The 61,884-nt window shown below is 40.2% G+C and overlaps 1 protein-coding gene across 1 annotated transcript; it reads left to right on the top strand.

The window, feature by feature from the left end:
- The first annotated feature begins 3,520 nt into the window (after positions 1–3,520).
- On the top strand, positions 3,521–35,711 carry Sox30 (SRY-box 30). The gene is made up of 5 exons (XM_028777745.1): positions 3,521–4,542; positions 6,141–6,380; positions 7,544–7,723; positions 16,392–16,884; positions 34,680–35,711. The coding sequence occupies exons 1-5, from the start codon at positions 3,525–3,527 to the stop codon at positions 35,059–35,061; spliced, it is 2,313 nt and encodes a 770-aa protein (XP_028633578.1). The 5' UTR covers positions 3,521–3,524; the 3' UTR covers positions 35,062–35,711.
- The last annotated feature ends 26,173 nt before the right edge of the window (positions 35,712–61,884 follow it).

Here is a 61,884-nt window from a genome sequence, read left to right as displayed (position 1 = left end):
AATCTTTCTTTTGAATTTTTTATAAATTTCCTCCTTTGAACTGCTCTAATTATTTTCCATTAACTTTGACTTGGTAAGATTTTTCGATTTCCTCAATTTCTTCTGCAACCCCCCCCATCAGTTATTTTAAAACTGTGTGAGACTTTAATAATTTCCTTCTGCTATTTATTGACCTGTAATTTAATTTCATGTGGCCAGGGACGGTGTAACTTTGATCCTCACAGGTGCCATGTTGCTTGTTTTATGTCACTGCATTCAGTTCCTTGAGAACATTTCAGTCAGACTCAAAAGAATGTATGTAGAAAACTGAGTACAGCATTCTTGTTGACTAAGAGTTGTTCTGTAAAAGTAACTTTTATTAACCTGATGTAATTGTCTCCAAGGTTTATTGCCTTAGTCTGCTAACCTAGAGTTAGTCTTTGGCACTTTTAGTCTCCATAAAATCTTATCTAGGCCTAGAATGTTTTCGGCCTCTGAGATTGACTGCTGATTACATTCATCCTTTCTTGTTCTTTCTGAACTCCGGCTGGCTGGTTCAACTCAGCTGATCTGGCTCAATCTCCTCTCTCTAACTGACTAATTCAATATGACCTTTCTCTTGGCTGCTGATTTTTTGCTCTGCTTGGCCTCATACTAACTTTGACAAGCTTCTGGCTCCTTCTCATTGTCTGGCTAGTTCAGTCTTCATCCGTGTCTAGCTTGTTCTCTCCTCAACCTGTCTCTGTACAACTGTGCCAGTAAAATTGTCTCCTCTCTCCACGATGATCTCTCTAAGTAGCCCCTCTTTTCTCTCTTTTCTTGAGAGGTTGGGCATATCCTATTCTGTCAAATCTTTCTCCGATTTGTCACTTTGTCTGCCACTCAATTAGAGATCAATTTCAAACATGGGTGTTTCCTTCTACAAACTATCTTCATCTTCATTGTTTGAGATTAAAAGTGTGTACTAAGGGTGTGTCTGTATTACTGTCAGAGGGATTAAAGGTGTGTACTAAGGCTGAGCCACATCACAACTAAAAAGTTTTTTTTTTCCAGTAAACAACACAATCTCAGGAGTCAGAGTATGATCAAATATCCTGCAACATTGCTCAGCTATTCTGAAATCTTTCTGATTTGCTATTCCAGCCATTGTTACCACTTAATGAAAAAGAAATATTGAGGAACCACTAGGATGGCTCAGTAGGTAAAAGTATTTGCTACCAGCCTGGCAACCTGAACTCCCAGGGTCCCATGCTGTGGCATGTGCATAACCCCCTATCCCTAACACACACACACACACACACACACACACACCATACCATCCCAAAATACCATAAATAAATATAATTTTTTTAAATTGCAGAAATACTGACATATCCAATGTAATGCTTGGGTAGTCTTTCGCCTTTCCATTCATTTTTTTGTGTCATATATCTTGGGGCAGTGAGGTTGTGTGGCTACTGTACTGGCAAGTATCATGCTCTGATGAGCTAATCTTTTTGTTATTATAAAATGTCCTGTCTGTCTCTACTGGCATTCCTTATATTAAAATATGTATTAACATAGTTTTCGCAATCTCTCAGGATCATTGTTTGCTTGGTGTGTCTGTGTAGCATTTTATAGCCTTCCCTCTCCATTACTTTGTCTACTCTATGTAGACAAAAACAGACCTTTAACCTATTTCCAACACTGATTGGAGCTTTTACTTCTGTAAAGGCCATGTTCCTTTTCTCATTTCTTGATAGTATTTTTTTAATTTAAAAATATTTATAGTTCTTTTTTTTTTTTGAGATGCTAGGGTGTTGAACCTAGCAAGGCTTTTAAAAATCCAATTTTGCTTAGTATGGTCTGTTTGAGACAGAATCTCATATTGTAGCCAGTGTTGGACTGTAACTGACTTAGACTGGCCTCAAAGTTGTGGCAACCCTCCTGCCTCAGCCTCCTAAGCACATTCTATAGGTTTAGTAGTCCGTTTATGTTGTGTTCTTCCATGTATAGATGTATGAACTTATATTTAGCACCTCTGACAACAGAGGATTAGAAAGAATTTCTCGTTGGTTGCCTTGGATACAATTTTCATCTTCCTCAAGATAGAGCTGTAACTTTTAATCAGGATGTCTAGCGATTCAGTAAATGCTGATAATTTCTCATTTACTTGGACACACTCCTTGTTAAAAGAAGAGACACACGCTTGGGGAAAAAAAACTTAAAATGAGACCCTAATATACATAGCATTACTATTTTATTAGGCTGTGGCAGTTCTTACTTATTTCCTCATTCAATAAGCTTTTATTGAACAATTACTCGACAGTCGACACTGGGGAGTCAATGATGAGCAAAACACAAGCAGTTCTTCCCCAAAGGAGGTAACAATCAACTGGAAGAGGCGCAGAATAATCACACAAAGAAAGCGCTTCAAAGGATGTGATCAGGTGTGAGTGCATAAAAGAGATTCGAACGGATGCTGAGTCATTGTTTTCTCTGAAATGCCTGTTCATCTCGAATTTGAAAAATAAGGGAGAGTTACAGGGGCATAAATACTTGACTTGCTAAAGTGCTCTGTGATGAAAAAGAAGGGCATGGGGGAGGGGGGGCGCCGCGGCGGCATGTGGTTAAAGTATAGAAAACTCAAAGAAACTATAGGTTGAGCCTAAGCCATGAACTAGGCTTATCCGGCTCTGCCTGGTAAGAATTTCGGACTTTTATCTCATAACAAGTGGGAGCAGCAGAAAGATTTGGGGAAATGTGGTAGGGTTAGACTTGTATTTTTACAACTACTGGTAGTTGTGGGACATAGGTGAAGAGCAAGATTACAAGAGTACTGCAACATCAATATGGAAGAAGTGAAGGATGATGGAAGCGTGGGCCAGGATAATGGCAGGTGGAACATCAAAAAGTGGATGGATCTGGGTCGCATTTTGGAAGTAGAGTGATTGAAAATTCTAGTCAAATAGTTATACTTAGTCAAACACCAGTTCCAGTAAGATCAATTACTGTGATCAGTGTTAAGTTCCAAGCTGTCCCCATATTTGAGAATGTCTAGAAGACCCTACCAGACTCAGGCTTAATGAGTACACAAGGCCGTGAGCCCAGGCCGCAAGAAAGGCCCACGCCTTCATCCTAGGAGGTCCTTGGTAAAGGCGTGGAACATAAGGGTTTCCTGGGCAACGCCATTGTCACGCTCCAGGAGGGGGCGGGGTAACCAAGAACAAGGCTTAAAGAGAATCCGGAAGAGAGGGAGAGTAGAGAGGCGTGGAAAATGGGACACAAGAGCTTCGGCCCAGGCTATGGCGGATGATTCCAGGGTTCTCCCACACGGCTAGAGTGGAGGGTGGGAGGAGCCGAGCAACGTGCCTGTGATTGGCTGACGGGGGACACTGGGCCGCTCATGATTGGGCGAGGCGAGCCCGTCTGTGGAGCGCGTAGGGTTCTGGGTAGCCAAGGCCTTGGAAGGGTCTTAACCGAAAGGGGGAGGGGGAGGGGGAGGCCGCCAACAAACGGCTGAGCTCACAATCCCGGCCGCGACCTGGCCGGCCGCCCCCTCCCCCATGGAGAGAGCCAGGCCGGAGCCACTGCCGCCGACGCCGCGCCAACCGCCGCGGCCCACCCCTCCGCGCCCGTTGCGCCCCGCTCCGCCCGCGCAGCCCGTCGAGGCCGCCACCTTCCGGGCCGCGGCCGCAGAGCGCTCCCAGTCGCCGTCGGCTCAGGCCGCGGCCGCCATCGCCGCGGTGGCCTCGTCGTGCGGGGAGGCCGCGGCGGCAGGTTCGCAGGCTGGGACGCGACGCCTGCTCCAAGTGAAGCCGGGACAGGTGCTGCTGCTGCCTCCGGGACCGCTGTTACCTCAGGCTCCGGACGAGGGCGCCACCGCCGCCGCCTCGTCCGCGCAGGCGCGCCTGCTGCAGCTGAGGCCGGAGCTGCTGCTGTTGCCGCCTCAGTCCGCGGCCGACGGAGGCCCCTGCAGGCCGGAGCTGCGCCCCATGCAGCCCCGGACGCTGCTCGTCAAGGCCGAGAAGCAGGAGCTGGGGACGGGCTTGGACCTGTCGGTGGGATCTCGGAGGACCACCGAGGCTGGCCCTAGAGCCTCGAGGGCCGCCAAGTTGGATGGCACCGGGAAGGCCCTCGACGGCCGCCGAGGAGATGAGAAGAAAGCCAAGCTGGAGGCAGAGGAGGCCTCGAGGGATGCCCTGAAAGGCGGGGAAGGCAGGAGCCTCCTGGCCATCGGAGAAGGAGTCATCAAGACCGAGGAGCCAGACAGACTCAGGGACGACTGTAGGCTGGGCACGGAGGCCACGTCCAATGGCCTGGTCCACAGCAGCAAGGAGGCCATCCTGGCCCAGCCGCCCAGTGCTTTTGGGCCACACCAGCAAGACCTAAGGTTCCCTTTGACTCTCCACACCGTCCCTCCTGGAGCCCGTATCCAATTTCAGGGGCCTCCACCTTCTGAGTTAATACGGTTGTCCAAGGTCCCCCTGACACCAGTGCCTATTAAAATGCAGTCCTTGCTGGAGCCTTCTGTAAAAATTGAAACCAAAGATGTCCCCCTCACCGTGCTTCCCTCAGATGCAGGTATTAGAAGCCAAGGGAATCTGGCTTTCACAGTTAGGTCTATGTTGCACAGACATATTAGCAGTCCAGGAGCTGAAGCTCGAAAAATAGGATCATGGTACCATTCTTACCCTGCACAGGGATTGCTTCTGATCGATTTGCCCATATACTGGTAAAATACACTTAAGTATTTCCACAAAATTTTTAAAGTCACACTTAAGACTTAGTAAACAGATTTAGATAGTAGACACAACAGAACACCTTGTTAAATAATACAGATTCCTCAGCTTATACAAAAGTAACATTAAATTTTCTATTGTAGCTTCTTAGAACAATACCAGAGTTTTGAGAAAAATGATAATTGTTTATATTGACTATAGAGGTTAAAGGTGAACAGTAACTTCTGGGAGAAAACATAGACATATAGCATTCTATTCTAAAAGCTAAAGCTTTTAGAAATATTAATAAAAACAATAAGCCAGGTTGTTTTCAAAAGTGATTACATTTAAGATATATTTTAAAGATATATTTAAAGCATGTATCTAAGCATCCAGATTTAGATAGATACATTTAAAAGAAATGACTACAACCAAATACTACTTTCCAGTATTTTAAAGTATATTTTAAGCAAGTCCTTAAGATTAGTTCACCCAGAACTCTGTGTCATTGAATGTTTTGGGAGGTCATAATCATTCTCGATGTTTTCATGAACTTTTATGCTTATTTTTTAAATTTTCAGTGCCGATTCTTCCCACTTCTGTTTTTTAATAACTTAAATACCCTTTTACTATTTATTTTATGTGTTCATGAGCAGACACGTTCCCAAGTTCTTGGCACATACCACTTACTGCACCTGATTTATATGGTGCTGGGAATTAAACCCAGGGCTTGGTGCATACTAGGAAGTATTCTACCAACTGAGCTACAGCCTCAGGATTATTTATTCTAAACATCCTTTGCACACCAAAAACGTTTTTACATATCAACCCTAAAATGAATTAATGTGAAAAGTTCATAGATAGTGCTTTTATGAACTGCATAGGGATACAAATTTAATGAATTTCCTTTATAAGAATTTTAACTGTACCATGACACACAAGTTCATATGTATAAGTTTTCTCCCAGGACATGAGATTAGTTTTAATAATTTAGTGTGGCAAGAATTTCACTTTCCTAGTGAAAATCTGAGCATAAACATTTTTTGCTTTAAAGATACTACAGCTGCTTCTGTAAATGACTCCCTTTAAATCCCTACATAACTAACACCCACATAGTGCTAGGTGCATAGTTAAGGTGCCTGCTCCTTAATATTAGCGGGAAATTAAATGTTAATTACTGTTAAGAGGTATTAATGAAGCTCAAAGAAATAAATAGCCGTCCAGTATGTGTCTAACGTATCTTCAGTATCTTCAACAATATTATACTCTCTAGGAGTCATTCTAAGCTCCAACTTAGAATGCTGAATTCAGGGACTATGAGGAATTTTGGAATCTTGACAGTACTTTGGCTATATTATAGTGTATGTTTCCATGTACTTTATAAGTATAGATGAAGGTATACTTCACTTTAAAATTGCATATGTGGCACATTAACTTAGTCTCTTAATTTTTGTCATATAGGAATACCTGATACTCCCTTCAGTAAGGACAGAAATGGTCATGTGAAGCGACCCATGAATGCATTTATGGTTTGGGCAAGAATCCACCGACCAGCACTAGCCAAAGCTAACCCAGCCGCCAACAATGCAGAAATCAGTGTCCAGCTCGGGTTAGAGTGGAACAAACTTAGTGAAGAACAAAAGAAACCTTATTATGATGAAGCACAAAAGATTAAAGAGAAGCACAGAGAGGAATTTCCTGGTAATCAAATGAAATGAACAAAGGCTCTTTCCAATTTCTTTTAAATTTATTTAGGTAAAGATTAAGTTAGGTTGAGATTTCCTAATATATGTGTGAGAAAGAGAATGGTTAACAATATAATGATTGAATTAATACTAAGCATACATTTTCTTAAATAGAATGCCATTGTGAAATATCTGATCTCAAATTTACGAGCTACTGTAAATCAGACATTCGGTTTTACTGTAGTTTTGATGAAATACGTATAGATACATAACAAACATACATATCTAGCTATAGCTTTGCAGTTTACTGCAAATCTCCATGTTTCTATTTTGTAGTATACTAGACATATTAAATAATCATGGCAACAAAATCAACAGTTTCCACTTAAAAGATAATAAAAATGTAGGAATTAATATCCTTTTCCATTTCAAAGTTAAGTGGTTATCAGAACATAGTCCTATGTTTTGATTAATAGATTTATTCTTAGCATGACACAGTTTGAACCAATTGATTCATCCTCAACAGTAAGGGCATTGAGATAAAGGTTGGGAACTATGCATTCTTTGTGGCTTATAGAACTGTGCATAGTGCAAAAAGAACTTTTTTTCTGAAATATAAGCAGAAATATTTTAGGAGGCAAGATTATGAGGTATCACCTGAACAGAAGCAGTGATTATACAATGACAGTGCCACACTTCTGACTTTGGGAAGAAATTAAGGTGATTATGGTTCTAGCAATTGCCAAGCCTCAGAGAGTGACTTCTTAAATCAAGTATAAACATAGTGACTGGTTATTAGTGACTATTAGATTGTAAGCCACTGACATTTGTATACTATAGAATGCAAAAAGAAGAGGAGATAGTGTCTTATGGGGACATTTTTCTTCACCAGAGAAAAGGCTGTGGGATTCAAACTCAGTGACTGGGAGTAGATTCTATCATTCTCTGTCCCTGAGTAGAAGGCATTTGACCTTCTTCCCTGTTATGGGTTACATTAACAGAATTAGAAGCTGTGTGGATGTTAAAATGCACAGTGTAGGATTTGTTCACAGAAATAGCGTGGAGCTGGAAAATAGACCTTTAGACAACCTATATTTTAAAACTTTAAAGTGTACTGTGTTTTCATATGAAAAAGCCCGAGTTTGTATATTCATATTAAAAGTCTCTCTTTTTCTGTAGGTTGGGTTTATCAGCCTCGTCCAGGGAAGCGAAAACGCTTCCCTCTAAGTGTTTCCAATGTATTTTCTGGTACCACACAGAATATTATCTCTACAAATCCTACAACAATTTATCCTTATCGCTCACCTACCTACTCTGTGGTAATTCCCGGCCTTCAGAACACCATCACTCATCCAGTTGGTGAGTTGGTCATATTGTAGATTATTTGTAAATACCTACATCAAGATTTTATCTCTTCAGTTGAAATTTGGTTTCTGTTAAACTTATAATTTAGAAAATAGTAAAGACATAATATCAAAGAGGGAGAAAATGAAACATTAAGTGGGAGAAGGAGCAATAGTACATCCATGTGGAAAACTCTGACTTTCTAAGTGATTCAGGGTGAGCACCCAGATGAGTCAGGTAATGAAGGAAGTTGCTGGTATAGTTAAATAGGAAATAGGGATGTTTATCACCTCAGCATAAAAGAACTAATAGGATTTGAGGCATCTTGTCAATGGAACTTAGTAAGGCTAATGATCTGTTGAAGATCATTCTCTGGCTGTTCCAGAAAAGCTGTGGAAGCTATCCATCTTTTATAAATTCTTGTTTGGTTCATGTTCCTTACAGTCTGGTCTATGGATGGTAAGAATGCTAAATTGAGATTCTCAAATATAAACTACCTGTTGCATCATTGGCTTGTTCCTTCCAAACTATAGAAGATGAAAATGGACTTAGTAATATTAAACATTTTCAGTATTTTTAATTAAAGATTTTTGTTTTATATATGCAAGTGTTTTGTTTTCCTGCATGTTAAGTACACTCTACATATGTGTGTGTGTGTGTGTGTGTGTGTGTGTGTGTGTGTGTGTGTGTAGATCAGAAAGTGTTAGATCCCGTGGGACTGGAGTTGTAAACCGCTGTTTGGACACTGGGACCTGAACCTTGGTCCTCAGTGAGAGCAGCAAGTACTCAAAACTTCTGGGCTGTCTCTCCAGCCCCATTTTCAGTGTCTTTTAAACTGTGTCATTTAGCCAATGGAAGAAACAAAGCTGCATTCAAGATACCTCTGTTCAGGTGGAAGATGTAGAAAGTTGATCTGTAGCCTCAGTTTTACAGTACAGTCAGGCACTCTTAGTGTTGCCTGAAAAACTGTGTTTCAAACTGGGCTTTAGCATGTCTTTGTTTTGATTTTGCACTGTTAGATATTATTTTTTACATAGTACATGCTTCTTTTGTGTCCTTCTTCCCCTGCCCCAGACTTTACTTGCATCTATTTTGTACATTTTTAAATCCTCATGTTTCTCAGGTACAGATTTATCAATGTTCTTATTTGAAGCAGCTGAGACTTTATACAATATCTCATTTTTACACCATCTGTGCAAGGTATGGTCTAGAAGGAGACTGAAGGTTTTTTTTCCTGATAGTGGTAGGGTTTATGCATCATGATTTTGTTCCGTAAATATGGTAGACAGAATTCTATGAAGCAGCTCAGAAACAAAGCAGTAAACAAAATGTGACAATGAGACTTTGTCAGCTACTCTAAAATACTGTTTACAATAATATTTCTTGTGAGGGCCAGAGATGATAAAGATTCATTTCTTGGATCTCAAATGATAAGCCAAAACATTTTATAAAGATAATTTGAGAATTATTTTTAGATAAGTATCATTTATTGTGAGGATATTTATTTGCTAACATGCTGTACAGTTGTACAACTTTGAAATATGTTTAGTTATTTCCATCAGCTTGTATTACTTAGAGGTGATAGTGTAACTAGGAAGTTTGGAAACTTCACATTCTAAAGTATCCGTAAGATTATTAAAGTTAGCTAATAGATGCTGTCACAAGTCCCTTAAAGAACCATAGTTGTTGGCTAGGCATAGGGGTACACACCTTTAGGAAGGTAAAGGCAGGTGTCTCTCTGTGAGTTCAAGGTTAGCCTGGTTTACAAAGCAAGTTCCAGGATGGGTAAAGATACACAGAGAAACCCTGTCTCAAAAACCAAACAAAGAAACAAACAGAAAAACCCATAGGTTTAATATTTGCAGATACTGATTTTAAAATACCTTCCTTCTTTGTTTCTTTGAGCTAGTTTTATGTCTTAAACATAAAGTCATGGTAATTTTGTTCATTTAAACATATTTTATTCTTGTAGAAGAAATGTTATCAAAGTAGTGAGGCATACTTTTTCTTTTACAGAAATAATTCTTCTAGTAATTTTTGTGTATTTATGGTACTAACTAGGCAATCAACTTTTTAGATACAGAAAGTAGATTCACTAGACTAGTGTGCTCAAAGTCACCATTTGAATAATAAGAAGTTGTTCTTGTTTTGTTTCTGTTGTTGTGATAAAATATCCTCAGGGGGAAAAGGGTTATTTTAGTTCACAGTTCCAGGGTCATAATCCATCTCTGGGAAGTAAAGGCAGCAGGAACTTAAAATGGCTAGTCACATCACATCCACCAACAAGATTGGAGAAACTAAATGGTTGCATGCTGCTTGTTTTCTTGTTGGCTTGCACTCGGTCCAATTTCTCTACTCTTACCAGGACCTCTTCCCTAGGGAATGGTACGACCCACAGTGGGCTGCATCTTTTCATATCAATTAATATAGTCTCTTACAGACATACTCACAAGCCAACACAACATGAACAGTCCCTCACTGAGACTCTTCCCAAGTGATTCCAGGCTGTATGAAGGTAACATTTAAAGCTAACCATCACAGAAGTGATGTAGATTTAGCAAAATTGCTCTGGTAGAACTACTTCTATATACACTATTTAATATCTTATGCTTTGCCTTTGAGTTTCTCTACAATAATTATGAAAATGATACCTGAGATCTATTTTTGTCAGTTTGTAAACTTACTATTCTATTGTATTGATCTAAGATTCTCAAACTTTTTCTGTGAAAATTAGGTTCAGGAATCTTAAGATAGTAGGAAGGATTGTGTTGAGGCTACACAACTCTTTAGTTGCCTTTGAAACTATTACTGCCTAAGCTAGTGTTTCTCAGCCTGTGGCTTACAAACCCCTTGGGGTACACAGATATACTGTGTATCGAATATTTATATTACAATTCATAACAGTAGCAAAATTACAGTTATAAAATAGCAACAAAATAATCTTATGGTCGGGATCATCAAAACATAAGGAACTGTATTGAAGTGTCACAGCATTAGGAAGTTTGAGAACTATTGATCTAAGTAGTTTCAATGATTTGGTTTTTTTCTGATGAAGAATTTATCAAGTCGGTTGCCTTAGCGTCACTTAGTTTTTGTTGTCATTTTTCTTCCAAATACTCAGTTTTTAAAAATGATGTGTGTGTGTGTATGTGTGTGTGTACACAAATTGTGCACATGTGTGAGTGACATGAGTGCTAGGATGTAAAAGAATTTTTGAAGTGATAGTTTTTCCTTTTCCCTGGCTAGCTTCCAAATGAATGAATGAAGGTCACTGATCTATTCTAATCCTCTAAGCTAATGTGGTTGCCTCTCAGCCCAAATCCCAAAGATATTTGCATTTTAGTATTGGTCTGACTCTCTGGGCTTCAGGTGTTTTCCCATTATATCTCCAGGACTCCTTCCTTGTGACTGAATCTCCTCTTCTCCTCCTCCATCTCTTCTCCCCTAACTGGCAGAGGTTCCACTCTGTTCTCTCTTCTGCCCAGCCATTGGCTGATTAGCCTTTATTGACAAACCAGAGAACAAATGGGGAGCAATGTTTATACAAACTTGAGAGAAAAGATTCTTGGAATAGCATTACAGTGCCATGTCTGGATTGCAACAAGTTAAAGGGGAAGAGAAATCAGCATTTGAATAATACACATTGTTGTATTTGTAGGCACAGAAACATTATGCCTACACTAGAAATCAAACTTGGGTCCTCTACAAGAGCAGTTAAGTGCTTTTAACTGCTGAGCTATCTCTCCAGCCTCAAACTGTCTAATTTTTATTTGCACTGTCTTAAAACACTTAGATTAGTTTTTTCATATAAGATTTTGATAGGTTTCTCTTAATTTGACCAATTAACAACTTTATTATTTATGAATATGTTTTTATTCTCTGCTTCTAGCATTATTGGCTATACAGCCACTTTTCTATGAATATTTTATTATAGTTGTACTTCTACCCTTAGTAACCTCTACCCTTAACCAACATTTGTGATGCAAGAAAGTGAGTAAAACTTTATTATTCCATTAGTGATTAGAAATGCATTATTAAATATTTCACACCAAATTCATGGACAATCTAGTAATTGTTCCTTTTGTTTGATGTGCATTCAGGCTTACTCCATTTTCCCATGTACTCTACCAAGCTTCCTGCTTGTTCTAATAAGCAACTATTTGTTCTGCGCCATACTTTCCCAGAATACTTCATGACATTAAAATAGTAAATAAATTTTAAAACTGAAAGTGCACTTAAAGATTTTCTGTTTCCATGAATCTTTCTATATCCACTATCTTCTGAGTGAATTGAGTGCCACAGTTACAAGCCTGCTTGTCTGACCCATCTATTATTCCCTAATATTTATCAAGTACCTGCTGTGGCCCAGGGACAATAGGAATATGTTTCCATAGAGTGTCTTGTCAAAGATTTCATAATGTAGTTGCACAGAAGATAGACATAGATAAAATAAACTTTCTATTCCCTTGATCAAAATCTATCGCAGCTTCTTGTCTTGTACAGTGCATTGTTTGCTCTGCTTTAATATCACACTCCAAGCTCTTCTGCTTCTAGTTTCTGAAAGTGCTTCTGGCATGGTCGTCTAGAATCTTCATGTATGTCTTACCAAATGTCTTGGTGCTTCTTATACCAGCATCCTCACTTCATATCAGTATTCACATTTGTATACAGGATTTGGAACTTCTGTAGACCACACATTTCTTTTACCAAATGTTAAATATCTACTTGGCACATAGTCACATTTTTCATTACTGAGTTCTCTCTGTTTTGTTTGTCCAGCTTGAGCTCAGTTTTGTTATATCATCACTTTGTTGACACTCCTTTACTCTCCAGGACTCATAATTTTTTCTCTAAATGTTTTTAGTAATATTTACTGCCAATCTTTGCATTGGTGTGCCATTTAGTTTATGTACTTCTCTAAATAGAACAAAAAGAAATAAAACTTGATTAATCTTCTAATCTAAAAGTCAGCAGATCTGTCTTGGCCTTAAGATCCATTCTAAGAAGTTGCTATATCCATTAAAAATTCTCCTTGACTCTCCAAAAATCTCCTTGAAAAGTTGCATAATTCTAGGGAGGACATAACTATTTTGAAACTACAGCAGCTGTGGCTGTCAACAGGCATGAAAGGAGGGGCTCCATATTCATAAGGCCTCCTGCCTGAACCACTGGCTAGTGATGGATTCTGTTTACTCACTGGTGAGCCCACCAGGCTCAAGTGGGTGGTTCCAAGCCCACAGACACATAGGTGGCCCCGATTAAACTCAGTGGGCCATAGAACAAAACTAAAAGACAAGAGTGTGGGGAAGGGATTTATAGGAGGAGGTTCACAGCTGTGGAAAGAGTTGCGCATGGGAGGACAGTGAATACATTAAAAATGTGTGAAGTTGTCAATAAAAATCTAATAACAGGCCGGGTGGTGGTGGCACATGCCTTTAATCCCAGCACTTGGGAGGCAGAGGCAGGCGGATTTCTGAATTTGAGGCCAGCCTGGTCTACAGAGTGAGTTCCAGGACAGCCAGGGCTACACAGAGAAACCCTGTCTCGAAAAAACAAAAAAAATCTAATAACAGCAGAAGAGAAAAGTGGTGTGGTTCTTCATTGTAAGTTCTCATGAGGATGCCTCACAAGCTTCACCTCGTCTTCCTGGGCTTTTTGTTACCTTGTTCTTTCCCCAGAAATCCACTTTTCTTAACAATGGTCCAAATACCTTCCCAATTCTCAGTCTCCCCCTTTCTCTTCTCTTTATTCCAAGCCACTTGCTGGTTCTCTTTATTAACTCCACAAAGCTGCAGTGGTTTCTTCTTCATTGGGACTGGGTGATGGAGACACACAGGAATTTTTGTTTTTACAGCTGTTCTGCTTTTAGACTTGCATTGGTTATTTGGATTTTGGAATTTTCTCTTTTGTCCCTATGTATCTAAAGCTGTTCCTTATTTCATGTGATGGTTGGACAAGTCTGTCTACTTTAACAGCAAGTTTCTTTTACTCACATATGGATGTTTCTGGTTGCTAAATATGTCTCTTTCAAAAGGCAGCTAATGGTTGAAGGCTTTTTCCCCCTCTGTAGCTTTGACATCATTAGAATGTGGCCTCCTAGGTCACTGTATTCATGCATTCAAACCTGCACAAAGCAGCAAACACATGGAGAACCACATGTGAGTGCACTCACTGCAGCAGTGATGGACACTGCTTATTGGGTAGTTCTAAGCCGCTCCTAAATATCAGGGAGCCTAGAGCATTGTGGTTCTGCTGTGTACTCGAAAAAAGAAGCCAAATCACTAGCTGATTGCTAATGATTAGCGTCTGTTATAGCTTCACAACTGTTTGATTCATTGGAGCACTGAGCATTTTTTTCGATCCTCCATATCACTGACTTATTAAAGCTTGTACACTTTTAATCTGCTTATCAACCAAAACTCTGACATTTAAAGTGTTTCCAGATAACTCTGTAACAAAATAAAGTAGTTGCTATATGTCAGTTACTTGTCATTAAATGAGTGTATGATTATCACTCGAGGCCTCCTTTTCCTCTCTTCTTTTATACAACTATCTTAGAGCACTGGAGAAGATAATGTGCCCCTTTCAATGATGGAAACTTGATCAATTGTTCTGTAAAGTTCTTGTAACATATTTTCCTGGTAACTAACTGCTTATGCTTAGCATAGGAAAAAGCTCAATGTCAAACATAGATTGTCAGGTTAATGTCTTAAGTACAGTGGTAATTCAAGAAATCAAAATTTGATTTTACGAATTTGTTTGCCCTTGTAATTGTCGCTAGACACTTTAGATTTCCTTACAGCAGATTAATGTAGAAGTATCCGCTTAGGTTTAATTGCTTTTCCTTCAATCAAATCTAAACTCTTTCTTTAAAGATTTGTGTGTGTGTTTTTGTACGTGTGTATGTGTGTGTTCCTATGCATGCCTATGTACAGAGGCAAGAAGTGGACTGTTGAATCCTTGAACGGGAGTTACAAGTGCTTGTGAGGCCCTGGCTTGTTGTGTGAGTGCCGGGATTGGAATTCTTGTCCTCATGACTGCAAAGCAAATGCTCTAATCCCTGAGCCATCTCTCCAAGCCCTCTGGACTATTTTTTAATTCAGGTTCTTGGCTAGATCCTGGTAATAAACATAAGTAACCAAATTTAGCGTGATAATACATGCTTGTTATCCCAGTTCTCAGGAGGCTGGGGCAAGATGACTGGGAGCCGAGGCCCATCTCGGGCTAAAAAGATCAGGATAGCTTCATTTCCACCCGCCTGGTGTACTTCACTGGGCAGGGAACCACCTTGAAATGGATGGATGGGGCTCTTCCTACTGAGGTTTAGAAGGGCATTAGCTGCCTCTACCAAGGGAAGGAAGGAAAGGGAAGTCTTACCTGAATAAAGTTGAAAGAAGGTCTGCATTTTGGGCCATTGAGAGACATTTTGAACTATGTCATCCAAGCATCTGGACTTGGAATCTGTTTTCATTAACAGACACCTAGTTGACTCTATTCCAAAGGCTTTTGTTTGTATTTTGTCATGAAAGCTTAGTTCAATTTAGTCTGTGTGTGTTGTGTGGTATATAATAGCATCTCAGCCAGCAGTGCTGTCTTCTTTGGGAATGGAAGGATAAGTTATATGACTTTTACTTTAAGAATTCTGCCCTTTCTAATCATGTCCTGCTAGTATTCTTTCCAAGTCAGTCACAAATGGCTAACCCATGATAAATCCTATTCTTTTTGGAGATTTCCAGGTATATTCACTTTCAGTATAGTAAAGTGAAACCATTTTCTTGGTTAATTTTTTTCAACTAAAACGTGCCATAACTTTAAATGTAGAAAATATGCAAAATGAAGGAAAAATGACCCAAAGTGCTACTCTGAAACTTCTGTTTACATGAAAATAAAATTAATATATATAATGTTGACCAAAACCCAAATACTATGAGATGAACATCTAGAGTTTCCTACTACTCATTTATCTTGTCCCCTTCCCCTAGATGATTATTTCTTTTTTTTTTGTTTTGTTTTTTTTTTTGTTTTTTTTTGGTGTTCTTTTGTTTGTTTGTTTGTTTGTTTTGTTTTTCGAGACAGGGTTTCTCTGTATAGTTCTGGCTGTCCTGGAACTCACTCTGTAGACCAGGCTGGCCTCGAACTCAGAAATCCGCCTGTCTCTGCCTCCCAAGTGCTGGGATTAAAGGCGTGCGCCACCACCGCCCGGCTCTAGATGATTATTTCTTAATGATAACTGTTTCCAGTAGTTTTGTTATTTCTGTTTAAAAATCAACATTTCAATGCATTCATTCTTTTGATTTATCAATAATAAAATTTTCATTTATTTACCTATCCAAAAGTTTGTTGACAACTTGCCTATTCTGTTCTAGGCAGAAGCTGAGCTTGTTCACATAGTAAACAAAACAGAAGGTCTCCCTTTTTATGACACTCAGAGGTTAGTTCAGAAAGAGAAAAATGTGAATTCACAAGAAACTACAGTGACTTCAGAATTGTCAGAATACTATAAATAAAAAGGAGAGTGGTTTGCTATGATACCACTACTAACTAGGTGAGGATGGATATATTAGTGTATGTGTGTGTGTGTGTGTGTGTGTGTGTGTGTAATTTCAGAGTTCCAAGTTCACGGTGTGGTAGATACCAGTAGGGATCCTAATAGTGGTTAACTCTGCTATTTTTATTTCTCAAGGTGAAGCCCCACCTGCCATCCAGCTGCCCACACCTGCAGTCCAGCGCCCAAGTCCCATCACACTGTTCCAGCCCAGCGTCTCCAGCACTGGCCCGGTGGCCGTCCCGCCTCCAAGCCTGACACCCCGCCCATCACTCCCACCTCAGCGCTTTTCTGGGCCTTCCCAAACTGACGTTCATAGGCTCCCTTCCGGAACCAGTCGCTCTGTGAAGAGACCCACTCCAGTATCTCTGGAGGGCACCAACAGGATTCCAGCTGGTGCAAGTACTGCCCATGCCAGATTTGCAACTTCGCCTATCCAGCCTCCCAAGGAGTATGCCAGCGTTTCCAGTTGTCCCCGAAGCACTCCAATACCCCCAGCTACTCCCATTCCACACTCACACGTCTATCAGCCCCCGCCCCTTGGCCATCCAGCCACACTGTTTGGGACACCACCTCGGTTCTCCTTTCATCACCCTTACTTCCTACCTGGACCTCATTACTTCCCGTCAAGGTAAACCAACAGTTTTCTACCTTTTACCTAAAACACTCCTAATGAGGGTTTCCTCTGGGAGGCGTTTCTTTCCTGGTGAGAACTGGGCTTTCTCAGTCAGGCTTCCATTCAACTTTAGAGGCTGAGTAAGAACCAAGCAGTCCATTCAAATGGTTGAAGGGGGGGCCACATGGAGACCCAGGGAGCTAGCACTAGAGAGAATTCATCACCGTCTATTGGGGGCAGCTGTGTCTCCACTCCAGCCAGCTCTTACCCTGTGAGAAGATGGTTTCAGTGTTGTTAAATGTGGTTTCATAAGAGTCATAAGAAGCTATGCAATCCCCTTATTCCAGCTGTGTTTATGTATATGAATTATGTGGCATCTTGTTAAATGCAGATCTTGACTCTTAGGGTACAGGAATAGCCTTACCATGCTTAAGGGTCTGCATTTCTAGTAAGCTCCTAAGTGATGCCAGTTCTGTTTGTATAGATCACATTTTGATAATGAAGGTGGAAAAGGGAAGATTTTCAAGCCAAGAGCTAGAATGACTAGTTATGTTACATGTCTTCTTTATGTCTCTGTTACCAAACCAGAGAATTTGCCATGTAAATTATCAACAGTAAGATTTTTTTGTAGAGAAATATCTACAGCAAAGTGAAAGCAAGTTGAAATTTCACTTTGCAAATATCCTCTACTACTCTGCCGCTCTTAAGTATATAAATACAATTTATGTTGTGATTAGAGTACTGAAATACTTGGTATCAATCTTTTATTGTTAGGTAGATTAGATAATAGGGAGTTTAGCTTTCTTACCAAGGCAGAGCTTGTAGAACTTGACTGTTAATGTGCAAAGTATCTGATGCTTTAAAGAACTTTTTATAAGAAGTTTTTGAAAACAAATACTTGGAATACAGAAACAATTCTTCTAATTAGCATAGTAAATAAAGTGCATAAATAGTGATATTACACTTTTTAAACTTGAATTTGATTGGACTTAGGAATCCAATGCAATATATCAAATGTAAATATCAAGGCAATACTTTTTCAAAATGGAAAGTGAGATCTATTTCATACTTAAAATCCTTTGTCATTGTTCTCTGACTTTTTTTTGCTCATATATATCTGATGAGAGGTTTTCCCAGGGAATGACTAATATATGTTTGCTTTCTTAAATAGAAAATCTAGTATGGAAAAATGGACAAAATTAACTTACTTCCTTTTAGTTTTTCTTGTCTGTAAATTGATAATGGAATTTTATAAAGAATATTTTCCCTGAGTGCTCCAATACAATGATTGTAATGAGTGTTTGAAATAGAAATACACATGTATTTTGTGTATTTATTACATTTTAACAAAATTAAGTTAGTTAGGCATTTTAATGTGGTGATATGTAGACACGATCATACTGCTCTGAGGTCTTGTCTTCCTGCCTTTGAGTATCAGCAGCCATTTTATTGTGTTTTTGTGAAACTCTTCTCCTTTTGACAACATTCTGTCCTCTGGTTAGTTCTTTTCTTTCTTATCTTTCGTTTATCTCCTTCTTATAGCATATTTTTAAAGATTTATCTTTATTTATGTGTATAAGTGTATGTGGCAACCAGAGGAAGATTATTAGATCTCTCAAAACTAGATTAACAACAAGATGTTATTGTATGGACTGCCTGATGTGGTGCTGGGAACTTAAAATTCTGGTCCTTAAAATTCTGGTCCTTGGGAAGCGCAGCATGTTCTCTTAACCAGTGAGCCATCTCCTCAGTCCACTATAGTGTATTTTTATCTTTATACTAAAGAGAGATATATTGAGTCTTCATTCTGTTGGTCATTGAAATTGCAATGAAAAATAATTGAAAATGATAAAAAATCGAAAAGATAAATAAAAATAATTGAAAAGATAAATGGGGACTTATTACCCTCAAAGAAAAGTATACTCAAATGGTATACATATAGTACAGAACACAGTCAAGAGGATTCCTGATTTATAAAAACATAGCAATCAGTTGTAAAATTTAGACAAAAATCCCAAAACCAACCAGATAAAAAACCCCCACAGGTTAAAATTCTTCTGAACAAGTATTTGTTGTCGACCTAAGGACTTGATTGGAATTATGTACTCTTTTGTCTGAACTTTTATGGAGAAGGAACATTTATAGCCCCCACATATGATGACTTTAGTTACTCTAGAATGCTTTCTCCTGTAGCTACCTAGAGACATGGAATTTAAATATGAATTATTTAATAGTTAGTTGAACTGATCAGAAAGGAAAATAAGCCCTTAAGAGCCAAAATGGCCAACAAGCTGAAAACTACTTAGTGGTCCTAGAGATAGTTGTCAGATTCAGAAATGGTCTCAGTGGCTATAAAGTTGGATTTAAATGCCTACATGAGAAGGCATCCAGTCTTGGGCTTATTCATGGTCTCAAACTAAAACCTCCCCATAAACTAGAACTACAGGAGGCCTTTTCAACTTTAATAAAGAAAATAGAAAACTTTCATATCCAACTCAGATAAAATACAAAGAGAAATATGTTTTTGCCTAGGGTTCTGTTTGATTCCTAAAGTGTATTATTTATACACTGATTTAGAATTTAAAATTCCCTCAGTCTACCTGATAAAGACATTTTGAATTTGATAAATTCATGTGTGATTGGTTGCAGGTTACATGGGCAGTTATTTTAGATGGACTCTTGCACTACCTAGGCAAATTGGAACTTCCAATGGGGCAGAGAAGTGATTAAAACATGAGAAAAATGAGTCATTAAGAATATAAGTTTGGGGGCTGGAGAGATGGCTCAGTGGTTAAGAGCACTGACTGCACTTCCAGAGGTTCTGAGTTCAAATCCCAGCAACCACATGGTGGCTCACAACCATCTGTAATGAGATCTGATGCCCTCTTCTGGTGTGTCTGAAGACAGCTACAGTGTACTCATATATAATAAATAAATAAATCTAAAAAAAAATATATATATAAGTTTGGAGATGGGGAGGTAGCTCAGTCAGTAGAGCCTGAAACCTGAGTTCTAGGTAGGCAGAGACAGGTAGATACATGGAGGAGGGGGTCACTGGCCAGCCAGCCCAGCCTAATTGGCAAATCCCAGATCTTAGCAAAAGACCCTGCCTCAGTAGTTGCAGTGAAAAGCTGCTGAGGGAGGGATATTCAGGGTTGATATATACCTGCACATATATTCATGCATAAATGCTTTGTGCTCCCTAATGTGCACCTGTACATACACACAGACCCACACAAAGAATGAGTACATAGAACGTAGAAATAGGATGAATACCTCAAGAATATGAGATAATTGAAAACTCAAGAAACTAAAATGTATATTTTGAATCATTAATTAAGAGTTATATTTCAACAGAAATACAGTTATAGAGGTTGGATTCACCTTTAAGTGAAACAGTAAATATATACAAAATATATGTATTTGCAAGAACAATGGTCTGTGAGAGGCAGAAAGCTAGAGGAATAGGCCTTGGAGAAACAGGAGAAAATGTTATTGAGCTATAACAATATATTAGCCAGATATACAGTTTTCAGCAAACTAACTCAAAAAAACAATAAAGCACAGTCCATTCAAAGGCAAAACTAAGAGTTGGATGAGGTGGCATGTGCCTGCAATCCTTTACTCAAGAGGCTGGAGCAGGAGGAGCGTAAGTTCAACGCCAGCCTGGGTTTCATAACAAATATTAGACTTAATAGGAAGTAGCCTGAGCTACCTTAAAATGAACGAATGAACTGGTGAGCAAATGGGTAAAAATAAAACCAGTATAAACTTCAATTATGGAGTCTAGAATTGAGTTTGATAAAGACCATAGGCCATTACTAAGTAAATAACTAAAAAAAAATATGCTTAAAGGCATGGATCAGTTTTTTAAACGATTTTATAAGTGAATTTGTATTTTCCCTGTGTGTGTGTGTGTGTGTGTGTGTGTGTGTGTGTGTGTTTGTTGAAGGTGTTGGATCCCCTGGAGCTGGAATTAAAGACAGTTTTGCGCTGCCGTGTAGGTGCTAGGAATTGAATCTTGGTCAGTCCTCTGGAAGAGCAGCTAGTGCTTTTAACTATTGAGTCATCTTTCTAGCCTTGATAATTTTTTAAAATTAAATTGAAGATACTAATGATGGCTTAAAAAAAAGAACAACAAATAGAAATTCTGAAGTTGAACCAATATGAATAACCAAAATGAAAAATTCAGCAGAGGGCCTCAAACAGAATTCAACTGGCAGAGGAAAATGTCACCAAACTTGAAAATAGACTGATATGTGTTGCACAGTCAGAACAGACTGGGGACAAAAGAATGAAAAAGAAATTAACAGAGCCTTTGAACTACTTAAGTACAGATTCATCATTGAGTACAGCACATATATGAAATCAAAGTACAAAAAGAAGGAAGCATAGAAATACTGGGCTAAAATGTTGGTAAGATGTTGCAGTGCATAAAAGCTACCTTTTGCCCTGTCCCTACATCCCACAAGCCTGACATCAATTACTGGAACCCTGACCCCATGGAGGAGGGTGAGAACTGACTCCTTAGTCTTCTGACCTCCATATGCATTCACCCAACAGCACAGACACATGCACAAACTAATAATATTAAAGTTTAAAGGATATACATTAAAAAATTATAAACTACCTAATTGTGTTGAGAATGATATTCAAGAAGCCCAGGAAATTTTGAGTATGATAAATACAGAGAGATTTACACTTAGACACGTTATAGTAAAATGCTGAAAGATAAAGTCATCTTGAAAGTAGCCACAGAAAGTTAAATCATTGTATACAAAAGAACTCTTAGAAATCCATAACTGACTTTCCAGTAGAAGCTATAGAGGTCAGCATTTATACCCAAAGAAAGAATAAAACTGTTCACTAAGAATCTGTTAGCTGATGAATCTTAACTTTTAATGAAGATAAATATGTTCTCATATAATCAAAACCTGAGATAAAGACATATATGAGGTGTGTATGTGCAAGTGTATGTGTGTGTAATGTTTTACAGGGCTAGGGATTGAAACAAATATTAAAGGGCGTCCTTTTGTTATTGTTTTTCATGAGGGTTTTTTTGTGTTTTTATTTTTTATTTTGAGATAGGGTCACACTATGTACTTCTGCTTGTCCTGGAACTCACTGTGTAAACCAGGTTACCTTGATCTGCCTGCCACTTCCTCCCACGTGCTGGGATTAAAGACATGCACCACTATTCCTGGCTTAAAGGATGTTCTTTATGTTGAAACTAAATAAATTCTGTGGTAACATGAATCCAGGCAAAGAGTACCATTAATGTTATTACATAACATAAAAATACTATAAAAGGCCAGGTGGTGGTGGCATACATCTTTGATCACAGCACTCAGGAAGCAGAGGCAAGTGACTCTGCCTTGGAGGCTAGCTTGGTCTACAGAGTGAGTTCTAGGACAGCCAGGGCTACACAGACAAACCCTGTCTAGAAAAAAAAAGTATATGTATATATACATATATATTCATTCTACGGCCTTTAACTGATTTTAAAACTATGTTTAAAATACATGGGATATTTGTGTTTTCTTGGAATAGAGGACAGCAATATATAGGAATGTTATACATTGGCAGTAGCAGCTAGTAAATGTGTAATTGTCTCAGAGAAAGGAGATGAAGCCAGGTGATAACCCACAGGAATAAATGAAGACACCCAGAAGTGGTAAATAATAGTGTTAATACACACTATATAAGTATTTACTTAATGCCCATTCACTTCTTGGTTTATTTAATAGATATAAAATTCTATAAAGTAATACTAGGGTTTGTAATATATGCAAATGTAGTTTTCCTATGATGGTAATAAAAGAGGGAAGATGAAATATATATAGAAGCAACATTGTAAAGTGAATTATCTTTACTATAAATATAAGCAGTGAATTAATCTGGTGGCTGTATTTCTTAACCAGCTAATTCCCCAATAACTACACAGAGAAACTAAGATTTATTAAAATTGCTTTGATCCAAATACTAAGCAATTATTACTTTATTCTAAACCTCCATACTAGTCAGGCTTCCTCTCAGACAATATTCCCATATTAACTTGGCTTTTTTCAGCCTTTCTTGATTCTGTTCTGTTTTCCTGATGTTCTTTCTCTACCTCCATCATGGCTCCTTATTCCACTTCTTCTCTCTTTCTCTACCCCTCCTAGAATTGGAAGCCCTACCTAGTTCTCTCTCTAAAGTTCTATATTGGCTCATTGACTTTTTTTGGCAAGGCAGAGAATGAAATAGTAGCAATGTTTATACAAATTTGAGACGGGAATATATAAGAATAAACATAACAAAGCCATGTCCAGATTGAAACAAAATATGAGGGCAGAGAAATCAGCATTTAAATAACACACACAAGGGTAAACTTTACACAGTACAAAAACATTATGCCTGTATTTTCCCTTTTTTGTATAATAAAAGGTTCTTTCCCTTATAATAATACACTATATACAATAATAACAATTATGAAAACCATGACATATGATACACATCTACACTGTTAGGCCATACTATTTGACAATTAAGGAAAAATCTCAATTTTTTATCCTATCTTGGTGTATTTTAAAGTTTTATGCCTAACTTAGATTTTATTCTAACTTGCATTATCAACATAAAAACATCTTCTTAAAGACCTAAAACATCTTAATCCTAAACAACTCAAGCTTAATTATGAGACTATAGCTATCTAGTCCTCAACCCCATCAGAGACCTGAGAAGAAGTAATTGTTATCTGAGTAAGTACTAAGTGCAGGTAAGCAGCTTCCAAGAGTATATAAAAGACAGAAATAGTTGGCTGCTTGAAGAGTTTCCCAGAATTGTCTCTATAACATTGGAGCATCTGCCTTCAGCCTTCTCGCCCAGTATATCTAACAGACTCTTTGTGAAGCGGGAATTGTGAAGGACTTGTTTACTTTGTCTTGGCAGAGCCTGGCAATCTGCTTCCAGTCAGCTTCCCTTTGTCAGTTTGTCCTTTCTGGGCAGCATTTTGTTTGTTAGTTGTAGCAATACAGTTTCTTTACCCAGTGGCTAGCTTGCCACAGTTGAAGTAACTCCATATGGAAGCTACTATTGATCATCATCTTTGAAGTGAAATGGAGGCACTGTCAGGAGACCTGTCTCATAATCAAAAAGATTTTTTAAATAATAAAACAATTTAAAATATCATATTCTGTGGATCTCTTGAGGGTTTTGAAGACCAGGTATCTATAGTATATCTGAATTGTCAAATATTGTTTATTCTTAGCTATTTACTATCTGAATAACCTTGAAAACATCTTGTTGTAAATAACTCAACATTTTACTTAACATACAAAATAATAGATTTCAATCTGTTGTTCTCATACATGGGTAGCAAGCATTACATTGTTAATACTCATCTCACACTGCCTTCTCTCCAATCCCTTCTGTGCTGCTGACTCTCTTTCCTCACCCTCAGTTCTTTGCCAGTTCATGTCACATGTGTATATTTGCATGTGTGTGTATATGTGTGTATAAACATAGATACTATATGTAAAAGAAATCATACAGTATTTGTCTTCCCTTCATTACTCCCTTGTTCTTTTGGTCCCTTAAAGACCCTTCCTCTTCCTCATATTATCCCTCTGATACTTTCATGACCTATGTATACATACTTTTTTAAAATATAGATTCTTAATATGAGAGAGTATGCAATATTTGTCTTTCTGTGATGGCTTATTTTGCTTAGTATAACCCCCAGTTTCATCTATTTTCCTGTTAGTGACATAATATCAGTGTTCTCTGTGGCCGAATAAAACTCCCATTACACATACATACATACTTACATATGTCACATTTTATTTATTCTTCTGTTAAATGGCATTCTATACTATTAGTAGACCCATAGCAAATATGGATATGCAAGTATCTTTGTGTTTTACTGACTTATATTTATTTCTTAGAGTGTGTTCCATGTAGAAGCAGAAGTGTAACTGGGTTCTGTGGTAGGTTTTTGGTTTTTTTTGGAGGGGGGAGGTGTTGTTGTTGTTTTAGGAATTTGTATACTGTTTTAATAGTGAATAATCTAATTTTACATTCCCACCAGCAGTATATAGGAATCCCCTTTTCTACCATTCTTTCCCCCACATCCTCATCAGCATTTGTTCGTAGTTTACTTGATGGTAGCCATGCTAACTGGAGTAAGGTGGAATTTCCATGTGGTTTTTAATTTGATTTTTTTTTGGCTTAGTTTTTCTTGATGCGTTGACTTTCATCTTATTCTGTGGATAGCTCTACCAATGAGCTATGTTTCTTAGTAACTATAGATAGTTAGAGCTTGTTTTTTTTTTTTTCACTTAATCAGCTACTTCATATTTCTTGATTTGTGAATTGAGACTATCTATATTTAAAGTATTACTGAAAATGTCTACCAATTCATGTAATCTTGTTGCTTGGATTATTGTTCATTGTGTCTTTTTATCTGTACTAGCATTAAGAGCTTGCTGGTTCATTGTACTGGATATGATGGGTTCCCTCTTAGCTCTCCTTTGTCTAGTCCTCAAAAACATTATTCCTTTTCTGCGTTCCCATGATTGAGGCTGTCTTTCTTCTGAGTATAGTATTCCTGTTAGTATCTTTTCAGTGCTGGTGAGATGGTAATGAGCTTCCCTAGTGTCTGCTTGTCTTGAAATACATAATACTCCAGTGGTTTTCAACCTTCCTGATGCTGCAACCCTTTAATACTTTCTTTCATGTTGTGGTGACCCCAATCATAAAATTATTGTCATTGCTACTTTATAACTGTAATTTTGCTACTGTTATTAATCATAATGTAAATATCCGATGTGTAGGATATCTGGTATGTGTTCCCAAAGGGGTTTAGATAGAAAGTTTAGAACTGCTCTGATAGTCAAGATGTCAGAAATACAAAGTAACTATTAAAAGTTCTAAGGGAAAACTGCCAATTCACCCTCCAAGGCAAACACATCAGCTAATATTAGATCTCTTGCAAGTAACCCTAAAAACTAGGTAAACATAGAATGATATATTTCATCCCTTGAAAATAAATGCCAATCAAGGCTGCTATATATCCAAGGGCTGGAGAGATAGCTTATCAGTTAAGATCACCAGCCACTCTTCCAGTGCACCAACATGGCAGCTCACAATGCTCTGTAACTCTAGTCCCAGTGGATCTGATGCTTTCCTGTGGCTTCTGTAAACACTGCATTCCTGTGGTACATATATGTGTGCAAGCCAAATGGCTATACATATAAAAACAGTAAACAAATTTTATTTTCTTTTAAAAAAAACCAACAGATTGCTATATCCAGCAAAAGTGATGGTGCAAAAATATGGTATACAGAGAACCTAAGACAAAGCCATACTCCAAAGTTTCCAGACATCAGCAGGGAAGGGAGGGATGAATGTGCTGAACAGTCAAATTGCTGTTGGGAAAGACACTGTGGTCAGTGGGTATTCTTCCTCCACATTTATTAACATCGTGAAGAGTAACATCTATACACGCAAGTGCTTTTTAACAACACAGACCACTCTGTTATAAGACGAGTTGGCGTGATCCTGTGCATATTGTGAGGGAGAATTATATAGGAATTCTTTGTACTAATGTTTATTTTGGTTACGGGCCTAAAATTTCTGTAAAAGGTAAAAGGTTTTTAAGAAGCACAGAAAAGGAAAAAAGAAAACCCCAATGTGGTACTGACATGAAGATAGACATTGTAAGTAATGGTGTAGAACTCAGTTACAAAAAAAGGAAATCTATTCTCACTTCATTTTCAGCAGGGATGTTCCAAAACCCTTTAGTGGGGAAAAGAAGAGAGTTTAACAAATGGTACAGTAACAATTGAATAGGAATAGCCACATACCTGCAATTAAATTGCACTCTTAGCTCTCACTACAAAATTTCTTTATCTTAAAATTTTGAATATCTAGAATAAGAGCTAAAACCATAAAATCCTTGGAAGACCATAAAGGTCTCTTGTAAGGGTGCATTCTATGATTTGAGTTTGGTGATGCTTAGGTCCTACATCAGGAACATGAGCAACAAAGGAAAAAAAGTAGATTAAAACACATCATGATTAAAACAACTTTTGCGTCAAGAGGTATCCAAAAAAAAGAGAGAACTCACAGAATGTGAGTTTGCAGATCATGTGTACATAGCCTATAACAAGACATACAAAGAACGTTTTCAATGCAATAAAAGGCAGTTCAGCTTATAAGTAAGCAAAATCCAAGTAGATGTTCTTGAAAGAAAATGACCATGTAGCCAATAAGTACATGGCCTGCAGGACTCAATAGTCATTACAGAAACACACAGTAAAAGCACAGGAATGTAACTCCAGAATCCCTGGCTAGAATGTGCTAAAGTAATGTTTTAAATTAGCATGTTGGAGAAGTTAGAACCCACATTTATTGCTGGTGGAAATGAATGTGGCACAGGCTTTTCTGAAAACTGCTACTTCCCTAGGACATTTAAGTATACAGTGAGTAGTGACTTCCCTCTTTGCAAGTTAGAAACTTGTCATTAGGGAAGACATCTGCACAGATAGATGTAAGGAGTCAAGAGTTGTTAAGAGTCTAAAGAATAGAATTTATAGACAATTTTTATAATAGGCTAGATTATAGACAGTTAATTATAAGCTTGATAGAAATCTAAAATTTGAATACTAAGCAGATAGCTCAACATTGCCATTATTACAAACTATAGTAAACTTAGTGGCTTAAACAGTATAAATTAATTACTGTTTCGTAGTTGCTGAAATTTTGGGTGCGTGTGTAAGCATGATACGGAGGTCAGAGGACAATCTTAGGTTTTGGACATTGTCTTCAACCAATGAAGACAGTTGTTGTTTGCCACTGCTTAAGCTAAGCCAGTTGGCCCATGGGCTTTCAGGGATTCTACTGTCTCTACCTTTAGCTTGTTTTAGGTTACCTGGATTATAAGCTTTGTGCTGCTACCTGCTACCTGGCCTTTCTGTGGGTTATAGGGGCTTGTATTGCCCTCATGCTTTTATGATAAGTGCTTTACCCGCTGAACCCAGCCCTTTTCTTGTTTTTTTTTTTTTTTTTGTTTTTACAAAATATTATTTGAAATTGCCGGGCGGTGGTGGCGCACGCCTGTAATCCCAGCACTTGGGAGGCAGAAGCAAGCAGATTTCTGAGTTCAAGGCCAGCCTGGTCTACAGAGTGAGTTCTAGGACAGCCAGGGCTACACAGAGAAACCCTGTCTCAAAAAAACCAAATATATATATATATGTATATATATGTGTGTGTGTGTGTGTGTATGTATATGTATGTATACGTATGTATATATATATATTATTTGAAATTTTCATAACTGCATACACCTTGTTTTTATAAGCACACAAATAATTGGAATCATGTTCGTTCTGCTCACTACAATGTCACCTTGATACAGTCACATCTGAAAAGACCCCTATTTCCAAGTAATCATATTTTGAGGTTCTAGGTAGACATGAATATTGAAGGGGCACTCTTCAACCCACTGATTGAGCTTAAAACAAAGGTATCAGGGGCTGGTTGACTTGCTCCCCTGAGCCATTTTCCAAGCCAGTGACTCAAGGTGTGCTTTACTTTGGAGCAGAAGACACGTGTGTAATTTCGTATAGGTCAGAGCAGTTCATGGAAGGGGAAGAGTATGCAGGGGTCTGTGCTGTCATCTTGCATCTGCATTTCACAGCTCCTGGGCATTCTCAGAGAACAGGTTCTGAGTTCTGGTACCTTCAGTTCAGCTGGAGGTGAACATGACCTGTACCACCAGCTACAGTGGTCACTGGGGACTTAGTGACCAGCCCAGTGAGTACAAAGGTCCAACACATTAAATGTGAGGACAGAGGATGACTCTTATTGCCTTCACCATGGAGGAGAAACTTTAAAATTTTTGTGACTCTGTTATTTACAGTTTGTTACAGAAAATGTCATATGCAAGAAGGTAACAGTGTGGCATAATGTGCCCCACATGGCGACACCTAGCTTCAGAAGCTGACATTTTACTATTCTTGCTTCTTGAATTTCCCCTTACTTTGGGAACAAGAATATATTTTAGAGCAAATCACAGATTTCATATAGCTCACATACAGTGCAGTACAGTTTCATACTTCATCCATGTAGCCTCATCTAAAATCTAAAATGCAAATTCAATTTTTTTCTGTTGGTGTTCAAAAAGTTTCAGATTTCAGAAGGTCACTTTCAATTTCAACTGTGGAAAACAGAAATATTTGTGAAGAAAGCCTATGCAAATCTCCAAAACTCAAAAGCAAAACAAGACTCAGGGCTGGGGAGATGGCTCAGTGGGTAAAGGCTCTTGTTACTAAGCTTATTGACCTGAGTTCCATACCCAGGACCTATATGATGGAAAGAGAGAACCAACTCCAAAAGTTGTCTTTCAGCCCCTCACATGCACAGTAGCACATGTGTCCCTTCCCCAGAGTAAGTATATATAAACCACATCATCCAGAAATCACGTCACTTCTGGCTCTAAACATTTTGGGTAAAGAATACACTACACACACACACACACACACACACACACACACACACACACACGCACTTACTACAGATTTACGAAATGACTGCCTGCCATCTCATAGGAGAAATTTTTATGTGCCTTATTATTAATCAGCAATTCATCTGCCTTTGCTTTTCCTTTATTGTCTCAAACCTGACTTTTTACAAGTGGTGCATAAATCAAGAGCCAACCAAGTTTACACATTGGTTGGATTATCGCCTTAGCTTTCAGCAGTGGCTATACAAGAAACAAAAGCTTATCCACATCTTGGATGTGGCTTTTTACATCCTAGGGCATTGACATGTAGATCTAAGATCTTTGTTATTTCCTCCCCTTCTTCTTCCTCTTCCTTCTCCCCCTCTTCCTTTTTTCTTCCTCCTCCTCCTCATAGGTCGTATGTTTCATGAAGGAGTACATAAAATTGGTTTTCTCTCTAGTGACATAAAGAATGCCTGTGGATCCATATGGTGTTAGCATGGTTGTGTCTTCATCACCCTTCCTGCTGAGTCAGTGCACACTCAACTCCTGGCAGCATGCTGGTTGCACAATAGGACAATGGTTCTCAACCTAAGGGTTGCAACCCCTTTGGGGGTTACACATATTTACATTGTTTCATAACAGTTGCAAAATTACAGTTATGAATCAGAAATGAAAGAATTGTATGGTTATGGGGGGTCGCCATAACCTGAGGAACTGTATTAAATAGTTGCAGCATTAGGAAGGTTGAAAATGCACTAGAACTTGAAAAATGCAAGTGTTTAGGCCCTACCCTAGGTGGAGAAAATCAGAAGCTATAGATAGAGCCTTAGCAGCAGCATTCCTTTGTGTTTGGTACTTAATATCTGTATATCTTTATGGAACTTGATGTATCTACAAAGGATAGTAAAAGATTTCAATCTGTTAGTATTAATCATGTTATGTGCTTGAAAATTTACTTGTCCAGTCATTTTGAGATGTAGCACAGATTGTTTTAACCAGTAGTTACCTAGTAGTTGTAGAGAAGAACCAGTATCCTGTCACTCTGTGTTTTGGTGCCATATCCTCTGTCCTTTCTAGGCTCCAGCCATCAGATTCCATTGTTCTTCCCCAAGACCAATTTACTATTTTCAAAAAAATGAATGATAGTATGGCATTTGTGTTTCTATCTGGCTTTTTTCACTTAACATAATAATTCCCATTTCTACTCATGTTTCTGCAAATGGTTTTTCATATTCCATTCTTTTTATGACTGAATAGTATTCTAGTGTGTAATGATACCACAGCATCATTATCTGTTCATCCATTGAAGGGCATTGGACTGATTGTATATTTGTGAATAGTGCAATAAGAAATATGGGAATATAAGTATCTTCTGGTATAATGACCTCAGCTTTGAATGTGTCTTACCTAGCTAGGGACTTGAATATGGCCATTTGATTATTTCCTTTTTGGGTATTTAGTGGCTCTGTATTCTAAATATTGATCCATTGTTGAATGAATCATTTGCAAGTGTTTTTTTCCACTCGGTAGATCTCATTTCTTCACTGTGTGAGAACATAGCTCATCATCCCATTTGTCTGTTTTCATTATCTCTGCCATTTGTCATTAAAATCAAGTAGTCACCTACATCACAGCAGTGTCTGGAAGCCTTCCTCCTGCTCCTGCAGTGATGTTAGAAGTTCATGTTTTCCATGTCAGCCTTTGCTCCACTGTCAGTGAGAGGAGGGGATGCAGTGTTCTGCTGCCCGTGTACATGTATTGTTCCAGCACTGTTTAGTAACAGACCGAGTTTTCTTTGTCCACCTTGCTGTAAATGTTTTATTATTATGGCTTTTGTGAGTGGGGTGATCTCTTGTTTTCCTTTCCAGCAGTTTCATTGTATGGCCTATGTTTGGAATCTTAGAGAACATCATAATGATGTGGGAGAATACAAGTGTGAGGTCAGCCATAGTTATATACTGAGCCCAAAGGGCAACCAGGGCTGCCCAGAGAAAGACCAATTTTTGTATGCTTAATGCATAGTCTTCAGCTTTACTAAATTTATGTATCAGTTCTAACAGCTTTTTGATGGAGAATTTAGATTTTTCTCTCTATAAAAATCTCATATGCAAACATGGATAATTTAACTTCCAGTCTAGATATTCTATTTTCTCTTTCCTGGTACTCATACTAAGACTTCTCAGTACTGTGTTAAATAAGAGTGGTGAAATCAGATACCTTTGTGTTTTACAACCTTAGAGAAGATGTTTGCAGTTTTCTTGCTCAGTATCATATAGGCTGTGGGGTTTGCATATACAGCCTTTAGTATTTAGAGGAGTTCTTTCTATATATGATTTGGTGAAGGTGTTTTGCTATGATAAAATATTGAATCTTACTGCACACTCTTTGTGTATGGTGATGAAGATATATTACAGTCCTAAGTTGTGGTGATGTGTTATGCTTATTGGTTTGTATATGTTGAATTCTTGAATTTCATTTTATCATGGAGTTTTATCTTTTCCATGTACCAGTAAATATCGGTTACTAGTATTTTATTGAGAAAAATTTCAGCCATGTTTATCCAAAATATAGGTCTATAGTTTTCCTGATTTTCATGCCAGGGTAATGAGAAAAGCTAGACCTATAAAAGTGTTTGGCAGAGTTCCTTCCATTTCAGTTTTTAAAAACAGTTTTCAAAGAATTGGAACTAGTTCTTCAAATGGACAGTATAATTCAGTAGTCAGTGCATTAGGTCTTGGGAAATCCTTTACACTTGAGGCTTCAGTCTCACTACTCAGTACTGGTTTGTTGAGTTTAGATTTTCCCTCCTTCTCTCCCTACCTCCATCTTTCTTCTACCCCTGCTCCCATTTACTTTTCAAGTTTTGTTTCTCTGTGTAGCCAGCTGCATTGTTTGCATTGAACTCAGTATGAATCCAAGTTGGCCTCAAACCTGAATCCTCCTGCCACTTCCACCTGTGTGCTGGAGTTACAAACAAACCACCATGCCTACTTCTGTTATGATTGACTCAGTTGTAGTGCTTTGTATGTGCTACTCATGGATTCATCCCTTTTTCTAGGTTTCTAGTTATTTCAGTATGCAGTTTCTCATGATAGTTTTCATGACCCTTTGTGTTTCTGGACTGTCTGTTACATTATCTTTTTCATCTTTGATTTTGTTTGAGATATTCTCTCTCTCTCTCTCTCTCTCTCTCGCTCTCTCTCGCTCTCTCTCGCTCTCTCTCTCGCTCTCTCTCGCTCTATCTCTTTCTCTCCCCCTCCATCCCTCCCTACTTCCCTCCCTCCCTCCCTCCCTCCCTCCCCCACCCGTCTGTATGTGTGTGTAGTCTAGCTTGAAGTTTGTCCATCTTCTTTTCCTTTAGTTTATTTCTTCCCTGTTTCTTTCCTTCTATTAATTTTTGATCTGTTTTATTGTTGCTTTTCTGAGTCCTTAAGATGTACTGTTTGATGTTGGCTTTAGGTTGTTTGGTTTTCTGATATATGAGGATATTTCTATACATTTCTCTTTGGTTATGTTGCATAGTTTTGGGAGGTTTATTTTCACTTACTGCCAGAAAATGTTTATTCTCCTTTTAATTTTTCCAGTTACCCATTAGTTTATTCCTCCCTGTGTCCACTATTTTTACATTTTCCATTTTTCTTGTTGCTATTGATTTGTAAGTTTATCTCATTGTGCTCCCAGGAGGTGCATGATATTATTTCATTTTAAAGCATTATCAGTTTTTAAAGCATTATCAACACTTGATTTGGGGTGTACCGACTCTATGAGTTATCTGAGAGGATGTTCCACGTGCAGTTGAGAGGAATGTGCTCCATTCTGTTGGATGACAAGTACATGTCTAGAAGGCATGCATACAATATTCTTTCTGTGTATTGGCTAATATTATTTTTCTAATCAAGTTAACATGTTTTTTCCTAATGGAGGGAATGCTTTTATAGCTACTCATTTTTACCCACATAACCCTGGGACCAGCTTTGTTATAACTGACTTGTGAATATGACACTAACTTGGTTTTCCATACAGTACAGTCATGCAACATTAGTCTTTCAAACTATAGCACATGTCTGATATATATGAGGATTTTAAGGTTTTTAAATTTTCTACCATGCCTTGAAACTGGATCTTTTGAAAGACAGTTACTAATTGAGCAATTATGTCTGCAGTAGATGAAGACTTTATATGTGAAGTAGGTTTGATATCCTCTTTGACATCCACATGGAGTTCAGTGGATGGAAGATCCTGAAGGCTTCCCCCTTCAGCTGTGTGATCAAAGTCATGGCAGTGAGGGCACAAAGGCAGAGCACATGCTTTAAATTCTAAATACCCAAAGTAGAATGATGCAGTATGGTTGTAAACCTAAAAAAATGTTAACACTGACTTATATCTGTGGTATTCAATGCTAGCAAGGTACCTTGTATATTGCAGGGTTTGGAGTGGGACATCTTCAGAGAGTTTCAGACAGTGATCTGGTACATCTCTCATACATTTGAAAGGAAAGAGAGTTGGTCTTCCATCCTACCATCCTTCCTATCCTCCTCCCTTTTTTTCTTCTCTCCCTTGCCCTCTTCCTCTTTCCTCATTCAGAAGATACAGTGCAGTGACTGGTTTTCCAAGGTTTTACAAATGAATGTTGTCATTGTGTTAGCTGTCACTAGATGGCGTGCATGACCCCAATTTCTGTGTAATTCATCTTCACCTCCAAAGAGATTAAATACTTAAAGAGAATTGGCAACTGGATTTGAGTGACAAGATTATTAGCTTTGCCTTTCAAAAGTCAGTTGTAAAACTGCAGAAGTTTTTTTCACAGTCTTTCTCCATGATGTTTTGTTTGTTTGCAAAAGCATAGTGTGGAATCAGTTCTAATGTCTTATAGTACAGAGAATATTCTAAATGTACTCTGTTACTGTGTCTTTGGTAAAATTAAGCTGGAGTTTTGTGTTCCAGAGCTGCAGTCTCTAGCAGTCCCTCCTTCCCCATTCTAGGAAGAACAGGAGCCACTTTACAGTTTACACATTACACCTGCCCTTCTTGTTGTCACACAACTTGTATTTCCGTGTCCAACACTGTGTGTGGTGTGAGGTGGTGGAGAGGTGGGGGCTGGGGGGAGGACTATCTTTATCCTCGTTATCAAAGGTAAGGAGCTAGAAACTTGGGAGAGGTGATCATGTCAGGGGTGGCATCCATTCAAAGTGCCTCTGTGTTTTGAGTGGGGATGGATAGGCAGTGGGAAGATCTCCAGGGAATGCACCTAACCTTGTCTGTGGGCCAGGCATTGTGGGCAAGATCTAACGTCGTTTTTGTTTGTTTTTGTTTTCTGTCACAGCACGTGCCCTTATAGTCGGCCTCCCTTTGGCTATGGAAATTTTCCAAGTTCAATGCCAGAATGTCTTGGTTATTATGAAGACAGGTACCAAAAACATGAGGCTATATTTTCAGCTTTAAATAGAGACTATCCCTTCAGAGACTATCCAGATGAGCACACACACAGTGAAGACTCTCGGAGCTGTGAGAGCATGGATGGACCCCCGTACTACAACAGCCATGGCCACAGTGGGGAAGAGTACTTGAGTCCCATGCCTCCACTGGACATTGGAGCCTTGGAGAATGTCTTCACAGCCCCAGCGTCAGCTCCCTCTGGTGTCCAGCAAGTCAATGTCACTGACAGCGACGAGGAGGAAGAAGAAAAAGTGCTCAGGAATTTATAGTTTAAAACAAATATGCACAGAAAATAAACATTTCTTAAAATATATTCTGGGTCAGTTGGTGTGAGAAAAAAAGCCTAGGGTGCTTTGCTGAGCGTGTTCAGCCATGCTCTGAGGAGTCAGGACCAAGTGCCGTTTGTGTCTTCCTAAGCTCTCCTTAGTGACCCTGGACTCCCGACGCCTCAGCATAGGGATCATAAAACCTAAAGTAGTTATTGTCATGGCTGAAACTTGCACCAACATGTGTTAGCATTACGTTATCTTGGAAAATGCGAAACACAGAAAGCTCCCCGTGGCATGTGAGGACACCTGTGAGTATATCTGCATGGCAAGTGTGATTAGCATTTTATCTCAGGGTACATTATTTTATTTTTCTGAAAAAAATTTGGTGTTTATATATTTATGGATGTTGTCAGTTTTTATGTAACATTTTGAAAATATTTTGATAACTTGTAGACATGGACTAGAACTCAGTTGCTAAATTTGATTTACACTAATAACCAATTATAAGTTAAAAATGTATTTTAATGACACCTGGGCAGTTCCTTCAGATATAGTCATTTCTGTTACTGAACATTTTATCATCAGTTTAACTATCTTTCCCATTTGGTATGCATTGTTATATTGTTGTTGTAACTAAATAAACAGATGAAAACACTCTTGTTGAATGTTTTCTGTTGAGAGGAGGGAGATGAGTGCAGAGTGCTGGTCAGGGGTGGTGAGCTTTTATGCCACTTGCAGATACTTTATTAGATACCAGCAGAGTGGCACAGAACTCTGGTAGTTCATATATTAATTACATGTGTCATTTCTGTGACAAAATACCTGAGAAAAACAACTCAAAGAAGGATTTATTTTGCCTCATGGTTTTTGGTGCAGTGCATCATGGGGAAATGCATGGTGTCAGGACCGTGAGGTGGCTGGCCACATTCCAGCTGTGCTCAGGAAGCAGCAGATGAATTTGGTACTAAGGTTGCTTCCTCTTTATAAGTCAAAAATCCCAGCCCATGGGATGATGCCATCCACATTTAGAGTATGCTAACCTGATCTCAAGTTAACCTGATCTACAAACTTCCTCAGACATGCCAAGAAATTTATCTCCTATCTCCGTGTAAACCATCACAGTTTGCAAGAGGTTTGAACCTGAACCGTCAAAGATGTGTATGTATATTCTAATGCTATTATACAAGTCTGCATATGATAACACTGCTCACAGGGATTATTGAGTTCATTGAAGACCATGGAATTTACAATTCTACACACCTGTAGACTTAACTCATAGTGAAAACCAACAAAAATGCCATTCGTGGTCACAGTTTGGCAAGCATCTGTTTGTGAATAAAGAAGACCCCCTTCAGAATAGAGTAAGATGGCCAGAGGTGAGATCATTTTAAAAGATATCTACAAGAAGAAAGTGAATTGGTGGGAAATTGCCACAAATCGGGACACTTCCCTCAGGCATCTGTGTAAGTTGTATAAACTGAAGTCTCCTTACTTAAACTTTGTAAGTGTGAGCTTCCAGTGACTGGATATTGGAGAAGAGTTGGTTTTTTTTTTTTTTGAAAGAAAGCCTTGTTGTCGTCATCTGAATGTTAATGGCAAAGTATTGCTGCAAAGCTATTGGGAAAAAAATGTTTGTTTTCTGAGGTAAACCTCTGAACATTTTTTAAGACTCAAGAGTATGTCCAGGAAAGCTTTCTTTAGAACTTCAGATTGGCTGGGAACCATAATTGTCCCATAATATAGCAGATATTTGAGCAGAGTGGTGTTCAGTGTGTATCATTCACTGCTGAGATGCCACAGCCTTGTTACCAAACTAAAAGTTACTGTTGGTGATGTGTTTCAGCACCCTCAAGCTGTGGGTGTAATGTTTGCACGTCTCTAATTTCTATTTTCTGGTGTGATGCTCATTGCGTGTGTGCACCTGTGAATGCAGGCCTGGAGGCCAGAGGATGGCATGGTTATCTTCCTCAGTCACTCTCACTGAGCCTGGAGCACACTGTCTCTGTCTTCCCTAGTTCTGGCTTGCAGATGTGCACCACTGCGCCTAGTTTTTACAGGCATTCTGAGGATATGAACTCAGGTCCTCAAGTTTGCAAAACAAACAACTTCCCCCCATTGAGCCATCTCTCCAGCTCTGACATCCTTTAATTGCTCAGCACAGGTAAGTTTGATGTAAAGAACAAATCCTGAGTTTCTTGGATGATCCAAATATCATGTCATTTTATCTGTGAACTAAAGGAATATTATTTATATACTTACTGTTACAGAGTTAATGTCTAGGAGGAATGTGTACAACAGCTTGACCTGTTTCATCCCATCTCATTTAAAAGGCTTTCATCATAGACCTTATCTTGTAGACAGATTGGTTGAGGACATCACTGTGTAAAACAGCAGAAAGGTAAAGGTCATAGGTCACCATTTCCTAATTACCTTTTTCTAGGGTAGCCTTTGACTTCTGATTTCTTCTACAGTTGTTTTTATTTTTATTATTTTTTAAAAGATTTATTTATTGTATGTATGTGAATACACTGTTGCTATCTTCAGACACACCATAAGAGGGCATCAGATCCTATTACAGATGGTTGTGAGCCACCATGTGGTTGCTGGGAATTGAACTCAGGACCTCTGGACGAGCAGTCAGTGCACAGTTGTTTTTAAAGGAATTATTACTCAGTGTGGATATGTTTGTGTATGTGCCATTGTGTGCCATGCCAGTGGAAGCCAGGAGAGGACATAGGATCTTATGGAAGTTATAAAAGGTTGTGAGCCATCCAACATAGGGGCTAGGAACAGAACTTGGGTCCTCTGGAAGAGCAGGGAGTGACTTTAACCACTGTGCCATCTCTTCAGCCCCTTCTACAGCTGTGCAGTAGCTAGAGCTAGGTAATCTCTTGACCTCTTTTCCATGCAGGCATCAGAGGTCAGGAGTTCAGGTTGTTTCTAGAACCACAGTGTGAATTGGATCAGAAACCCACATATTACTTAGGGAAGACCAACTACAGATAATCATGCAAGCCACGAAAGTACTCACACCTTTTTACAAGTTTTCTTTGTTTTCCCATAAATAATATTTATAAACAAAGCAATGTAGTAGCATATCTTATTAAAGAGCAGTACTTTTAGGTCTTCACAGAAATGTAATTAAAATCTTCACAGCCAGCTTAGTGAAGATGTTGCCCACTGCCTAACATCACTGTGTAGGGCAGTTGGAATATTTCTGTAGAGCATTCATAGTTTGAGTATTATCCAAAAGTAGTTTCACTATCTGGTATTCTCTCTGAGAATTTACTGAAGTTCTTTCCATGGGTTTTATTAATTCCAATTGTTGTAAATGCTCAAATGCCTTCATGACCACAGGTTTCTCAAAGTTATAAACAGAATGGGCCTTTCTTTGAATGAATTTCTGACATTTATTATACACCATTTGAAAATTAAAGGGTTCCTCTTCATATATGTCATTTAAATGTTTCATTGCAATTATGAGAGAGATTTCCAAGACTGACAGACCATGTACAATATTCACTTTAGAATCCAAGCTACACAAAGGCTGTGCCTCCATCAGATCTGCTGAAGTCATAAATGGGTGACTAGAGGTCTGAGATTAAACACACCTCCCCCCCCCCGGGGCATCTGCTTCTCACTAGTGAGGGAAATCTCAGTGCTCCAAGCCACAAGTAGTTTCTGACCTGTCTCACTGTCTGTCTTGTTTGTTCTTGTTAAGTTGGACTTTGTGGGATTTGTTATACAAATTGTCTCCTTTTCAAAGCATATTCTAATGTCAGTAAGCTTCAGTTGTCACTCAAAGTGTTCAGGACTCTAGACATAAGTACTCTAAGTATTTGCAAATTAAAAACCTCCTTTGTACTGTACTGCAAGGAGACAGGAATGGTGCATTCCTGAGAAGCCCAGTTAGGAAGGAGAGAGGAATGTTTCTCAGGGTGTGCTAATTACACCCCAGTGGTCCGATGTTCTGACTGAATTTGATCAGACAACTTTGGAAGCTGGTGTCATGCCCCACTTGTTATCATAATGTCACAAAGGTCTAATATCTCAGAGTTTCACACTTACCTGCTTGAAACTCCTGTTTTAACAGTGTCTACTGACATCACCTAGTACACGCTTTGGAAAATGCTGACAAGTGACAGCTTGTGGCTTAGGTTTGTGAACGTCACACATGGATTTCCACAACAGTTACCTTAAGTGCTTTGCTAAACAAAAGCAGTGTCTGAATAAACTTTTTTTTTAAAAAATTGTGTCTAACAGTCTTCAAAGATTAAAGAATTGAAACTTGTAATCATTGTAATTCACTGCTGGCTACTAAACCGGGTTTTTAATGAAAGGTGACAGTCTATTCAAGAATTTATAGAGGCAGATGTGCTCTTAACTGTCAACCAGCTGTCAGGAGAGTTCTGCCTGGGAGAAAAGTCAGAGCTACATTTGACATGTTTAATTAGGGTAAATTCACTGTACCTATGAAGGATTTCTTAAGGACATTTCCACCTACTTTGACCATATATTCACATTCCACTATTCCTTCCTCGATTTCCCCAATAATCTCCTGTCTCTTCCCTGAAAGTCTCCCCTTCAATATACCCCCCCCTCTCTCTCTCTCTCCTCTCTCTCTCTGTGTGTGTGTGTGTGTGTGTGTGTGTGTATTGTGACAAAATCTAGGTTCTACACATGACAGGAAATGTGACTCTGAATCTGGCTTATTTTGCTTCATACAGTATCTCTCCATCTACCTTCCTTCCAATGACATACTTTCATTTGTCTTTACAGCTGAATAAAACTTTATTGTGGGGCTACTGAGACAGCTCTATGGTCAGATGGCTTGCCTGGAAGCCTAAAAATCTGAGTTCCAGCCCCAGGTCCCATGTGGTAGTGGACACCTGGTCTGAGTCTCTACCCTCACCTCTTGTGACTCAAGCAGCTGTAATCCCCGTTCCTGTCTCTAGGAGCCTCTGAGAGCACAAAATCACCCCAGGCCCCTGTTAAAAGGACTACTCACTGTTCCTTAGATGCACAGAATCAGTCTCTCTCCATCTGAGTGTGGCAAGCCAGAATCTTTGTAGTGTAATCTGCTTTGTGTTTGTTTGTTTAGACACGGTTTCTCTTTGTGGCCATAGCTGTCCTGAAACTCACTCTGTAGACAGGCTGGCCTCAAATTCAAAGATCCACCTGCCTCTAGCTCCTGATGCTAGGATTAAAGGCACATGCCACCACCACCCGGCTGGATTACATCTTGGATAGGCTTCTTTAGCACTTCTTACAGCTCCCCTTGACACTGCACCATTTGAACAAGGTTTTCAAGTTTGTTTTACAAACCCATCTAACCATGTCATCAGAAGACAGAAAAAGGACTCCAGCCTACCAACCCTATGATAAAATCTTCAGGTAATCTCATTCTGACAAAAAGAGGATTTTCTCTGTGCTGGGATGTGAGGTTGGAATTGGGTGGAAGTTACTGTCGACACCAGAACTGAGTAGCTGGGGCAGATAGAGTTGCCCAGGTACAGTTTGGAGTACAACATGAAGGGTGGTGAGCAGACGTCGTGGAAAGCCACTCTAGTCCCTCCTGGGCCATGCTTTGTCCCTGACCTGCCTCATTCCTCAGGTCTCAGTTTACACAAATCCCAGCTGTCACCAGTGACTGCTATCCTTTATTCTTTTGGTAACAGAACCCTACAATTCTATTGCATGTGGCCATTCTGAAAAATGCGATTTCAGCCCTTGAAGTAGGGTATGGCCAAGTAGCTGAGTTCTGTACTCCTAAGATACCAAGGGATTGTCCCCAAATTATGTTTAAAGGGAGATGCTATGCCTCTCTGCCACCGTGACCTTCCTATTAGTTGGAATATGGTAGTGATGGCTGGGATCTCAGCAACCATCTTGGACTGTATAGGCATCATTCTGAAGATGGTTAAGAAGACAAGGTGAGCACCACATCTGGACTGGGTGGATTGTTAACGCTGCATGAAAGCAAAAGAAAATCTAGCCACACTAATTCACAATAATTTGGTTCTCTCTATCACATGAAGCTGAATCAGATTCTTCCTAATACAGACTTTTGACTTCCAGAACACAGGCAAAAGCCCTCACAGCCTGAGCCAAGTTCCTGCTTTACATTCCCATAAGGCAGATGTGTACATCTCCCACTAGAGTTTAAGCTCCTTTGTGATCAGCTAGGACCAGAGCTTTATTCTACAGACCAGAAAGACGTGTGTACTGGTGAACAGGACAAAGAATGCAGCCTTACATTTTTAGCCTCACAGGCCAGTGAAATTCATTGGGCAGCAGATAAGCAGTGCTCCCCATGTCTGTCCTAAGTAGTACCTGGGCCCCTCTAAAAGAATAACATCCTGGTTCTCCAGAGTCTGAATATTAAAGACTGAGCCCTGAAAAGCTATGTCATGTCAAGGCTCCTCAGCTGATTGTAAAGCCCACTAGGAAAAGATTGATAAATGGTGCTGGGGAACTTCCTGATAACACTAGCAAAATTTCCACTCTCCTTCCTTGCCTATGCCACTTTTAAGGCCCAACAGTTCAGTGCCTTTCTACACTTAAGTTCAAGGCAATTGCCCAACTGAGAATTGCTCCTGGCAACATAAAGGTGGAGGAGGGGGAAACAGCAGGTTCGAAATTCTCCCAGGATGATTTGTACACTGGAAAGTATAAAGTGAGAAATCTTTTTATTTATTCATCTTATTTATTTTTAGCACTGTCCTGGTGATTCTGGTCTATTAATCCAGTTACTCGGAGTGTGAGGCAGGAGGATATCAAGTATGTGGTCCACCTGTTCTACATGGTGAGTTCAAATCCAACCTGGGGAATTTAGTGAGAACTTGGTCTCAAAATAAGAATTGTAAAGAGTTGGTGAGATAGCTCAATGGGTAAAAGCATGTGTCATGCAAGCCTAGTTAGTTGTGCTTAGTCCCTGGAACCTGTGGTGAAAGGAAAGTAATCCTCTGACCTCTACACACACCATGGCATGCACACACATAAACTCACATACAACACACACGCAGCAAAATAATATTAAAGACATTAAAAAATACTCCTACAAATAGGACTAAGCAACATAGCTCAATGGGTGAAGGCACTTGCTGCCAAGCCTGGTGACTTGAGTTTGATTCCCAAGACCTACTGGAAAAGGGGAGAGCTCTCTCTCAAAAGTTGTCCTCTGATCTCTGTATGTGTGCCATGGCATCCATAAGCCCACATACACACACACAGAGGGAGGGGGAGGGAGGGAAGGAGGGAGGGAGGGAGGGAGGGAGGGAGAGAGAGAGAGAGAGAGAGAGAGAGAGAGAGAGAGAGAACTTTTAAAAAATAATAAAAATAGCCAACTGGCAGAGAGCTTTGTGCATGTGTGAAACACTGCAAAAAAATATAATGATTTATTGAAATCACTTCCATCTGTAATTCTTTTGTTTCCTTGATTTTCTCCTGCCAACTCCCATTGTCAACAGTTCCAAAAGAATGGTGGGAACACTACAGTTCTTGTTTGAATGTGTGGTCTCTAGAGCCTAGCATGGCACCTGAAGCACAGGGGTATACTCCATAGGTAACTGATGAATCAGCCAACAGAAGCCACACTTGCTGAGCACTTACTATTCTCTCCTAGCTGACAATTTATGTAACTACCTCACACAGTTCTAACGAGTTTCTTCGTAGGTCTTCACTTGCTAAAATAGGCCTTAAAGAGGGTAGATAGAGCACCAGTTTAAGGCCACCCAACAAATATGCACACATTTAAGAATGGAGCTCTGGCTCTCCTTGCCTTTGTACTAGGCTTTATTGCTATCCCAGGTGTTCATTCATTCATTCATTCATTCATTCATTCAGTTTTTCTCTTCCTTCCTTTCATTTCTCTCTTCTCTTCATTCTTTCTGCCCCCTCTTTCTTCTCTTCCTCCTCTTCCTCCTCTTCTTCATCCACCTTTTCTTCCTTCTTTTGGAGACAGGGTTTCTCTGTGTAGCCCTGGATGTCCTGGAACTCGTTCTGTAGACCAAACTGCCCTCAAACTCAGAGATCCACTTGCCTTTACCTCCTGAGTGCTGGGATTAAAAGCATGCACCATCATGACCAGCCCACTTCTTTCTTTCATTGGATTATTTCAGATCTCCAAGTTTAGTTTGGTTTAGTTTAGTTTTGTGGTACTGCTTATGTGGCCTATCAAAGCATTTTAGCTGTACTTTTTATTTGGGTGATTGTGCTTCTCATGACAGGTGCATCACTTAGTTATCCTGTCTTGACATCTTTCTGGTCATTGGGCCTACTGATGGGCTCAAGCTGCCTGGTGTTTCTACCACATGCTTTGTAGAAATGAAGACTTCTGAACTACCACAGGATCCATAAAGCCTCAGCTCCTCCCCAGACATAAATAGTCCTCCATTCTGGTTTGAAGGAGAAGGAAGGCTGGTAAAAAACATGTTCCTTCCTAGATGTACTGAGGAAGCTTAGTGATGGTGCTTAAATGGCAGGGTGTGGCTGCTCCGTTTCTAACATCCTGTATCTAGTGTGATAGCCCAGAGCAGGAAGGAGTCTAGAATCACCTCTTACTTGCAGAGTGTCTTCCTGAAAAGAGAGGACCAAGCAGGTGACTCTAGGGAGGCGAGTAGAAGAGATGAATACAGATACAAGATTGATCGCCAGTCTTGGGCAGGATTGTTTCCTGGAACAAATAGACAGTGCTCCAGTAGACCCTGGAGTAGATATGGAGGCCGAATGTAAATAAAGACAATGAAAGAGATGACTGATTAAAGATCTACATCCTGGCATCCAGGGAAGAACCGTGGAGTCGGCCCTTCTAACCGTCTGGCTTTGTTTAGCTTATCAAACCGGGACAGAGCAAGTGTCCTAGAATCCACCCACTCCACTCCAAACAAGCCTGAACAAGCCCAGCACTGTCCATCAGTCATCTGGGCATTTTGACAGTTTAGTCCCGGCCACCAGCCAAATGTAAATCAAGACCTCCAAGACATCATGCGTTAGCCACTCGTGAGGTCAGCGTCCCGACTTTTAAAAGCACAAAGGGCCATTTAAGTTGGAAAGTCCCACTAAATCCTGCTAAAACACACAGCCCACATTTGGATCATCTTTCTGAACAGTGTCTTGCTTTGGAAGGCACAGCTGTTGCTCAGACCCCTGAATGCAGCTCGCTATTCTTTGTGGAAGCTATGAGATTAGCATAGTTAATTTGAGATACAGTCAAGTCCTCTAGCTTGTCCCTTCCTCCAAATAGCCTCTAGAGCCCACTGCTGACTTCTGTCAATCCATGTTTGTTTGCCAAGTGGATAAGATTGGGCTATTGACTGAATTTAACATATGACTTTGGGTATAGTGTCAGCCCTCTGTAAACCTGGGACCATTAACTCAAGATGGAAGTTGATGCTGTCCCGTGCTGGAAATCTCAATATTCTGCTTTTTTTTTTTTTTTTTTTTTTTTTTTTTTTCAGCATGGGGGTAGGTAATTAGAAGCACACACTTCTCTGAAGTGTGGTTTTCAGAGAATTCAAGGAAACTTGAGACCTGGATCAAGGTCAACGCCAAGACCAGGTTTATGCCTGCAACAGCTGTTGCTTTCAAACTGTTTCAGGTTGAAGAAGCTGCGTTAGCAGCTGCAGGCTTATTTCTTGATCTTGGTGTGGTAGGCAATGGGTGTCAATACAACGGAGACAGTGCTGTGGTGAATTTTCTTCTTCAGTGAAAAAAATTAAGATTTATTTTATGTACATGAGTGTTTGCCTGCATGTATATCTGGGTACTGTATGCATTCCTGGTGCCTGTAGAGGTCTGAAGAGGGTGTTAGATCCCCAGGAACTGGAGTGACAGATGGTTGTGAGCCATCATATGAGTGCGGGGAACTGAGCCCAGGTCTTCTGCAAGAACAGCACATGCTGTTAACCACTGAGTCATCTTCGGCCCTCACTCTGTACATTTTAAATTATGTCTTAGACTCTTTGGTATACGGTCGAAACCAGGTGATCTAGTGCAATCTTGCCAAAACGAAATGTATGAAGTTTTTTATTTCTAACACTTAGGACTTTCAAAGTAGAGGGTAACACTTTTGCTTAAAGCTGTTCCAGACTCATAAGGCTGTAAGGAAACTTAACAGTTTCCTATTCTACGTATGAGAACTGCATAACTCTCCTATGCTGCTTCTCAGTCTTAGATTCACAGAAGACATAACTATTGGTTACCAGTTCTCACCTTCTAGCAGATATCTTTTCTGTTGGCAGAGGTAGCCCTGCTAGTTCCTGAGATGTGGAGCTGCTCTCAGGGTGAAAGCAGTTTGCTATCTCTGACCTAGCCTAACATGTGCATTTATAGGTGAGAAACTCCAAGCCTGAGACAGGAAGAACTTGGCTTGTGTCATACAGTCAGTATATTTGAGAAAAGCGAAAACAAGGATATGGAGTTCTTAGAAATGTCACGTGAAACTGTCAGTAGTGGCCACGCCTTTTATCTTAGCACTCTGGAGGATGGCAGAGGCAGGTGTATCTCTGTGAGTCTGAGGCCAGCCTGGTCTACAGAGTGAGTTTCAGGACAACCAGAGTAGTCTTTAAAAAAAGGCGGGGGGGGGGGGGCAGGAGAAAAAGAAAGAAAGAATAGAAAAAGAAATGTCAGCATCAAGTAAAACAAAAGGTACTTCAGATTCACCTACCTTCATTTTTTTGACTTCTGTGAATATGTATGTATGTATATATAATAGTCTCTATAGAAATAAAAATAAATGAAACAAAAAATGTCCTCTCAAAAATTACACATAAAACTATTGTTAAGCCAAAGTCCATAGACATTTTCTATATGTGTGTATATAAATATCTCAGTGCCTGTGTTTTTATATGGGAAAAATTCAGGCTTCCTTCTTAGAGTTTCTGGTTACAATAAATTCTTAATAAAAACAATACTTTGGGCCATAGCCTCTGAACGAACCCACACTGTAGCTATGTTTTGTGATCTGCTCTGTGGAAACGGTCATTAGTTATGATATTTACATTACATGTAACTTCTATTGTTAGACATTTAGATTCGTTCCTTTTTTTTTTTTTTTTTTTTGGTACTCTGAATAAAAACAGCCAGGCTGCCTTCCATCATGAGTTTGTTTTCTTAAGAAATTTTCAAGAGGGAATCTAGGTCAAAAGCAAAAGACATATTTAAAATCCTTGAGGGGCTGGATGTGTAGCTCAGTGGGAGACTACATGCTTAGTATATTCAAGGCCATGAGTTCAATTCTCAACACATAAACACACACACACACACACACACACACAGAAATTAACAAATTGGTCAACAACAAAGTCCAAATCAGGAGACGAGTGTTCTGTGAAAACCAAAAGGCATGTTCTTCTAAATATATTTTATTTTTAATTACATGTGTAAGTGTCTGTCTGTGTGGGGGTATATGTACGTGAATGCACAAATGCAGGTTTCCTCAAAAGCCAGAAGAGCGTGTCAGATCACCTAGAGCTGGAGTTAGGGGTGGTAGTGACCTGCCTGATGCGAACAAAACTTGGGTCCTCTGCGAAAGCGGTACACACACTCTTGGCCACTGAGCCATCTCTGCAGTGCTTGCAGTAGTTTCTCGAATACTCACCATCCCCAATTCTGATGTTCCCTTATCCTGTTTGTATGCTGCCTGTAACGGTTAGCATGAAGCTCTCAAAGGCAGGAATACATTTTCCATAATCCCTGTGTATTGGACACATAACAATGATGCATTAACCTCTGCTGAAAATTTGCTAAGTGGCCACACCAGGCATTGACTCTCGGGTTCCACAACTGTCCCTTTCTTGCAAGAAGTTCAGAGAGGTTAAGGGACCTCCTAATAGGGCTGGAACATGGGTGAGCCTGACAAGAGCTTGCCACTTACTCCTTTGGCAAGCTGCCTTTCTGTACAGTCAGCAGAAATGTCTGACTGTCTGCAGATCCACTCATTAATTGTTTTCTACTGATAGAACAGATAGAGGCATCTCAGGAAGGGGTGTCCATACGAGTGGATGCAATCTGCATTCGTTCCTGACTCAAACAGTCCCCAAAGAATCTTAGCAATGTTAAGAGGGGGTTTGAGGGTCTGACCCGAGGTAGTATTTTTATTGAGGATTTCTGCAGACTGGGAACTCTCAGAGGGAAGCTTGAATTAACTCTTGTAAAAATACAGCCATCTAAGATTGTCATTGGTATTTCCTTTTTATAGAGTTCAGTGCTAAGAATAGTCCCAGACTCCTTAACTAACCTTCCAACTTTTTAAAAGAATAGTACTTCTGAGGATGTCTGAAGGCTGCTGGGATTGTCCTAGCCTGATTCCTCTGACTTGTCTGAAGGAGGATGTGAAAGACTCGGGCCTGACCGACCCCACACTCCCTCCCACAGCATAGTCACGAGGCTGAGAGAATGGATTTCTAGGGAGGAAGGTAGGGGATGTGAGGAAGAGTGGGGAGGCTGTAAGTTGCTCTCAGAACCAAGTCAGATCATCTGCCTCTGGTTCAGGCCACTGTCTCCATTGTGCCTCTTCCTCCAGCCACCCAATCCAGCACTCTGCTTCTAACATCCCCAATGACGGACATGCGGATTGCTGATTCTTACCGCTGAGCTCTGCTTTGATGTGGTGACCTTTGCTGTGGTGACCTACCATTTGTCCAGCCATTGAGTCACACACCAGTTTCATTTTATTGCTACAAATATACTTATTATGCACATTTAGTCATAAATTTGGGGAGGCATATGCATTCATATCTTATGGGTAGATACCTAGATGTTAAATTACTGGGTTATGGGGTAAGTTATAACAAACCGCCAGAGTGATATCCAATATGTATCATTCCAAGTGCTACAGAATTGCTTCTCATGACATTCTAATGCCGTTTCCCTGGTAACTGTTCATGCTGAACAGTTTTTCCTGTAGTGTGCAAATCTTTTGACTGTTTTTTCTAAGCTGCCTTCTTTTCATCCAATTCTAATTACCCCTTACGTGCGTTTGGTGCTCGACTCTGCTTTTCCATAGCAAACATTTCATTTGACTGTGGCTCGCACTCATGGTGTCTAATAACATCCTTCAGAGTTAGACATTCTTTTTTATTTTAATGGAGTATAGCATCAATTTTCTCTGTCACAGTTTATGTTTCACTGTGTATAAATAAAGGTTTCACTTACCTTGGGCTGTAAATTTCTCTTGTAATTTCTCAGCAACTAAAAAAAAAATTTGTTTTTGCCCAGTGCTGTGGATCGAACCTAAGGCCTTATGCATGTAAAGTAGGTGTTTGGGTCACTGAGCTATGTCCTTGGCCCTCAAGAGTTCTTCTAGATGGCTCATAGTTTTAGCTTTTACATGATCCCTATTACTTATTTCAAGTTAATATTTGCATACAATGTGAGATGCTGGTCAGGATTCTTTATTCGGTACTTGGTCATTTTCAGCCTGGTATACTGGAAGCCATTCTTCCCCTCTGACTCCCCCATCTCGGCATTTCTGTCCCAGATCAACTCATCACTGTGTGGATTTACCTCTCTTCCTGCTCCTTACGAAGCCCATGGTGGCCTTGGGTGAGAGCTTGCTATCTCTGAGACTCCATCTCTTTATCTGTTGAAAGAGACAATAGCTTCTTATTGTAAGGTCCGTTCCTCTTCCTTCAAAGGATGGCTACCCACAGTCAAAGCTTTGCCTCAGCACTTGGCATGGCCAGCCCTCCAGACTGGACCTTATTCTAACCTAATTTGAATACAAACATCAGTGATATTTACAAAGTGATTTCCCATTTACAAAGCACTTCCAACTGTGTTATTGGATATGATCTTAACGAATTCTTTCACCTAAGGCCGTAAGATCCCCAAGATCAGGTATCCAGAGTAGTCAGCCTTGAACTTGGTTTACACTTAGTGGATACTAGTGAGCCGGACAGTCCTGAGATGGGGACTGCACCTCGCTCATCCTTGCATTCCCTTTCAGGAGCCACACCATCTGCATTGTACATTAAGTGTTCGGTGGTAGCATGGCCTCATTTAATCAACAAAGATTTTACTGTAATTCCTTTAAACAGTAGTCATATCTCTACTCTTTCCTTTCCCCTCACAGAAATCTCGTTGGTCCTGGATGAGTTGTAATAGGCCCACACTGTCACCCCATGCTTGGCTCTCATCTCTTCTCTCCATATTTCCCAGACCTTCACTAGTATGTTACAAATCATATCTTCAACACTGCTAAACCAAAGATCTTTGGGTTGCAGGCAGGGTGGAGTGAGAAGCAGGGTTTATTTAACAAAACTATGAGGTAGGAGATTTCACACAGTGAAGGGTGGTGGTACAGCTGAGGCTAAGAGACTGCATAATTAGAACAATGCTTCCCCATGGAGGGCTTCATATGCTAATAACATTAGAAATAAAGTCCGGCTGCTCTTGGAAAGGAAGCTAGTGTGAAGAGTCACGTCCAGTGGATGAAGACATGTACTTAGCCATATAAGTGCATCTGAGTCTGATCTTAGATTTCTTTGTGTTGCATTAGAACAAAATGGTGACAAGGGCTGCCTGTATCATCCCACTCACCATCATCACCGCCACCTCCCCTGCCCTTCCTGGAACACTCGGGATGTGCAGTGTGCAGTGCTGGATTCATCCCATGTTATTTTCTAATCCTGAAAGCTCCTTCGATGTGTTACAGCTGAGGAATTCAAGGCTCAGAGAGTTGTGCGTTTTGTATTTTGACCTCAGTAACTACTCAAAAGGCACAAGGGAGAGACAGGAATACAACCCAAGTCTACCTGGTCCTAATTTTCCTTGATGTAAAACCTCTGTAAAACACGGTGCTAACTCTCTTTGCTAATTGAAAAGGCATCCACGTGCCCAGGGCTGAAAATCTCCCCACAGATGCTTCCATTAGACTATAAATGCCATCCTGAAATGAAGATCATGATGACTTCATCCCTTGTGAAGGATTCTGGCTTTCTGAAGACAGAAAATCATTTTTTTTTTCCTTACAAGCTCTGCTCTAAATGGGGTATTTAACCTTGAACCCTCCAAGAACGCTGACCTTGGGAAGCTGTCTTTCCTCAGCCTCGGGTCCCGTATCATAGCTCATCTTCAGGGAAATCATTCTTGTTTTGTTTTCCTTGGCTTTGCCCCTGCCATGGAGATCTCTAGTTACAAAGAATCCAGAGGAAGGGCCGTACGCTTACTGCTGATCCCTGTGCTTCAGGACTGAGAAGGTGATGATGGGCTGAAGTGATTCTGGGGCCCTCCTTGAGCCTGATGCACTTTCAAGAGCTCCAGTTTTTCTCTGTGTGCTTTCTACCATTCCTGGTTTCTAAGCCCTGTCTCTGCTAAGAAAAAGTACTGCCTCATCAAATGTATTTGTTCTCTCTTTTGAGTTGGAATTCTTGTTTCTTGATCTATCAGGAAAAACCCTCTGATTTGTAGTCTCTGAATCATGGTCCCCATAGGGCACCAAAATTACTCAGCCTATAAAAGGATGTGGGGCCTTGGAAAGTGGCCCTGGCCCCCAGGAAGTGGCATGACTCATTTAAATGCCATGCATCAGGCAGCGCCCACTGTTGTATTAGATGACAACTTGGCCATCTCTTCTTCTGCCTCCAGCATCTACTGCCCCTGAAGCTTTGTCAGTCTGTCCAACCTAACAAGCTTATAAATATGGGTCAGAATTACCTGCTAACAAAAGCCGCAACCATCTGAATCCTTCCTTGATAGCCCCATCTATAGTTTTTTCAATAAATGTGCATTTCACAATCATAATGGCAGGAATATCTTGGGCCCATCACGGGAAAACCACTGTGCCAGATGCCAAGGCCCTGGTGATAGTGAAGTCATTTGGTCATGACTGCCTTAATCACGGAGTTGGTAGTCGAGGTCAGTGGATAGATACAGGCTTTAAAGCAATTCAGATAAGTAACTTGAGCTATCTTCCTAGCTCTCCTGAGCATCGTTTGATGAAGAACAGTTGAAAAGCACTGGTTTAGTGGAGGATGAGTTCAATCCCCCGATACGTTCTCTCTACAGTTCCTAGAGCATCATGAAATCTAGTGTATGAGAGAACACATAACATCAGTAGTTTTGTGGTGGCCTTGGCCAAGCACTGCCCTTTTCTGAAGCATAGGTAACCAGGTATCCTTCTCTTTCTTCCTTTGGGGATTCCTCATTATTCTCAGAGTGAAAATCCATCACCTTGGTTGACTCAGAAGCCTCTCCTTGATGAGCTGGTGATGATACATGCCTTTTAACACCAGCACTCAGCAGGCTGAGGGAAGAGGATTTCTGTGAGCTGTAGGACAGCCAGAGCTACCTGGTAAGACCCCATCTTTAAAACAAACAAACAAGGAAAAAAATCCCTTCTGCTCTGGTTTCTGCCTCTCACTGGGTCTTCTTATGGTCACACCATCCCTCCTGTCTCCTCAAAGCCCAGTTGACCTCATCTCCCTGAAATCACATTGAACACTCAGCTCTGTACCACTTCCTCTGCAGCTCTGGGTTATCCCCCAGGTAAAACTCCTTATCTCTTGGTCTCCTGTAATCACTGTTCTCATCTTTGTCTCTGACTTCTTCCTGGCAGAGCTTCCTCCTCATTTTAGAACCATCCCCTTGACTCTCTGCTCTCTACCCATGAGGGGGGCTCCCAAGACTGGGCTCATGATCATAGTCTAGAACTCGTCATTCTAGTTGATCCCAACAACAGCAAATCACTCAAGAAAGGCCATTGTGAGTGACCCACTACAGCACCTGGCTTCTCCAAGGGTCAACAAGAAAGAGAGAATCTCTTTGCAAGTCAGGGTTACAGTCATCAGCAACATAATTACATACATTGTGAGATTGATCTTGATTATCAACTAGATGAGAATTAAAATCACCCTGGAGATAAATCTCTAGGGTTGTCAGAGAGACGGACCTGAGATGAGAAGACCTAGGCTGGATGTGAAAGGCTTCAGTCCATGGGCTGGGGTCCCAGACTGAACACAAAGCTTAACACGTGAGAGCGAGTGTACTAGCCTTTATCTCTCTCTGCTTCCTGAGGACCAGCCACCTTCTTCACCATCCTTTCTGCAACAGTAGCTTTTGTAAATGCTCTTTGCCGGCCATGATGGAGTGAACCCTTGAAGTGTGAGCTGAAACAAACCCCACCTTCCTCAAGTTACTTTTCATAGGTATTTTGTCACAGACATGAGAAAAACAACACACATGCAAGCACACTGATGGGTCCATGCTGCCTGATACTCCAGCTGTACTTGAAGGAAGGAACCGTAAAAAAAACATGAACTCCAAGGTGGGATTCATGAGGGTGGCCCAAGATTTTGTGATTCCAAGATCATCTGATTCCCAAACTCTATCACCCTTTAATACACTGATAATTTCTATGGCACCCCATTCAAAAGGAAGACTTTACAATCTCATTTATTAAGTAATCAGGCAGCCATGACGTTGGCTAATATTTATATCCTAACAGCTTAGTAATTATTTGAAAAATGATATGCATAGATGGAAAAATAATGTTTTATTGTATTTTCAAACAACTACACACTGACTAATAGATTCGGGCTCTTGTTGGGCCGAGCACACACCCTCACTTCTTATTTTCAGACTGAACTCGATTTTCATTTCCTAGTTTTTAAAATCACAGAAATTACCAAATACAAGATACAAGTCACCCAGCTTTACAAAAAATATGATGTCATGGATAGGAAGGCAGCAGAGTCTAAAAAGGAAATGGTTATTTCAAACAGTTTGTGTGATATAAGACAAATGTCAATCCATTTCTCTTAAATGGTAAAATGTCCCACGGTGCATTTGCGCATACACACACACACACACACACACACACACACACACACGGATTTCACACCATGAAAATTAATTGAAAACAGACTGAAGAAATGAACATTAAATGAACATGGTAAATATTTATTTTGAGGAAAATAGAACATTGTTTTCTGATTCTGAGGTAGGAAGCAATTTCCTGAATGGGTCTCAAAAATATATGAAAAATGATAAATCGTGTATTACTATTAACACACTTTCTATGGTGAAATATTTTATACTTAAAAGAAATTGTTTATGAAACCCAACATAAGGTGCAATGAATAGATATTATTAAAGAAAATTTCTAAAATATTTTTAATAAAAAAGAGAATGATTGTCTCAGAAAGTAAAAGAATGTATTTAGATACATGACTGAACACCTGTAGCCAGGATGTTCAAAGAACTCCAGCAAAGCAATAAAATAAAGTAATCCACACAAGACTGGGAAGTAGGCTTGGACAGTCTTCTGAGAAGCCAAAATACATACAACAAATTTTACAATTCTATTAGTCACCAGGAGAGTAAAAACCAAAACAACAGTTTGCTTCTAGCATCCACCTACCACATGCTTAAAATTTTTGCTTGTTTTCTTGCAATTGGGACTCATAAATCCTCCAACTCCCTATGTAGCCAAGGATGACCTTAAACTCCAGATCCTCCAGCCTCTCCTTCCCAGATAAATGCTCAGATCAGCAGGCCTGCAGGGCCTCACCTGGCATTGTCTTAAAAGGACAGGACCAAGTGTTAATACACATGTGTAGAAATCAGAACTCCTGTAGTGTTGCTGGGAGTGTAACATGGTAGAATCAGTTTGACACACTGATTGTGTCATGTCTTCTAAAGCTGGTCGTATACTAAAACCCAACATTTCACGTCCCAGTTATGCCATGTCTACATCTATATCCCCCAATTGTACATATATGTTAGCCAGAAGAATGCTTACACAGCGCGTCTTTCAATATCACTGATCTGGAAACTACCTAAATGTTTATAACCGGGCAAATAAGTTGTGGCGCACTCTAATAATGCATTACTATACAGAATAAACAATCTAGAACTTGCAAAAATATAGCAAATGTTCACAAACACAAAATTAAACAAAAAGATGTTCCCCATACCTTTTCCTCCCAAATGCCCAAAGTTAGACACTGTGACTCTATGTATATACAATAAAAAGAAGCAAATTAATTTACACAGGTAGAAGGCCAATAGATATCCTTCACAGGAAGGAGGCCTGTGAGTACCAGTGCTACCTGATAAGACCTGGGAGATGTAACACATGTCTGACTACTCACTCATAGGAAGTACAGATACCACCCAAGTTGGTCCACCAGTGAGCTTTACTGGGATTACTTACAGGAATATGGGTGAGGGGTTACTTACAGGAAATGATTTAAAGACAGCCATATCACATCACTAAAGCCCACACTATCATGGCTGACATCCCACAAAACCTGAGAACCTAAAGCATCCTGTGCAGCTTGAACTGCACAGGATGCACTGCACTGCCTGCAGGCAGCTCAACGGGTTGGAGAGTAACCTTTTTAGGAAGCTCAGTTGACCTTACCTTTTAGGCAGCTCTGCTGCTTTCTGCTTCTTGCTGCTGCTTTGCTGGTTTCTGGTTCTTCCAGACAACTCAGCTTGTCTGAGAATCTTTGCAGTTTGGAGACTCTCAGAAGCCTTTATTATTTACTCTAGGGAGGGAGGGGTCTAGTGAATCTGGTTGGTTTCAGGAACTTCCTGAAGCTATTTTGAATTGTTTATCTTCTGTTTTAAGGAGCTTCTCTGCAGGAGAGATAATTTCAGTCTATCCTGTGGAAACTACTACACAACAGGGAAAGAGACAGGGCAGCTCTGAAGTGCAGGTCATGATCTCATTCCTGATTAGGGTATCCATGCATGGGTGTTTGAGTTGGAAAAGTGACTGGCCCCAGGACCAGTGGTACATTCACTCTGTGGTACTTCACCATTAAGTTGAAGAATAGAAGTCACTCTATAATGAACATCCTTGTAGCTCTGTCTTTGAAGAATCATTTTTTTTCCTCTTTTGACAAACTTCTAGAAATAGAATTGACAAATCAAACTTTTCAATATTTTATGCCCCTCAATTCATCTTGTCACCTCATTGGGAACTGGTTGCCATGAAGACAAGAATAGCCTATATCTTGTCCACTCTTGTCATTCCAGCACCTAGTAGCATGGGAAATGAGGATGAAGGAATCCTTTGTATTAGTGACACATTTTCAACGGCAGTGACAGATCCCTATCTCAAAGTAGTGTAAGTAAGAAAGGAAAATTCTTGATTTATATAGATAAGAAGTTTAAGGAGTAGATAGACTTCAGGCTGCTCAAGTCACAGGTTTAAAAACATTATTGGAACTCAGACTATCACTTGCTACTGTTTGCCTTAGTTGTGGGTGATTCTCTTCTGATGTAGTGGTAAGAAGAACACTGCTAGATACAAACGTAAAAGCATCTTAGGTTGGGGCAGGGCTCAGGGTGTATGAGCATTTGCTTCACAAGTATGAGAACCTGCAGTCACTTCCCCAGAACCCACCTTTCCCCCAGAACCAACATTAAAAGGCTAGGTGCAGTTGCATGAGCACCTACTGCTATGTGAATAGGGGTCAGGGCATGAGACAGGAGTGTTGCTGGTCTTGTTGGCTGCCAGCTGAACTCCAGGTTCAGTGAGAAGGCCTGCTTTGAGGAAATCAGATGGAGAGTAAATACCCCAGGGCACTCAACTTTCTTCTCCTGCATTCATACTCATTCACGTTTGTATACAGCCCATACATCTAAACACGCACACAAGCACAGATCCACACACACAAGCACACACACACATCTTCAAGACTGCTGACATTCCAGGAGACAGGATGCTCACTGGTCCATCTGGGTGTAACATTCCCATCACCAAGACAACATTGAGCGTGGGATGGAACGCTCTATCCAGCCCTTGGCTCCTTAACTATCCCTAAACAGAAACTTGGGTGGGAGAGAAGGATCCACTAGACCCTAGCTATGGGAGGCGATGTGAAGAGGTGCAATGCCCTTTAGGGCTGACTCATTTCCCAGTTCTCATCCCAGTATCTGCTAAGCTGGCTGTAATGCTGCAGCTCTCTCACTGGGTGTGTGCAGCTGTGAACTGAAAACCTGGCAACTGAAAACAGACCGACTACAGAGCTACTTCCTAGTGGAACCTTCTGGAATCAAGGGTTTCCTTCTACCTTAACTGCTGTTTTTAATTGGCTAGAGCCACGTGAGTGGGGCTTTCCCCGCGCAAGTGCGCACACACCTTAGCCCTTTGCAGTTTATGTGGGGGTAGATGGAAGCATGATAGATGTTCAGAGTTCATTTACGTTCCCTTCTATAGTTTTCCAGATTTGTGTAAAGAACACGTGCTATCTCATCCCACCCCCACAGTCTTCCGGTTTTATCTACTTCCTCCGCTTCAGTCTGAGCAGAGTTGGCCCAGCTCAGTAACAGTTGGGAGTCTCCACATTGGTATGCACAACGGCTCAGACTCATCTCACTGGCGGCCTCAGTATCGACTGCCTTTCAGACTCATCACTTTGGACTTCCAATTTGGCTTCCGTTTCAGGGTTTGTCCATGACCCTGGGGTGGGGGAGGGGAGTTAATTTCCTCTTTCTGGACCTTGGTGGACATAGCAATAAAATGAAATAAGTATCTGGTCTGCAGAAACAGACAGTTTCAGTAGTACTCCTTAGATGATCTGAGCCTGGAATTCCACACACACCCTCCGCCCTGACCTGCTTGTAAGAAGGTCACCTTCAAGCTCAGACGGTGTGCCTGCAAGACCAGGCCCAGGGTTTGTGAGTGCTAAAACAAAATGAAAACATAGGACCCATTGTCTGAGAAGTTTTAAGAATTTGGAGCTGGTCCGATGGTACATTGGGTTGGGATTGGGTAAGGGCCCTTGCTGCTGAGCCTGAGGACCTGAGTTCAATCCCCCTGAGCCCTCATAGTGGAAAAAAAGAACTAATTCCCCGGGATTGTCCCCTGATCTCCGTGCACAGGCAATGAGTGGCATATGCAAGGCTCCCAATATACATTCACAAATACATTTTAAAGAACCAGATAGACAAATATAAGAAAGAATAAAAATTACCAAGAAATGGTAATTTCTTGAAGACCAAGTGACTGCAATCAAAATACATTGTATGACTATGTGACATTCTTAAAGATGATAAAACAATAAAAATTGTTTAAGAGATTTGGAATGTGGTGACAGTAGAGTATTAAATCACGTGTCACTGAGAATGGGGTCTTGTCTAACTGCCTAGGTACTTCTGGGTGACTGAGTTAATCATGTAGGACATGGAAATGGGAATTTATCGGCTGTGCTCATGTCTCTCTTCCACATTTTGCATTATGTCTCTGTGACTGGCTGCGTTTGTGTCAATTTGACACAAGCTTGAATCATTAGAGAGAAAGGAGCCTCATTTGAGGAAGTCACCCATGAGATCCAGCTATCTGAAATTTTCTCATAAGTGATGAGTGCGGGAAGGGTCCAGCCCATAGTGGGTAGTGCCATCCCTGGACTGGTGGTCCTGAGTTCTAAAACAAAGCAGCAGGCTGAGCAAGCCACAGGAAGCAAGCCAGTAAGCAGCACCCTTCCATGGCCTCTGCATCAGCTCCTGCCTCCAGGTTCCTGTCCTGTTTGAATTCCTATCCTGACTTCTTTAGTGATGAACAGCAACGTAGAAGTGTATGCTGAATAAACCCTTTCCTCCCTACCTTGCTTCTTGGCCATGGTGTTTTGTTACAGCAATAGAAACCCTAACTGTGAAAGCCTCCATCATCTTTTGCAGAGACATAAGAATCAAATGCCCACAAGAGCAATGAGTGATGCGGGGTGGGGGTGATGGTGTCTGTGACCCAATGGTAAGCAGCTCTGCCACCTAAGAGGAACAGCTAGAACTGATCACTAGAACAGCTAGTGATCACTAGACAGGGCTCACCATTACTGGATCCTGTTTTCTTTTTTAAAGAAAGGCCAAAATCAGGCTTTAAAAAGAGAAATCTGACTTCTAACTGTTGATAACTGTTAAGAAATGAAAAGAATGCATACAGTACCTCCCTCAGTGGCATCCAGTCAAAGAAAAGGGATTCTCCAAGTGTGGTGTCCATCCCTCACTCTCCCCTCCCCAAGAATAGCATCAGCACCACCTGACAATTCATCCTGAGCATCTCCCCCTTGCAGCTGAAGCCTAACACTCTGTGGGAGAACGCTTTCCAAGTGATTTAAGCTCAAGTTTGAGAACCATCCCAGAGAGGCATGAATAATCATCCACTCCCATCACACAGGACACTGGTGACAGAACCAAGAGTCCACTAAAGTCCAACTTTGTGGACCTTTGAGTTTACTATGCTTCCTTCCAGAGCATGAGTAAGGAGTTACACTACAGGAAGGTAGGTGGCCTCCAAACAGCTGCATCACCCCAACCCCCACCCCATCATGGATGGCAGCTTTGTAAAGTTGTATTAATAAGTTCTCATCTGAGTTAACCTCCTCTCTCTCTCTCTCTCTCTCTCTCTATATATATATATATATATATATATATATATATATACACACACACACACACACACACACACACACTCCAGTATCTTCCAAAACCACAACTGTCAATAATAAACACAAGTTAAGCAACCTTATGTTCCCTGGAGACAGACAACACTCTGACAGGAAAAACTGGTTGAAGGCAAGGTCATAGTACATCCTTTTTGTCTAGCCATAACATGATCCTCCCATCTCTAGGCTGGAGTAGAGATGGCCTTAACCCACAGCCATGACAACGAATTGTGCAGGGTAGTATAGAGGTTGCTACATATAGGAAATGAAGCTATTATCAGCCCTTGTTGAAGCACGAGCTCCTTACCTGGGGTTCCAACCATTCTTCCTTCTCCTCATTTTTCCTAGTGCATTGTTTCTTAAGCTCAATAGTTGGTGTTTGTGTTGCAGGGAACATGGGGTAATGAGAAGCTGAGTCTTGGATGCTTTGGGCTGGACTTTTTACTTTCTCATTTAAGGGCTTTCTGAGAACATATTGGTGGACATCATCTTCTTTAGAGAAACTGAAAAGTTTTCAGATCCTGCTAGCTCCTTTGGACCCCAGCCACCAAAGCTCAGTAGCATCTGTCAACTCAGGGACATCCTTCTCACCTCCTTCTACAATAACCAAGTTGAGATTGTCCAGATTGGCATCCACGATGCATCCTGCACAGACTTGTGATTTCCTCTTTCCAGTTCTTCTTTATCTACATCAGTGGTTCTCAGCCTAGGGATCCAGACCCCTTTGGCAACCCTCTCTCTCCAAAAATACTTACATTACAGTGTATAACAGTAGCAAAATTACAGTTATAAAACATCAGTGAAAATAATTTTAAAGCTGGGGGTCAGCATAACTTGAGGATCTGTATTAAAGGGTCACAGCATCAGGAAGGTCTATATCAAGAATGCCTCCAACTCAACAGCAGGTGCTCTCTGCACGGGGCAACAGAAAAACTTTGTCTGTTGTTCCCACCACTGAACTGAACCACCTCATCTCTTCCTGTCTTCATCCAGAGCATCACCTGCTACTTCTGCAGCCATGTAATGCTCACAGAAAGTTGATTCGTTGTCCACTTCAATGAGTAGCTGGGAAGGAGATATTCAGCTTTATCTTGACACTGCTGATGAGGCACCACACACACAAAAAGTATGGTTTTTTTGTTTTGTTTTGCTTTGTTTGTTTGTCTGTTTTAATATTGTGTTACTTAACTTTGGTCCACAGATCACTAACTCCTAACATATAAAAAAAAATCCCTCTTCCAAGATCATCCAATACTCTAATTTTACATTCTATTACCATAGCCCCCTACCTTCCTCCGATCTAGAGACAATATTTGCCTTTTTCCAAACAGTGAACACTTCCTAGTTCTGTGCCTCTGTTGTTTGTAAAATAATTTCCTTTTTCAAGATACAGCTGAGGCCAGGTGTGATGGTACCTGCCTCTAATTCCAGATCTCAAGTAGATTAAAGTACTTTGTGATAGATCAATGAACAATTGATGACTTCAGAGGTCCCTTAGATGTGGCCAGAAGTGCAAAGATTTCCACTCTGAGATGTGGACCTCCATTTCGGCCTGTGTAGGGGACCCATTGGGAGTTTTCCTTATTACTTCCTTGGGATTGTGTCATGGCATTATGAGTTTAGGGAAATTATTACCTTATTGGGAAGCCCATCATCACCGAAATGGGATCTCAATACCCACCTCAGTGTAGCTTTTCAGAAGGATCAAGTCAGACACCATAAAGAATTGTCTATGAAAAAGTCTGAGGTCATTTGAAGATTTTTACCAGGACAGGAGGAAGAAAGCCTGAGGGAGGTTAACTGCTGACTGGAGAAGGGAAACAGCTGCCGGAAGCTGGCTTCCGAGGTCCGTTTTGCATCACTATCCTCTAACAATGTTTGACTTCCTGCTTCCAGGCTGGCATGGAAGAGTTTAGGAGTGGCCACCCCATCCTATTAAGTGACCAGCTTAGCCAGCTTAATTCTCTGTAACTCTTTTGTCCATCGGAGCAGTGATGTCATGTGACAAACAATAGAGAGAGAAAGGCAGATCTGACACATGGAGTCACACAATGTACTGGAGAAGAGAGGTCCTAGATCAAGTCTGGGGTTACAGAATATGAACTGTCACTGATGAGTTAGTTCTGAGGCTCTGTGGATACCTTCAAGAGCTGAAAACTCCCTGAGGGTCCAGGTCGTAGAGAGTCCCACATGACTCTGATCTTTACCTTCAGGAACTATCCTAGGTTCTCCACAATGAGTATCAGAGAAAATCCTCTTGTACCTTGGGAGATGGAGAGGAAAAGAACTGTTTTGAAATAGACCCAAATATTTTGTACTGAGTCCTGCCCCAAGGAGACATTACTTTACCGTGGACTAACCTGCCAGGATGTTAGTTATTAGAGCCTGTCCCATCCAAAAAAGGCCTGTTACTTCCAGCCTTCCACACAGGGGAAGGGAAATATATAGTCCTGTTTCCTGCAGCCATCCTGTTCTAGACCTACAAGTGGAACGTGCACGGAAGTATCAGCAAAGGTCACAGCCCAAGGATACAGGCACCATGAGACTGAGACCTAGGAAAACAGAGTGCTTCCTTTGCTTTGCATCTTGATAAGATGTAGCTAAAGGCCTATTTCCTGCAGTTCCTTTTTTTTTTTTTTGGTTTGTTTTGGTTTGTTAATACAAGGTTTCTCTGTGTAGTCCTCCCTGTCCTGGAACTCACTCTGGTAGACCAGGCTGATCTCGAACTCACAGAGATCCTTCTGCTTCTGATTCCCAAGTGCTGGGGTTAAAGGTGCATGCCACCACTGGCCAACTGTCTGCAGTTCCTTTTATTTAGCACATTATGTCCTCCTTTCAATAGACTACATGATAAGGCCAGGTGTGTTGGTGCACATACACAATGCTTACATGGGAGGGATGAAGATCAAGATGATCCTTGGCTATACATCAGGCTTGAGGCCAGCATGAGCTACGTGAGACAGGTCTCAAAAAATAAAATAAATATACTAAGAGAAAGCACAGTTCAGAGAGACTAAAATCAAATAGGATAGTGGTTTGGATTTTTCATATCAGAATTTCAAAAATCTATTACCATACTAATGAGTTTAAAAGAAAAAGTAGTTAATAGGAAAAAAAATCAGATAGACGACGTAAATGCAACTGTAAATATAGAAATCCAGAGTTAAAAGGAAATGTTATGGATAGAAAACAGCTATAGAAGGATGCTCTTTAATAGATTTGTAGAACGGATTTCTAAACCTCTGGATGTTACAACAGAAAGTTACAGATTGGGTAAGGCGTGTAGCTCAGTTGGTACAACGCTTAACTGGTATGCACAAAGCCCTAGGTTCCATGCCCAGCACCTCATAAACTGGGTGTGGTGGTTCACACCTATAATCCCAGAACTCAGAAAGTAGAGGCAGGAAGATGAGATGTTCAAATGGCC

This window comes from Grammomys surdaster, unplaced genomic scaffold (assembly GCF_004785775.1).
Source record: "Grammomys surdaster isolate TR1022 unplaced genomic scaffold, NIH_TR_1.0 313, whole genome shotgun sequence".
Classification (NCBI taxonomy): Eukaryota; Metazoa; Chordata; class Mammalia; order Rodentia; family Muridae; genus Grammomys; species Grammomys surdaster.
This window is presented reverse-complemented; position numbering and strand designations above follow the sequence as displayed.

What these genes read in the sequence shown, in the direction of transcription:
- Sox30 (XM_028777745.1), top strand. Translation starts at nt 3,525, where the DNA reads ATGGAGAGAGCCAGGCCGGAGCCACTGCCGCCGACGCCGCGCCAACCG. An exon ending in CGTGCTTCCCTCAGATGCAG is followed by an intron (nt 4,543 to 6,140) that starts GTATTAGAAGCC and finishes TTTGTCATATAG; the next exon opens with GAATACCTGATACTCCCTTC. An exon ending in CACCATCACTCATCCAGTTG is followed by an intron (nt 7,724 to 16,391) that starts GTGAGTTGGTCA and finishes TTATTTCTCAAG; the next exon opens with GTGAAGCCCCACCTGCCATC.